The 72,089-nt window shown below is 39.7% G+C and overlaps 1 pseudogene; it reads left to right on the top strand.

Annotated features, from left to right (window-relative positions):
- The first annotated feature begins 28,459 nt into the window (after positions 1-28,459).
- Positions 28,460-31,100, top strand: LOC113143034 (uncharacterized; annotated as a pseudogene).
- The last annotated feature ends 40,989 nt before the right edge of the window (positions 31,101-72,089 follow it).

Raw genomic sequence — 72,089 nt, 5'->3', positions numbered from 1 at the left:
GCTTAAACCATAAGGTGTGGAATCTTCCAATATGGAGATACTTCCTGGTCATACTGAACATCGTGGTCACAACAAGAATAAATAGGTCTTTTCCTATTTTAGAATACATTTAGCTGCTTGATTTTGCTTAAAAGAAGTATTTCAGTAAGCTCCTGGCATAAACGACCTAGGGGTTCATTTTATTACACTGTCCTTTCAATTTCAAAGGCTGTGCAGTCTGGACCAGATTCATGTCAAAATATATGCATGTAAAGGAACATGAAACAGTGGTTATATTAATCTAACATAAAAAAAAATATATACACTATTGCATATTTCAACCAACTTTGCAGTCTGCAGTTGGATTAAATGCTGTTTTGGAAAACTTTATTAGAAAAATATCTTAATGACCTAGGTAGGAGCCTGTTTCTAACATTCAGTAACATGGATGAATTAGCTTTAGACTTTTAACAGTTTTTAACTATTAATACTTCACTAATTACTTCAAGTAATAAAATCTGCAGAAATAATACAAATGTCCAAATACAGTCTTTATTTCTACCTTGACACCTGTTATCACTTCAGGTCATTGACCAGCAATGTTTAGCCAGGGTTTACTGGGCAACACAAGAGGTGATTCTGTCCAAATCCTCACTAAAGATGGCTTTCAGTGATGAGCAAGAAGCCATGGGCCTTTTCAGAGAAAAGGTAGAAAAACCAGAATTAAAAATCGCTGCAGCCCTCCAGAAATAGGTTCCTTCACTGCTCCTCCTTTTATCATTTTGTTTGTCTGTCCATCCAGCTTAAATATCCCCCTCTGTGTATGTCTGTGGCTCTCACCTCCCACACTAAAATGTATTCAGCTCCATGGATTTATATTTGGTGGTGTTTAGAGATTGTTTTGCATGCAAATTTCCTCAGTGGCTTATCAGTTACTGTTGCTGCCTCTCACTGAGGGTATCCCTAACAGCACCAAGTCCTATTCTTTGTCTCCTTCCACTGTTTCCCAAGCTAGCTAACTAAACATTTGAGACATGTTGATGTAGTAGCTGAGGATTTAGTAAGCCTTTTTTTTTCAGCTGGACAGGCTGAGCTGATAGAAAGAATGGTCACTATGTACTAGATGAATGTAGTAAATACTTTTACTTTTTTTCCCCATTTATGTATTTTTTCAGAGGACTTTCCATTTCAGATTCATAATATGTGGTGATGTATGCTGTACAGTTTGCCCCTTCGGACAAATTTGGAATGTATAATGAAAATTATATCATTGCTTAATTAGTAATTTAGCAAAAGTTAATTTTACTTTAAACATATTTGTAAGTATATTTAGTTATGTTTTCCAAAAGTATGTTCATGTTTTTTAGTTTAAATTGTGTAATTTTTAAAAAATATAATACTTTATAATACTTTAGCTGTCACAGTCATACAAGCACCTTGGTACAGCATGAGAGTCACTGGCTGGTCGCAACCAAGCACATCATTTTTATACAAATGATGTCATGTGAACAGGAAGAGAAGGTAATTTCCCACTGCAAGACATCTGAGTTTTGATACTAAGTGTCTTTATCAAACAGTCAAGGTTAGAGCAAACTGCTCTCACTGACAACAGTTATGTTTGCACAATAGACCCTATTCAACAGTGTTTCGATTATACTAGAGTAAGGTGGATTAGGTCACTTGAGGGTAAAACATTTTCTTAATTTCTCTAACACATACCTCCAGTTTATGTCTAGCATAACTACTATATGAAAATGCGTAGCAGATCAGAAATCATAACTATTACGGTGGTAACATGAAGTGAGATCATAATCATTACTATTATGGGAAAGCACTAAAAGTAAGATCACAAATCATAACTACTATGATAAGACAAAGCACTATTTAGCACACTAAGATTAGCACACTAAAATATAACTTGTAGAAATAAATGTCATAACAGTTTCCTTAAGAATTTTCAATGTTGGAGTCATTCGTGCCTTACAGTTTAGAAGTTAAGACAAATCTATCATAATCAGTGAAGGTCACAGTCATGTCTTCTTCATTGGCTCCGGAGGAGTTTCAGGGTCCTGGTCATCCTGTGAAATGGACTGATACATTTGTTTGTTATTGCTGTATCAATAAGGTGTTGACAAAGGCCTCTAATACATGGAATGCAACAGCAACAACAGGTAACTAAAATAGCAGTGATCACAGCCATTGAGATGAGTATGGACTGGATCAGACCGCTCCATTTACCAAACATTCCCTCCAGCCAAGAAGTGAAGGGGTTGTCAATACCAGCATTCTCAGCGAGCTCCTCATATAAGGCCTGCAGTCCTTGTAAAGCTCGAGTGACAGATCCATCTGGGGAAGTGTTGTTAGGAATAAAGGTACAACAGGTAGATCCAAACATTTTACAAACACCTCCCACCTTAGCTAGTAACATGTCTAATGGCATCTGGTTCTGCCAGGTCATAAGACTAGTTTTACCTAACTGCTCTGCTAAGCCTCTGACAGCATCTCTAGGGTAGTTAATGAATCTCTGCTGGTTGTAATACAAATAGTTTATCCAATCAACATTTTTATTAATGGTTGACCACCAAAACAGGAAAGATTCAAACCCTGCTGCAGCTTGGTTTCTAGCTTTACAGTTAACGGGGAATCCTCTGGGCACTCCGATGGCATCAATATACACTCTGTTATCAAAACTGCCGGCTGCTGCAGTGTCTCTTTTCACACAGTGTGGGCTGTCTAGGGAAGAACCAGACAGAGGTAACACATAAAATGACATCACCAATTGTATAAGAGCACAGGTTCCCTGCCAATCAGGTGGGAGCACTGGTCTGAATTGATTACCACCACAGGTCAGCACGTACAATAACATACCAGTGAACCAGGATGGATCATAGCCTTCCTTTGGAGTGGTTACATTGGTAGTAGAGTTGCACCAGTGGAGATCACGACCTTTCTTCCTGAAGTAGAATTTCTCAAAAACAGGTATAATTAGCACTATAGGGTGTAAAGAAAGGTAAAGTAACAACAGGAGCAGGTGGCATCAAATAATGCAAGGACTGACATTGTTTACTGGCCAGAGGGGAGGTGGAAGTAAACATTTGCAGTGTGCAGTTCAAGCCTGTTGGATCATTGTGTGGATTAAGTCTTATCAGTGTAGCCTGTTTCTACATACTTTAGTGACACAAATATACTTGCCTGCCCATGTTAGCTGTTCCTGTTGCATATTACAACAATTAACTACTACTACAGAAATCAGACTGCACAGTCTGAGTCTCATTACTCCAAAAGACAAAACTGGGCACATCATTAGCTCTCTATGTCTTAGGCTTTGTTTTAGTGATGCTGATGATAATACTTGACTGTCGCAATTCCTTCTCAAAAGAGAAAAGGGTACTAGGCTTTACTTCAGTGATTCAGTGATGTTAGTGGTATTTCCTGGCTGTTGCAAAAAATTAACTAACAGTAACTTTTAAGTCACTGAAATAAGACCATAAAACACATACAGAACATTGGTTCACAAGACTTATAACAAATGCTAAATCTTGTAGCCAGTCTAAAGTGTTTGCTTCAAAATGATGTGAAAGTCATCTTGTTCACTCATTCACAGTAAACAATACACTGATTTAAATTTTCTAAGAAACTTTTTGTTTAGAAAGGGCATATGCAGGAAGGTGTGTCTGATCATGAATAGTCATGTGATTTACCTGAGAAGACAAAAGATGCACTCAAAGACCCGCATAATGAGCCTTTCAGTCAATATGGCTGAGAGGGGATTAGTGCAATACAATACAATGCGGATCCAAACATTCGTCATTTGAGTCGTGTTTTTACTTTGAGGACAAATTAAACTTTTCGTCTCTGTCTGGAACATACGAAGCGGTTCTTCACCCGCGTAACGTGCCATCATCCAAATGCGTAGAAAAAGTGAGTAAATTCTATGATGACGTTTTATTTTTATGAGGCAAGTATTCGCTGAGATTCTGGTTGTTTTATTCAACAGGAAAACTTTACTCTGTCAATTTTGATCATACAGATAAAAGAAATATATCATTCAAATCTGTAAAGGGTCTAGTTTTAGTTGTATACCATCATAATAACAACAAAATGCTGGGCTTTTGTTAAACAAAGAAAGCAGACAGGGTGCGCTCTCTGTCTTTTCTGTCTCTATCATCTCTCTTCACAGACACGTAAATAAAACAACCAGAATCTCAGCGACCACTTGTCTTATAAAAATAAGACATATATGGCTAGAAAGCTTGAAATGTTTTCTTTTAAATGAAAACAAATCATCACTTTTTATTTAACCCGTATGAACGTAAGAAGTACATTTTCTCCTGTCTCACCTCATTACAGGTGTGATCCCGCCTTGTACTCTGTTCACATGTAAATAATCTCAGGTGAACCAGGTAAATATGTGCACACCCCCGAGAAATGACATTAAACGTCAAACTTCATCATAGAATTTACTCACTTTTTCTGCACGTTTGGATGATGGCGCGTTATGCAGGTGAAGAAGCGCTCCTTACATTCCTCACAGAGACAAATAGTTTAGCTTGTCCTCAGAGTAAAAACACTGATTTTAACTCAAATGATGAACGTTTGGCTCCACATTGTTTTGTATTGTGCTGCACTAATCCCCTCCCATCTACATTGACTGAAAGGCTCATTATGCGCGGCTTTGTCTGGTTGTTCAGTGCGTCTTTTGTGTTCTCAGGTAAATCACATGACTATTCATCCTCAGACACACCCTCTTGCATATGGCCTTTCTGGACAAAAAGTGTCTTAGAAAATTTAAATCAGTGCATTGTTTACTGTGAATGAGTGAACAAGATGACTTTTAGATCATTGTGAAGTAAACACATTAGCCTACAACATGCAGGTCTCCAAAGTCTTGTGAACCAATGCTCTTTGCTTTCAGTTTTTCACTAACCATGCATAAACAGTTTTCTCAAAAACACAATGATGTATAAATTCATATGTTCATATGTTTAAAAGCAACTGAAAAAAGCATAAATGTCAGGGCATGTCAAAATTTGTCCAGGGCCCCAAAACCCCTCAGACCCCAGAGGGTTAAAGCAGTGAGTTAATCTCTTCCCAACAGATTAATTGGACGCCTGTCTGATAATACAAACTGATGTCGTGTGCTGTGTCCTGATTCTGGATCATGTACTTCAAGTGGCACTGTGTGTGGGTTGACATGTAGTCCTCCATTTGCTGCTTTTACTAAAATATGTTCTTTTGCAGTCAGTTTGAGTTTGTCTGGTGGATTACTAAGAACTGACTTACAAGCTCCTGTGTCACAAAGAAATTTTCAGCTGTTTTCCTAACTTTCTTTTGTGTTTTTACCCTTTGTTGGAGGACAGTAGCCACATGCACAGCATAATTTTTAGTCTCTGTCAGGGGACTGAGGCTGAGGTACACGATCTTAATATTACCACCCCGAAAGTGCCCTCTTTTCCCTGGGCATATGAGTCGGTGGTGGATTGTCTGCACAAGGAGGTGGTCTATTGCACGATCATCTGCTTGATCATCTGTAAATTCAGCAGTTTGCCCTAAATACATTATTGGTGCAGAGGTTTTTCACTCTTTTGTCTTTGCTTCTGTCTTTCTTCCTCGCTCTCTCTTCCTCTCTGTCCACTCTCTGCCTCCTTTGACCATTCTTGTGCTGCAAACATCCCTTCTTTTCTCTCATCCTTGTTTCCCGTAGTCTTACTTATGTCTTTCACTAACTTTCTGCAATCATCACAGTTTAACTTCCCTAAAAACCCATTTTTATTTTTTCATTTTTCATTGCATCAATTTTGCGTCACCGGTGACTATTTCTTCTAATTTTGTATTCTTATTTCCCATTTTATTTCTTTATTCAATTACTTATTGTTACTCACACACTTATTTATTCATTTGTATCTTATTATTATATAGTAATTATTTCAATTTTTTCCTTTTTATCTTTGCTCTCTCTTTTTTTTGTCTCTTGCTTGGCACCTATACTCTCGGCTCTTATGCTCAAAAGCACTTTTGATGCTGCACTGGGGTATTTTATTTTTGGGTCCCCCACAGACTAAAGCAGTCAAGTTGTCATGACTGCAGTCAGTCAGTCAATGTTGAAGCAGTGGGTTCATCTCGAGTTTCTGATTCTCTGAGAGCCCTGGTTTTACCCAAATATGTTTGAGTCAGTGATTTCCCAAGGCCACACAATATTACAGTTTTGTTTGAAGTTAAAACTCAAATCACATGGCCCTGATTTGAGTTAGCATTTTGTTTTGAAGCCTCCACTCCTCAGTTTGATAGCCCCGATATGAGCTCGTAATTCACTGAGACTCCATTCAGTTTTACATGGCCTCAACAAAACTGACACCCACCCATGGTTCCCAGAGAGCCAGAACCCCCAGAGACTCCATTCACACAAAAATCTCTAATTTCACTGTTTTGTTTTTTGTTTTGTTTACTATAACCTAACTCACTAGGACATCTGCCCTGTTCCCTACTCATTTTCCTGACACCACAGCAAAAGTTCTCTCCTGTGCCCATTGTTTCTTATTCTTGGCTGTCCATGCTCGCCCTTGTTAGTACTAGTAATACTGTGTAGTTTTGAATGTTATGAATACCAAAACTTCTTTAAAAGTCGTGCCAATTACTCCTCATTCCCCAAATAAAAATATATATACAGTGGGTACGGAAAGTATTCAGACCCCTTTAAATTTTTCACTCTTTGTGTCATTGCAGCCATTTGCCAAAATCAAAAAAGTTCATTTTATTTCTCATTAATGTACACTCAGCACCCCATCTTGACAGAAAAAAACAGAAATGTAGAAATTTTTGCAAATTCATTAAAAAAGAAAAACTGAAATATCACATGGTCATAAGTATTCAGACCCTGTGCTCAGTATTGAGTAGAAGCACCCTTTTGAGCTAGTACAGCCATGAGTCTTCTTGAGAATGATGCAACAAGTTTTTCACACCTGGATTTGGGGATCCTCTGCCATTCTTCCTTGCAGATCCTCCCCAGTTCTGTCAGGTTGGATGGTGAACGTTGGTGGACAGCCATTTTCAGGTCTCTCCAGAGATGCTCAATTGGGTTTAGGTCAGGGCTCTGGCTGGGCCAGTCAAGAATGGTCACAGGGTTGTTCCGAAGCCACTCCTTTGTTATTTTAGCTGTGTGCTTAGGGTCATTGTCCTGTTGAAAGGTGAACCTTCGGCCCAGTCTGAGGTCCTGAGCACTCTGGAAGAGGTTTTCTTCCAGGATATCTCTGTACTTGGCCGCATTCATCTTTCCTTCAATTGCAACCAGTCGTCCTGTCCCTGCAGCTGAAAAACACCCCCACAACATGATGCTCCCACCACCATGTTTCACTGTAGGGATTGTATTGGGCAGGTGATGAGCAGTGCCTGGTTTTCTCCACACATACCGCTTAGAATTAACGCCAAAAAGTTCAATCTTGGTCTCATCAGACCAGAGAATCTTATTTCTCATAGTCTGGGAGTCCTTCATGTGTTTTTTGGCAAACTCTATGCAGGCTTTCATATGTCTTGCACTGAGGAGAGGCTTCCGTCGGGCCACTCTGCCATAAAGCCCCGACTGGTGGAGGGCTGCAGTGATAGTTGACTTTGTGGAACTTTCTCCCATCTCCCTACTGCATCTCTGGAGCTCAGCCACAGTGATCTTTGGGTTCTTCTTTACCTCTCTCACCAAGGCTCTTCTGCCACGATTGCTCAGTTTGGCTGGACGGCCAGGTCTAGGAAGAGTTCTGGTCGTCCCAAACTTTTTCCATTTTAGGATTATGGAGGCCACTGTGCTCTTAAGAACCTTGAGTGCTGCAGAAATTCTTTTGTAACCTTGGCCAGATCTGAGCCTTGCAACAATTCTGTCTCTGAGCTCCTTGGGCAGTTCCTTCGACCTCATGATTCTCATTTGCTCTGACATGCACTGTGAGCTGTAAGGTCTTATATAGACAGGTGTGTGCCTTTCCTAATCAAGTCCAATCAGTTTAATTAAACACAGCTGGACTCCAATGAAGGAGCAGAACCATCTCAAGGAGGATCAGAAGAAATGGACAGCATGTGAGTTAAATATGAGTGTCACTGCAAAGGGTCTGAATACTTATGACCATGTGATATTTCAGTTTTTCTTTTTTAATAAATTTGCAAAAATTTCTACATTTCTGTTTTTTTCTGTCAAGATGGGGTGCTGAGTGTACATTAATGAGAAATAAAATGAACTTTTTTGATTTTGGCAAATGGCTGCAATGACACAAAGAGTGAAAAATTTAAAGGGGTCTGAATACTTTCCGTACCCACTGTATATATTTTTGTATATTTTCTAAAAGTATATTGAGTACACTTTTTAAATATTAAATTTCATTATATTTGAAGTTGTGTTAAAATGAAACCAATTAAGTTGCACTTAATACAGTGGAAGCTGCACTATAAATCTGCTTTAGTACATTAAAAACATATTTTTTACATATTATTACTTTTGCTTACCAAAACAGTACACTACTGTTAAAATATACTTGAAACACTTCACTTATACTCGTTGCAAATGTAAAAAATATATAGTGACATTAAGTCTTGTGTCTTTGTTACGAAGTGGTGGTGTTGTTGAAGAAGGAGGAGAGGACCCAAGTGCGGAACACAAACTAGGCTTTAGTAACATGGATTGCCCAGGGCTCAGGCACAAAACATACAGGAAATCTCCGGCAGACAAAAACTATAACAGACAACGCAATACATACAAGGCATATACAATACAGGAACTTAACCAAAATAAAAGTAAAACCGGAACTCAGAAATCCACATCATAACAGTCTGCTTCTTGTACCCAGACTGGGAGCTGGTTCCACAGGAGAGGAGCTTGATAACTAAAGGCTCTGCCTCCCATTCTACTTTTGGAAACTCTGGGAACCACAAGTAGACCTGCACTCTGAGAGCGGAGTGGTCTATTGGGATAATATATATGAGGTCTTTAAGGTATGAAGGAGCTTGATCATGAAGGGATTTGTATGTGAGGAGAAGGCTTTTAAATTCTATTCTGTAGTTGCCAGTGAAGAGAAGCTAATATAGGAGAAAATGTGTCTCTCTTGCTAGTTCCTGTCAGGGCTCTGGCTGCAGCATTCTAGATTAACTGGAGGCTTTTTATGGAGTTACTGGGACATCCTAATAGTAAAGTTACAGTAATCTAACCCTGAAGTAACATGCATGGACTAATTTTCCTGCATCATTTATTGTGCAGGTGAAAGAAGGAAGTTCTAGAGCTGTATTTTATGTGTGAATTGAAGGACATAGCTTGGTCAAAAATAACTCCAAGGTTTTTCACAGTAGTGCTGGAGGCCAAAGCTATAATTTCTAGAGTAGCTATATTATTAGATAAGCTATTTTGGGGGTTTTTAGGTCCAAATACAAATTTCTTAATTTAGAAGTAGATAGTAAAAACTGGTGACTGGTGAGACATGCTTGAAGTCTATCTAAGTGGTTTCTGTCATTAGGTTAGATAGATATAGCAGAATGTCATCTGTATGGCAATACTAATTAATAGAGTGCTTCCTAATAACATTGCCTAAGGGAAGCATGTATAAGGTGAAGAGAATTGGTCCTAGCACAGAACCTTGTGGAACTTCATAACTAACTTTTGTGCATGTGGGAGGTTCATCATGGACATGAAAAAATTGGAATCTGTCCAATAAAGAAGATTAGAATCATTTTAACATTGTTCCTTTAATCCCAATCACATGCTCCAGTCTCTGTAATTAAGATGCTGTGGTCAATAGTGTCAAATGTAGCACTAAGGTCTAGCAGGACAAGTACAGAGATGAGTCCATTATCTGAAACTAAGCGAAGATCACTGGTGACTTAACAGTGCTGTTTCTGTACTATGATGTGCTCTAAATTCTGATCGAAAATCTTCAAATAGTTCATTTCTGTGTAAGTGGTCTGATAGCTGCTTAGCAACAGCTTTTTCAAGGATTTTAGGCATAAATAGTAGGTTGGATATTGATCTATAATTAGGCTCACAAGACTCCTGGATCAAGACTAGGCTTTTTGAGTAACGGCCTAATAAAGATGAGCCGATTAATGGCAGGGTGTCTAGTCAGTCTAGTCAGATAGGGTCTAAGAGACATTGATGATACAGATGAAGCAACTGTTGATGTGAATTCAGAGAGATCTATGGGAGAGAAGCAGTCTAAACATAAGTGAGGTCTTGTAGATGATTCAAGAGCTACTGTAGTAGAAGATTCATTAATTGCAGCTATAGGAAGAATCTGATGAATTTTATCTCTAATAGTTGTGATTTTCTTTGTAAAGAAACTCATAAAGTCATCACTGCTGCTAAGGGAACACTGGGCTCAACAGAGCTGTGACTTTAAAGAAACCTGGGATTTTACCAGGGGCAGCCACGCTGAGTCTTAGTCTTTAGAATGCTACGTTTATAGCAATATACACATGCTATACAGTCACATAACCAGCAAAACACAGTTCAAACAATGAGCAATTAAATACATATATCAGAAGCAAGCTAATGGTGCAAGACCTAAAATATGTTGTGAACAGTTTTATAGAATGTCAATTTTTTAAATGAAATATAATAAACAATTAAAACTTCATAAAATTGCATGCTAATGTGACAAACTATGCATTGTTTGAAATCTAATACTAAGCGGATTCCTATTTCTCTACCACTAAAACTCACTAAAAGACCAACCAAAGAATTAATAAATAATTAATAAATGTCACATTATGAAGCGATGATTACAAATTTTGTTTTACCTCTGCTGGTTTCTGATCATATGTTATTTTTAGATAAGCAAAGCTTTATAATGGTCCCGGGTTTAACGGGTTATTTTCCTCTATTAGTGATGCAGTGATGCAGAACAAAGTATGCAGTTCTGGCTTTACTGAGAGTTGTGTTAACAAACTGTTTTTCCAGGCTAGGAAAAATTCTTCTAAATTTGTGGAACGCCACTTCCTTTCCAGCCTTCGTGATGCCTGCTTTAAGGTATGAATATGTAAATTATACCATGGGGCTAATCTCCCCTGATTCACTAACTTCTTTTTCAGAGGGGCCACAGTATGAAATGTTTCACACAGTGAGGCTACAGCACTGTCAACAACATGATCAATTTGGTAGGGAGGGATATGGCATAGATGTAAATAAAGATGGAATCATTTTCTTAAACAGCGTTGTCAGACAAACATCTGCTGTAGTGGAATTTTCTTCCAAACACTGCATGATCCATTATCTTAAATTCAAAAGTTAAGGAATGGTCTGACAAAAGAGAATTTTGGGGAAATAATTTTAAATGTTCAATTTTGATGCCATAGGTCAGAACAAGATCAAGGGTGTGATTGAAACAGTGGGTGGGTTAATTTACATTTTGAGAGAAACCAATTGAATCTAATATTGAATTAAATGCAGTGCTGAGACTATTATTTTCAACTTCTACATGAATGAATAAAGTCTCCCACTATAATGACCTTATCCAAACTCAGCACTAAATCAGTTAGGAAGTCTATAAATTCAATTAAAAGGGACAGGTGGTACAGGTGGTGTCACTGGTACAAAATGACAAGTAGAACTGGTTTTAGCGTTTCCCAGTTTAGGTGTGAGAGGTTAAGACTAAGGCTCTCAAATTAGTTATAACTGTTCTGAGGGTGAGAGTGTATTAATAAGTTTGAGTGGAAAATTTCAGCTACTCTTCCACCTCGGCCTGTGCTTCGAGGAATATGACAGTTTTTAGATAGATAGATAGATACTTTATTCTTCCCCCATCTGCCCAATGCGAGTAACCGCCTGACCCAAAGCGAAGCAAGCACCAAGTGGGATAGTAAGCACTGGTTTCATATAAAGATGAAACAGACGGATGCCTGTTCGTATAATAAAGCATGCTTCCCAGCGTGAGAGAGGGATGAGCTCGCAACATCCTGCAAATGGAAACGCACGGAGGAACACGGGGAAGCCCACGAGGCCGCCGCACAAATGTCTTCCACTAACAAACCGCAAAGGAGAGCCGTGGAGGATGAAACTCCTCTAGTGGAGTGTGCATGGATGCCGACGGTTCTGCAGAGAAGGGGGAGCCCAGCGAATACTCTCTGTAGTGAAGAAACAGGCGCTCTGAATGGCTTAACTACGCCGTGCGTTCTACATAACATGCCAGAGCGAGCACCAGGCAGAGGGGGGGGGGGGGCACGGGCACGGGCACGGGGGGCCTCCCATAGGAGCTGGGCCGTCGTTAGCATGTGAAATCTCCTGACCTGCATTGATTTGTTGAGACGCGATCGAGGACAGGCCTCATCTTCCCCGATTTCTGGGGAACCAGGAAATAACAGGAATAAAATCCATGGGCCACATCCACCGTTGGAACAACAGAAACAACTCCCTTTGATAATAGCGTTCGTAAGGCTGTTAGCAACACCTGCGCATGTGCCGATGAGGCGAGGTGAGTGTCTATTACCCCGCTGAATGGCGGAGGGGGCCGTGCAAACTGAAGAGTATGCCCGCTCTGAATGAGCTTGTCCATCCAGCGAAGCCTGCGCCACTCTGGATACAAATACGAGAGAGGGTGAGCCGTCATGTGAAGCCCTTCTGCCGCTCTCGGTGACAGCCATTGTACGGCTCTGTGCGCCGTCAACGTACCCGGAAGTGGATCGGCGGTCAGCCATGGGGAAAATGTGCATGAAACAGCCACAGCTACCTTATGACTGGCAGGAGTTGGCTGGGTTACGGAGGAATATTTGTATATTAACATGTTTATTTTCCACAGAACAGTAAACATGACATATACATTCCTCAAAACTTAGAACATCACACACATTCCCCGAGCACCATACGAACTTTCGCTGTTTGCGGGGGGTTCGGGTGCTGGGATAAACCAGGATCAGGCTAGCTTAAGAGCCTTGGGAGGCCGCCGAGGAGCAGGAGGCATCTGGTCTGAGGAGGAAGGGGTCGGACCCGGGGAGATGGGAGAGATGTGCAGCCAAATATTCCAGTGTGCCATCATCTGCCAGCGTGGCAATGCGGGCTGCTCCCACAGCAATGGGGGCGCAGAGAGCCAGAATAGCGCCCGCCATCTTGCTAACCTCCTCTGAGTGATCAGGCGGGAGGGCCTCGGGGTCTGCCGCGAGCTCGGACAGGGAGTGAGCCAGGACGGCGACATTATTAACTGCAGCGGCGGTCTGGAAGGCGTACTGATGGGACCTGTCTGCTAGCTTAGCAACTAGCGCGTCCTTCAGAGAAAAGTGCGTACTATGGGGGGCAGAGAGGCCAGGCTCTGTTCCAGCGCCGCATGCTAGAGGCAGACATTTGCACCGGCTCCCCAGAGGCGAGGGGGTGGAGCGGGGAGATGTCCGGCGAGTGGCGTAGTAAGGAGGCAGAGTCGTCTGACTCTGGGCCCAAGGCTAATTCCACGATGGGTTCGAGCTCTCCCAGACACTGTACGAACTGAGCCATCTCAAGAAGAAGAAGCGGCTCTGCTCCTTAGTCCCTGTACTCCCCCACCACGCACACATGCCACAACAGCCGTATCATCAGAATACTTCTGAAGGCTCTGAATTATACATATTTATATTTGTTATAATAATACAAGATATATAATATTGCAATTTATAATTTAATAATATTATAATTTAAAAGTAAAATTATATATATATATATATATATATATATATATATATATATATACATACAGTGCTGCTTGAAAGTTTGTGAACCCTCCAGACATGATCAGGTTTTGTGTAAAAAAAAAAAAAAGAATAACCTAATCAAATGTACATCCAAAACCCAATTTGTGAAGTAGACTTCCAAATGATGGACACAAATAAAAAAAGGATATATTGTCATTATTTATTGAACAAAAGGGGGACTTGTGCAGAAGTATGTGAACCCTTTTGTTTAGTAGCTTGTGGCACCTCCTTTTGCAGCCATTACTTCAACCAAACGTCTTCTGTAACCACTGACCAGTCTCTCACATCTGTCTTTGGGAATTTTTCCCCACTCCTCCTTGCAGAACTCAGCCAGTTGAAAGAGGTTGGAAGGACATTTGCCATGTACCGCCCGCTTCAGGTCTAGCCACAACATTTCGATTGGATTGAGATCCAGACTTTGACTAGGCCAATCAAGAGTGTTAACCTTTTTTCTTTTAAACCATTCCTTGGTGGACTTGCTTGAATGCTTGGGGTCGTTGTCTTGTTGCATCACCCATTTTCGGCCCAACTTCAGCTCTCTGACTGATGGCAGGAGATTCTCTTCAAGAATTTGTTGATAGGACTGAGAATTCAAGTTTCCCTGAATAATATGGAGTCGCCCTGGCCCTGAGGCAGAAAAGCAACCACAGACCTTCACATTTCCACCACCATGCTTAACTGTTGGGAGGAGGTTCTTTTCCTGGAATTCAGTGTTGACTTTTCTTCAAACATGGCGGCTTTGATTATGACCAAATAAATCTATTTTGGACTCATCTGTCCAAAGAATGGACTTCCAAAAGGCCTCTGGTTTGTCCAAATGCTCTCTGGCAAAGTTGAAACGGGCAGCTTTGTTCTTTTTTGAGAGCAGAGGCTTCGTTCTAGCAACCCTCCCATAAATGTCACGCCTGTTCTATTTACGCCTGATTGTAGACGCATGTACATTTACCCCAGATTCTGCCAGAGAGGTCTGCAACTCTCTAGAGGTGATGTGTGGGTTGGCCTTTACCTCATTTATTATTTTTCTGGTGCTTCTTGATGATAATTTTGATGGGCGTCCACTTCTAGGCAGAGTTGTGGTCATGTTGAATGCCCTCCATTTGTAGATGATTTGTCTTACAGTGGATGGATGGAGTTGGAATCTCTTGGAGATGGTCTCTTAGCCTTCCCCAGACTGGTGGGCATTCACCACCTTCTTCCTGATGTCCTCGGATATCTCCTTTCCTCTTGACATTGTGTGACTCCTTGGCACCACAGTGGTTTGGTTGGTTTCTTCTCTCTTTTAATCAGTGTTACCCAATCACATTCCTAACGATGTCTAATTTGATTGGTCTGCTTAACTGATTAATTAAGCACCCATATGTGTTTCACCTGAATCTGTTACTCACTGGACTTTACCAATGCAGCAGGGGGTTCACTTACTTTTGCACATACAATAATTCAATCTTTCATGTAATTTTTTGGTTACTTACAAAATTCCCTCTAAAAAAACATATGCAATTGATCAACATACATCTGACATTTAATTTATAAAAAGTGGGTGATGTAAAAATAAGAAAATTATGGTAAAACAACAGGAAACTCTGAACAGCTCAAGGGGTTCACAAACTTTCAAGCGGCACTGTATATATAAAAACAATTAAAAACAAGACAGTTATACATATATTTATATTTACATTTTATATTTTTTCATATATTTAGAAGTGGGAAGTAACGAAGTACAAATACTTCATTACTGTACTTAAGTAGATATTTCAGGTATCTGTTATTTTTCAGGTATGACTTTTTACTTTTACTCCATACATTTAAACACAAATATTTGTACTTTCTACTCCTTACATTATGAAAACAGGCTTACATCGTGTCATCTTCCACGTAGAGGGAAATCAAGTGAGTGAGTTATGATATTCTTGTTCTTTTACTTCCTTCCATCTCTCTTGGATTGTTGGTTACATGCCATCCAAAAGTGCAACTTAAACAGACCTGCAATCATGTAAATTGGTAATTTGGTATTGGTATTTATCCTACAGGAACTTTTCATAAAGTAGCCTGTATTTATGATTATACAGTTTCTTAATACAAACATTTTATGATTTCACTGTCCATTCTATTACCGTTTATTCTATTTTCACAAAGAGGCATTTTTTTAAGATCTTTACAGATAGTTTTTGATCATCCAATCACAGTCCTTGAAATGCTGTGCCATCCCTAGCCACGAGGTCAACCACACCTCCTCACTAAGATAAAGGTGTTTGTACTCTCCTTACTCTAGAGTCGCTCTGAGAAGTTTCCTAAATCACTTTTAGTCTAGAACTTCCAGCTAAGATAGGAGCTCTCAGAGGATTTTAAGAAGCTTTGTAAGTACAGGCCCTGATATTTAATTATCCGCATTTGACTTTTTTCTGTTTTTCTTTTCTTTTGGCTTTTATCTAGTTGTATTTGTGATTACACAAATCTTTTTGACCCCTCTCAACAGAATCATTTTAGAACAAATGCCTGTCTGATTTCCTTGAGATAGGAATAAAATACACAGAGTAAATGAGTTTAGTAAGTGAAGTAGTCTTAATTTTTATTAGGTTCTTATGAATAACTAGTCTTGTGTTAGCTTTTGATTTATATAGTCAAAGTTAGAGTATTAATGCAAAAACAACAATCATTATTTTGACTTGTGCTCTGCAGTCTTAATTATACTATGAAAGACACACTGGATTTTAATGAAAACTGTAAGAGTCATCCGTCTAGGGCAGAATAATGACTTGAAACGTGAACCCAATAATGGGTTTATCAGTTCTCATCTGACAGTGTTGTTTATACAGAGAAAGAAGAAGGCAAGTACAAAGAGAAATGAATTCTGATAAAGCTCTGTTGCAATGCATAAATCAAACAGAGAGACAACAACAAAGATGAGGAATGTCTGAGTTTATTGGGTGCAGCCAACTGCCTACAGAGAAAGTTGTTATATAGCCATTTATAACCTTTCACTTACAACTTACTCGAAAAAACAGCCAGGTTAGAGCTATCAGTCTGCTCATGAACTCCACAGTCAGAATGATTTTCCTGGGTGATTAGCTAATTAGTTGGTGAAAACAGAACAAGGCATCAGTATTCCATATACATCAGGAAGCATTCTTGTCTGATAGCTTCTATCTTTTTTTATTCTCATTTTGCACCTCATATTTTTTGACAGAAATTTAATTGTAAATTGAAAATACAAATGTAAGTCCTTCAGAGTAGTCATAGGTGTCTTGGTGGCCTCTCACTAGTCTCCTTCTTGCATGGTCACTCAGTTTGTGAGGACGGCCTGGTCTAGTTACGTTTAGACATGCACCATATTCCTTCCATTTCTTGATGATGGATTTCATTGAACTCTGGTAACAATTGTTCTGGAATATGTTGAAACAACAAATTACAGAAGCTTAGAAACTTATATTATAGATAAGGACCAAGTATTCATGTTTAAAATATCAAAATTGCACCTCATTAGCATTTCTGCTTGGCCGGAAGGTAGTTGAAGGTAGCTGCTAGATGATTTATTGCCTGATGCAGACTTTATGGGACCTGTCAAAATGTTTTGCTGTTCACTAGCAAACACTACGCGATAAAAAACTATTTTCAAAGAGTTTATTTTTGTCATATTAAATTTTTTTTTTTAATTTGAAATTGTGATTCAATAGGACTTCAGGCATCAATAATCTACATTTAAGCACTTACTTTATTCATCTCATCCTAAGCCAAATATTCAGTGTAAGTTGTTAACAAGGATTTTTTTCACACCAGTCAGAAGTTTCATCATACATGGACTTACATAAACTCACTAAAGTGCTCTGGACAGCAGGTGAAGTCCAACTGGGCCAAACTTTCCTGGCAAAGTGCGTGTGTCATACCACTGTCAGTTCTGTATGTACAATCGACAGCACATTGAAAAGCATTTGGTGATGAACAATTCATCTGTCTCATCCGTTTCCTCTGGGGTATACTGGTCTCAGCTTTGAGGCCAAAGCTGTTCTTAAAAGGAGCTCTGTCAAAAGGGTTCAGTGGCTGCAGGCTGGTTTTCAAATGTAACCAACCACTGAGTGTACAGTATGATAGAAATTGCATTTGAAAAAAATTCATGGGAGACAGAGCGCATGCTGTGAATCCTTCTTTAGAAATTGTCAGGAAAGTAGGTCAGGGGGAATGTACAATCACAAAGCCTCTATTAAAGGGAAATGATTACAGGGTACTGGTTTGGAAAGGAATAGAACAAGATGCACGGGAAAAGTATGAAAGGTAAAGTCCAAAGGGTTAAAGAACAAATATGACTGCTTTTCTGGTTTTATTTTAGCTGATGTTCTCTTTCCTTAGCCCATAAAGTTATAGCATATTAATAAATCATTCCTACATTAATTTTAGGATTATCACTAAGCAGCCATTAATGAATGTTTAAGTCAGATTTTATTGAAAAAAAAACAAAACTGAAAAAACCACCCTTTTCCTGACTATCCTGAAGGAAGCTTAGATTTACATCTCTGCATTAACCTTTGCATTAATTGTACCAACAGTATTAGCATTAGCCATTTTATTAACGCAGGAGCTAATAGTTCTATAAAATTTTCTGTGTATTCATCTAGGGGATATACTATACTGCAGTGATAGAGCAGTACACTAATCAACAGGTATTGTTACTGAATAGAAAATGGAATCCCATTCACTTAAAAATATTCATATAGTCTATTAACTAAGGATCTCTCTGCTGCTGTGCTGTACCCAACATTAGCAGTCTTTTATAGATACACAATGGTAGGTTTAAATATTTATTCATTAGATGTTATGTTATAGTGTCTGTGCCTCTGTGTCTAGAGTTTCTCTAGATAAGGATAAAAAGGTTTATCTCTTCTTCTATCTGTGTTACTCCACAGCCAAAGCTAAAGAGTAGGAAAAATAGTTACAAAACAGCCAGAATAGAATCATCACATCCACTTCAATATAACTTGTCTTTTAACTTTTAGCTGGCCTTTTTATCTGCTAAACAGTAATAACCACAATTTCAGTACTGTACCCCTATTTATCAATAAACAAGAGTTTACTGTAAAGCCAGAAATAGAAAATATCATCTTTATTGGCAACAAGCTGACTGCAGTCTCAATCAAATCAGCAGATTCCCAATGCTTTCAACTAAGATTTGCAGAACAGTAAAGCAGCCCCAAACCCAAACTACAACACTGAACTATTTTCACTATTGCTGTCACTGTCACAAACACATGGAAGCACAGATAGAAACTGTGTTCCACAAACCTGCTTGGTTCAACTACAACACAATACTTTTCACTTAACTTTCTAAGACTCTTGGGTCTTGAACACCTGTCTTTTTGCCAAATTAACCCAAAATGCCTGTCATAAAATGAATTATAAATAATTATACTGTGGTCAACATGAACATGCAGAAGACCACTTCAATGTCCACACCACAGATGTTGACTGGATAAGGAGGGGGCTTAGACCTCTGAAAATCCACTGCCATCTCCTTGGTTTTAGAGATGTTCAGTAGGAGGCAGTTTTTTTGACTCCAGTTACTGAAGGATTTTATCAAGCCTCTGTACTCCTCTTCCTGTCCATTCCTGATACATGCAACAATCATCAAAATACGTCTGAATGTGGCAACACATGTCTGCTGTGTACAGTGTGTACAGGAATGGAGACAAAAGAGTCCCCTGTGCTGCTTAGAACTCTACCAGTGATGCACTTTTTTCCAGCCTGATGAACTGTAGACCGTCTAATAGGCCTTCATAATATGGGATGTGAGACACACCAGTCTGCTGTAGTCATTTAGTTCAGCTGGACACTTCACTTTAGGTACTGGAACAATACAAGATGTTTTTCAGAGAGCCAGGACCTTTGAGTCTTTGTTTGTCTCCATCTTTAAATACGTTCTTTTTCTGGTTAAGGATCGCCTTCATGTCACTAGTAATCCAGGGTTTGTTATTAGGGAAACAGCACACAGACTTTGTAGGGCTAACAGTGTCTCTACAGAAGTTGATGGAATCTGTGAAACAGTCAACCTGTCTGTCAGTGTCCATACTGTTCCCTTGAACTCCCAGCAATACATTCCTGTGCATTCAAAGCAGTCCCTTAGAAAACTTAGTTGCTTCAGGTGTCCATTTTCTGACTGTGATGGTGGTTGCAGGTTGTTTCAGCACATAGGGTTTATAACAGGTCTGCAGTAAGACCACATTGTGATCTGACCTGCTGAGTAGTGGTAAGGCAGTAGAGGTATAGGCCTCCATGATGTTTGCATTCAGCAGATCAAGTGTTTTATCTTCTCTGGTAGGACAGTTAACAAACTGAGAAAAGCCAGTCAGGTGTGAGGTGAGAGATACATGGTTAAAATCTCCTGATATTATAATGACTTTGAATTGTTGAATTTGAATTTGTCACATCATTTTAAAATATGAAAAACTAATGAATTTACTAATTATTGTTAATTGTTGATTATTCAAATGTCAACACAGTGAAGTTACAATTTTAGGAAATTATTCAATTACATGGGTTATATTACAATTTTCAAAGTGGTATTGTGATTCAGTGAAGAAATGTTGAGATTTTGCTCACTGATAAGGACTGACTGAGGCCACATTTTGTCACTGCTGCTATATTGATCTCCCAGCATTACATCCATCACACATTGGTTTTGTATAGCTGAGCTTGACTGACTCTCATGAACAAGGAAAAGAAACACAGGTTATAAAGCAGCATTTCTATGGGAACATGATGTACAGTACAGTAATAAACATATAATAAAACACAATGTTTATATTGTCTTGTGATCTTTTAAAAAAAGAATCAGAAGACGTTTTATTGGCAGATACAACAAAAAACACTTTACAATACTAGGAATTTGTCTTGGTGTCTGGTGCAAACATATATACAGATATGAAGTATGTACACAATTTTAAAATAAAATAAAATAAATACTATATAGAGAAAAGTGAGTTGTGCAATTCTTGTGCAAAACTTTTTCTTGGGGGGGGGGTTCATTTTGGGTCACTGAGGCACTGTTCAGACTGCAGTGGGGAAGAAACTGTTTTTGTGGCATGAGATACTGGTCCTGATGGAACGGAGCCTCTTGCCAGAGGGGAGGGACTGAAAGGGTATTTGTCCAGGATGAGAGCGGTCAGCTGCGATCTTTGCTGCGCGTCTCCAGACGTACATGTCGTGGAGAGATGGGAGACTGCAGCCGATCACCTTTTCACATCACACCATTTTAAAGTGATCCGGGGATCAGAGTGGATGACATGCTGCCGCTTGTCCCTGGCTGTGGCTGCAGTAAATCAGACCGTGATGAAGGATGTGAGGATAGAGAATAAAAACACAAAACAAGGCAAAGTAGAGCGCACTGAAAGACCGAGGCATCAGTCCACGGTGCCATCTTGCTTCTAAGAAAATCACATTTCACCTGAAGCAAAAATTATGTTCACCCCAGACCAAACCAGACTGGCTTTCACTCTCCAAAATGAAATGATACACACGTTTCCATCAAAACACACATAAATATTAAATGTGCAACCAATAACAAGCTCCAAAGTGTAGAACACTCTTGAGGACCTTTTCTGTGTTGTTCCTTCCTTTGTAAACCTTTGGTTTTAAGGCCACCGTGGGCTCCCTGGTGCCAACTGAATAAAGGGAAATCACTTGCTTTGTCATCTAGATTCACCTTGCAGCAGCAAGAAGACAAGAGTATAAGGCTGGAGTGTGTGTGTGCTGCTGTGCCTGGGTTTTTTCTACACAGTAGAGTAAGTCTTAAACAGTTTGTCATTTTATGTTTATTTATAGATCCTTTGTCACAAACTTGTCTCTCTGTGCTTATGTGGGTTTACTCTGGGTACTCCGGCTTCCTCCCACAGTCCTAACACATGTATGTCAGGTTGATTGGCGATTCTAAATTGCTAATAGGAGTGAGTATGAACACACTCTACTCAAGCTATAACAATGGGACCAGTAACTACATACAGGAAACACATGAACATGTCATCTGACCTATGAACTTCAACAGGCCTCAGAGCTAAGCTGGTCATAATTCATTACTGTTTTTAACAGGATTCAACCCAAAGGACTAATGAAGCCACAGCAACCCGTACTGGAGAGACTACCCCTATGTAAACCAGTTAGATATATTAATTGCCTGTATTAATGAATGTATTTCAATTTATTGTAATCATATCAGACCATCTGAGTTATAAGGGTTTTACGCCATTCAAGTCTTATGTAGCTAAATAATCAACTATGTCACCAGCTGATCAATTTGCAATCACTGAATCAGTATTTTGATGATAAAACTTCTGTATGAACATTTGCTTGATTCTAAATAACCATTGTTGATAACTCATGGTCATGGATAATGGAGTTAATTAAAGATGGTGAATTAGTTAAATTATTGTTGTGTCTCAGAAAAAGCCATTGTGGACCTTTAATGTACAGTAACAGTTTTCTCATTTGCCAATAATTTAAGCTTCCATTACATTTGGTCACAATAATATTTCCTTCAAAATGCATTTGCTCTTGCAAATTAGTTATATATATATAACTAATATATATTAGTTAATATCAATGTATGTTGGAGGACACAGATGCTAAACGATTGGGATTGTAAATGAAGCAAAACAGAATGTGTCCAGTTGCACTGTAACAATTTATCATAAATTTGTGCTATAAAATGATGGAATTTCATCATAATATGCTGCACACAGGCATAGTCAAATGAACTCTCAACTTCAATTAACAGGACTGATCTAAATGGAAACTAAACGGAAAACTTTAGGGTACAGCAGCAGGGTACAGCCATACCGTACACGCTGATCACTTGTATGTTGGCTAAGTTCACATAGCTGACAAACATTTAGGTGTTTATTGGTGTCTCATACAAAACATCTATGGTATTTGGCAAACACTTTCATTGGCTTTGAAATATATTTAGCCATATGGGATTTGTTTGTGTGGCTTACTGTATGCTCTGAGACTGTCGTGATGGGGGATTGTCTAGCAAATAGTAAATGCTGACTTTTTACAAAAGGAAACTGCTACAAGATTATGATACATTTTATTATCCAAATCAAGTGAAAATAATTTTTCCACATAATGCCTGATCAGACTCATGAACTGACAGTTTTTTGACAGTTTTTTGTTATTAGGTCCTTTCATGTTTTGGAAACTAGCAAAAAAAAAAAAAAAAGGACTCTGCAAATCACTTCCACTTGCTGTCTGATGGGAGCACCAATCACTTCATATGTCAATACTGCTGGATGTGTATTTTCATTCTCATTACACCAATAATGAACTTTTGCATGCTGTAGCTTGCTGGACTTGCTGGACTGAAGTTATTCTATACATGGCTTGCAATCAATAGCTGCCACCCCCAGCAAGTTGTTCATTAAAATGTCCGATGGCACACTTGAATTGTTATTGCTGTGGTAAATACATTCCTAAACAAAGCCAGATAGTTTAAAACACTGACAAAAAGTGTAAACAAATGGCATAAACTTTGTTTGTGAATAGGGGTGAGAGAATAACATAACCATTATGGTCAGGATGAAATACAAGATATGTATTCTTTATTGCAATGATAGCTTGCAGAATGTTTACAACAGAAAAGTCACAAACTTGAATACCATCTCAGCTTGGACCAGGTGATTCTTACTCCACTTCCAATGTGGAAAACCGAAAAGCTTCTGACAAATAAAATAAATAAATAATTAAAAGAACTCTCATTATTTTTGTTCACGTTGGTTATGACTGTTGACACTGACACAGAGCTGTTACTGTTTACAGCTAATGTTAACTGAACATTTCCTGTTGCTGCTCCTACCTGTTAAAAGCATTCCACTTTTGGGGAAAGAAACTTCTCCTGCACAGAGTGACACAAAGGTTTATCAGTTTTATTGATCACAGGGAAAAAACAAAGCAAATCTGTTTGTGGAATACTACTGTGTATGATGCAGGAGGTCAGATCTCATATGTAAAGTAGTTTTTAAATGTCTTGCATGCTGTCCTTTACTAAAGTCTAGTTTATAAGGCAGTTTAAACTATGTCAATATAACATCTTTTTGCTTCTTATTTAGCCAGAAGTGACTTTGGCTTTATCCCAAATCAGCAAAACTCCCTTCAGACATGGGAGGCAGCAGACGAATTGAATGCCAGGTGTGTGGGGGAGGGGTGTTGAACCACTCTGCTGTTTATTGAAAGTGTCCCCAGTGGAGCTGAGGCAGTGGAGAAATTGTACCAAATGAAGAAAAATGAGTGATACAATACATTAGTCTGTGTGCGGCGGCCATCCCTGACCATCCCCTGGCTCCACCACTATCTATGGATCCATTATTTATTTATCCATCCATCCAAATAAAACATCCAGAAATCATATGTCAATGAAGCAAATCACGTCAAATCATCAAGACACAAATCAGATTTTTATTCTTTTATAGAACGGAGGGGGGAGACAGTGGGTTAACAGGGGAAAACAAAGAGAAGGAATGAAGGAGAGATCAGCAGAAGAGGCCAGATGGCAGAGGGAGGGAGTTCAGATGGAGTCCTGGGCAGTCAGAGATGAGGACGAGAGCAGAGCAGATGGGAGGATGAGAGGCCTCATAAAACCATATTACCACTGGTATTATCATTGTCATGATCACAGGAACCATAGCAGCGATGAAGCTTATTATGTCAAACATTAGATGCAGAAGGACCCAGGGCTTGCTGATGGAGAGTGCTCAGAGTGCAAAGCGAAAAATGAGAGTATCTCCTCAGCTGGCAATCAGTGCCTTGGTTAAACACAGACTGCTTGAAAACAACCTCAGAGAGCATCTTTCCACTAGACAGAAATGAATGTTGCAGTTTTAGAAAGCCAGGGTGGTGTGCAAGACTGGGATATGAGGAGCAGATAAGTTACATAAACCTTAAAATGATAGCCTTGCTACATGTCCAAGCCTGCCACATAGGTTAGAGCACTCCCCAGCTTACAGAATGACCAATGAGAAAAGATCAATTTTATGTGTAGATGTAGTACTGTAGTATTTTCAGTTCAATGGAAGTAATTAGATAGTCCTTCCTACCGAAAAGGCAAGCCATCAAAGCTTGAATAAGCACAACACTATTTTAATACAAAACTTGGGGCAGATGATTGTGACAAAGATTTAGGACAATTTATTCTCATTCATAAGAGCAATTCAACAAAAAAAGACTTCATTAATCAGGACATCTTACCACTATTCAACCCATAGGAACGTTCTAGGAGCAGAAGATGCTAGTGAATAATTATTGCTACAACAGTAGCAGAAGCCAGTTGTAGAAAGATTTGCACACTTGGGACTGGAACTGAGCAACATTAAGAACAAGTCAGTGCTTATGTGCAAGATTTGTTTAAATCTGATTGGACGACTAGAGCATAAAGCCCGCCCCATTGCAGATAAACGGCTGCGATAGGTGCGGCTCATTTGAAGCACATTAGTGAAAGAAAGTGGGTCTAGCTGGCTACTCAACAAAATTACTGTAAATATAGACATATAAGTTGCTTCACTATATAAATCACACCACAAGCCAGAGGAGTAAAAAAAAGTGTAACTTATAGTGTGGAAAATATAGTAATTCTCTTGCACATTGAAAGGTTTATATTAGATTCTTTTTTTTTTAGTGAAGCATGTGGGTTTTGAAAAGGTTATACTCCTCCACCAACTCACGTGAAACTAAAAATCAGTCATTGCACTTCATGAACAGGGCTGTATGTTTGCAATAAGATGTGCTCACATTGAATAAAACACGGGCAATTTCATGCTAAGATGAATACCAAAATTGCCCTTCATAACCGGCTCTGCATAAACAGAGCATCAGCAGTGCCACTCCCCCCACCTACAGGAGAATTTCTATGTTTGACCTTTACTCGAAAGAAAATGAGATACAAACTGATAAAGGTTTTGAGGTTGGTTAGAATAAATTTATCATTTGTACAATAACCATAAAGACTGACTAGTCTTCTCAAACAGAAAATATGGCAAGAGAGAATTTAGGAAAGCATGTTGAATCAGTGGACTTGGTGAGCCGTGGGAAGACCACAGTAGTGGCAGTTTATAATCACCCATAGTGACAGCTTAAAAGAAATAAGAATATTGCTTGTCTGTGATCGCTTTCTGTCAGCTAGAAGATGACAATAAATTTCCCCAAAACTCAATGTAGGCTTGAAATGAAAAGCAGCAGAGAAAAGTGAAGAGGTGGCATCTGTGACGTGACAGTGAAACACTCATACATTCAAGATTAAAACATGTGCCTACATGTTTCTTTGTATAGAGTTTGTATACAGTTTCACAAGGGTTGTCAGTGCATAATAGCTCAATATTTCCCTGATGCATGGTATATGATGATTGTGTGTTGTACATGCATAATATTTAGGCATGGATACTGTACAAGTATGTGTGTGTATGTACTCCCCTCTGAGCATGCAGTCTAAGCTTAATGATATTTGTGGTGTAATTGCATTGGGACCACATTCCACAGCATTAGAAGGTGGATAGGGACATCCTCTGATGAATAATACACGTTAATAAAAGCCCCTTCAACAGACCAGAAAAAAGGAAAAGAAAGTAGTGAAACAAATGTTTGAAAGCAAAGTGTCATGAATAATTGAAGAGGGTTTTTGAAAAATTCTGCACATCCCTGTCATGATGTTTGTGACCCTTCAATGGGGAAATTGAGTTATCATTCTCTCATGATTCCCCTTTGGGACTTCCTGTCGAGGACCTTTACATTGAAAAGACTTCCTTTTTCCCCTGCACTGGTCCCCGGCAACTTCACACACTGAGTTAATTAGTTTCACTTGTGGTGAATTACCTTTTGTTTCGTCCTTCTATATAGGTGCCCTGCTTCCCTTTGTTTTTGCGGAAGCATTGCCTAGGTTATGTGTATGAGTAGTTTGTGCTGCCGTTTCATTCGGTTTTTCCCTTGGTACCATTACATTCGGTTTTACGTTGTTTCCGTTTCATTTAGTTGTGCTTTGTGTTTCTCTTTCTTTGCCCTGGTGATCCCAGGAGGAAGAAATTAAACTCTGGTTTGAATCCTGCATTTGGGTCCTATGCCTCTCCTTTTCTCTTACACACCACCAACTCTTGATACATTCTTTACTTGAATGAGAGGGCAGGGTTGTTTGCCAGGCGATAATTGGGCTAGTAGTTAAGGTGAATGTAACTCTTAACAGTTTGAGGTTACAGGAAACAATAATTTCGGATATACTGTGCACCTAGATCCATAGTAAAACAAGGGATTGTTCCTGGCTTAAAGCAAGATCCCATTATTTTAAACCCTACTCTTATCTAGTCTGATCCCTAACCTCAAAGGCATAAACCTCTTGACTGATGCACATGGGGCAAATCATGGAAAAATGTTTCTTGCACGGCAACAGTGGTTAGCACTGTTGCCTCACAGCAAGAAGGTTGTGGGTTCGCAACCTGGCCATTCTGTGTGCAGTTTGTATGTTCTCCCAATGTTTGACAATGACAATGTTTCATTTATCTTTTTTTGTTATTTCAGCATGAACCTCAGTATGTCTTCTGGCTAATATGTTACAAGATAATTACTTGATTTAGAATATGATCAATAAAACACAATTAGGAAGGCATATTAGATCTGTTTAATTATTGATCACTGTCTTCTAGAGCCTGGATTTGTGCCACATCAAAAACAAAATGTTCACCAAACATAACTGAGCAAAGATAGTTTAAATTGGTCACACTATATGCTAATTTTTTCAATTGAATTATCAGTGTTATATTCAGGTGGGCTTTTAGGATCAGTAACAGTGAAGTTAGAAGGAGGTGCCTTTCAGCAGGAGACAAACAAACGCTGCAGTCATCATGAATAAGAAAAGTCTCACACATGATCTGAGAGTTTTCATGTTTCTGCTGATTTTACATTTGTTATGGAGGAAGGGGAGTATTATTTTATAGGCAGGGATACAGGGGATGGCAAGCAACTTGCAACCTATCATTTATATATAGAATCTTTTGTTATCATCTGAGCCCAAAGCCCGAAGATTGAAAATAATATTGCACTCCCACTCTATGCATTATTTCTTTAAAGCAAAGTGCAAAGTGTGAAGCTTTTTAAATGCTTTTCTTGCTTCACTAACTTTGATTGCTTTGCTTTGGCCAGCCGTTACGGCCACTCAGTATCAGTTTTAATGATGTGGAGACAAAGCTGGGATGGCTTAGAGGTTGACCACACTGAATCAGTCAGCCGAAAATGCAGTTCACCATTGAAGGTCTGAATTGAGTCCCAAAGGAATGTTTTCAAGGCCTTCAGTCAACTGCACCATGTTCCTCATCCTACACAAGAGCAATTAATATCCCCTATTATGGGCCAAAGAGTAAACAGTGGGCTTAAACAATAATCCAAGTTCTTACAATTACTTTAGCTAAAGAAATAGTTCAACATTTTGGGAAATAAGCCTTTTTTTACTTTTTCCCTGAGAGTAACATGGGAAGACATGCAGAGCTGGAATTATGGACCAGAGGAAAAGTCAATGAATACATCAGTGAACCTGACTAACATATTTATTTACCCTGTACTATTAATGGAAACATAAAAAAAACATGTGTGGCCTTAGGTAATAATATGATAAATATTATTGGAGCTGTTTTTGGTAAACAGCTAAAGAATGTGACTGTGCAAAATATCAGAGTCTATCAGGCTGTGTTGCATTTATGTAAAATGAGTGAACTGGACCAAGATGCGGAATGAAGGCTTTATTGAAAGCTAAACAGACAGAGGGGAAAACTTAACTGAGGTGTGAGGGGAAAGAATGGGCGACACGAGGGTCAGGAGCCAGGAGGCAGGAGACGTGGCAGCAACACAGGAAGTGAAACCAACTCAGGAGTGTGGGTCTAACGACTCCCAACTGATTTACACAGCTCACCTAGTGAGCCGATAGGACTAGGGGTGGAGTGAAACCAACCTGGAAGATAAATTGGAGGTTCCAGACCAGCTTTAACTCAGACTGATGAAGCCACTTGGATGGGTGGTGAAATGTTTCGACTTAAAAAACTGAAAGTTCAGTTGCCATGACTCAACCTTTAAATAACCTCCGCTGGATGACTGAGAATCTTCACAGACATATTTCAGCACATTCTGGGAGAAAAATCCTGAAGTTGGTGCAGGAATGTGACAGGACAGCCTGGAAAGTGGAAGATTACAGAAACCACTTATGCTTCAACCTCAGATGCAGACAACAGAGAGCAACTTCCCAACTAGCCTATGCCTGCAGTCCACAGTCAAGAGTCACAGAGCCAAGAAGACCCTTCAGAGGGCTTCTAAATATATGGAAAATCCACTTCACAATTGACACCTTAAAACAAACCACAGACCACCTTCTCCAAGAACTTTCCTTCACCCTGCCCAGACCTGCCTGGGCTGCAATCATGCAATTTGTCCAGCAGGCACAGTTGGCTTAACATCAGAAAGGCAAAGAGAGACAGAGCAAGAAGTGTTACATCCTCCTCTTTCGCAGGTAGACAGGAAAAGAAGCCACTAGAAAGTGGAAAAAGGAAAGTGGGAAAACCACAAAGGTCACAAATGACAAATGGGTTAAGAACCTTTCAGACAGGGAACTCTCCCAAGCAGAGAGAGAAGTTCTAGCCAAAGGACTTAACTTTGCGGTCATGCCCGAACATATTCCTGTTGTGGATTTTATTACAGCCACAGAATCTGCCATTCGCAACAAAGGATTATCTAATACAGAACCCGAGGAACTCTGGCTAAAAGTCACTGCAGCACTCTCTAGTTCTAAGATTCCACCACCCAACCTCACCACCCAGGAGAGCAGGGCCCTGTCATCCCTGTCTGAGGACGAGACTATTACCATCCTGCTGGCAGACAAAGGGAGATGCACAGGGGCTCCCTAAGATACACAAAGAGAGAGCCCTCCTCAGGCCCATTGTCAGCAGCATAAACTCAGTGACATTTGACATTACCAAACACCTTGCCACCAGCTTAACACCACTCGTAGGTCACACAGACCACCTCATCCGGAATTCAGTGGAATTTGCCTCCAGAGTCAGACATCTGAACTTGGATAGAGATGAAACTATGTTGTCCTTTGATGTTATATCCCTCTTCACCAGCATCCCCACCACCAATGCTTTAACATCTGTTAGGAGAAGACTAAAAGAGGACAGCACCCTCTCTACCAGGAGCAGCCTCAACCCAGTCCAAATCTACCTGCTATTGGACCTTGAACACCTATTCAGACCTTGACCATCTGAACACCACATACTTCTCATACAGAGGTGAATTTTACAGACAGAAACATGGATATGACATGGGCTCCCCTGTGTCACCCATCGTTACCAATCTGTACATGGAAGAAGTGTAAATGAAAGCTCTCAGCTCTTTCACAGGAATGGCACCAACCCATTGGTTCAGATATGTGGATGACACCTGGGTGAAAATCAAGACCCAGGAAGTTCAAGCCTTCACAGAACACATCAATGCAGTAGACCAGGAGGACCAATCCTGGTCCTCAAAGCCCGCTGTCCTACTTGTTTTCCAGATATCCCTGCCCTACATGCTGCTGATTACCTGGATCAGGTGTGTTCAGCCAATCATAAACTGGAAGAGCAGAGATAGTTGGAAAACCAGCAGGACAGTGGGCCTTGAGGACCAGGATTGGTGACCCCTGCAGTAGATGCAAACATCAAATTCACCAGAGAGGACACTAAAGAGAACAGGCTAGCCTTTTTGGACTATGAGGTTGTCATCGGGTCAGATGGTAACCTAGAGATAGAAGTCTACAGTAAACCCACACACACAGACCAATACCTTCTTTTTGACTCCCATCACCCACTGCAACATAAACTAGGAGTTATCAGGACTTTACGCCACAGAGCAAACAACATTCCTACTTCTAGGGAGGCCAAGAGAAAGGAGGACACACATCTTAAGACAGCCCTCACACGGCTGAGCCTCAAGCTCCACAAAGGAAAAACCTGGTCATACCCTATGTAGCAGGTGTTTCAGAGAGGCTTAAACGGATTTTTGAGAAACATCAGATACCAGTTCACTTCAAACCCAACAACGCACTGAGACAGAGAGTGGTTCACCCTAAAGACCTGACACCAAAGAGGAGCACTCAGGTATATGCTGTCCAATGTAAGGAAGAATGCTCAGAACTCTACATTGGAGAAACCAAACAACCACTTAACAGGAGGATGGTCCAGCGCAGGAGGAGCAGCTCCTCAGGACCACGGTCAGCTGTGCACCTCCATTTAAAAGAGACAGGACATTCATTTGAAGACAGTGATGTACATATTTTGGACAGAGAAAATGAGTGGATTGAGAGAGGAGTCAGAGAAGCTATATATGTTCAAGTTGAAAAACCCTCCCTTAACAGGGGTGGAGGGCTCAGACATAGCCCTTATTTCCTCAGGAAATTAAGGAACAAATAAAATGTTTTCCACGGAGGTCACATTCTTGGTGAATCAGAGGGGTCATCTACCATTAGATCCTAATGACCCTCACCAGAGCTCACTCCTTTGAAGTGAAATCAACTCAGGAGTGTGTCTAACAACTCTCACCTGATTTACATAGCTCACCTAGTGAGCCTATGGGGCTAGGGATTGAGTGAAACCAACCTGGAAGATAAATTGGAGGTCCCAGACCAGCTTTTACTCAAACTGATGAAGCCAATTGGGTGGGTGGTGAAATGTTTTGACTGAAAGTCCAGTTGCCATGACTCAACCTTTAGATAATTTCCCCTGGACGACTGAAAATCTTCATTCACAAAAACAGCACAACAGAGTCACAAGGAAAGAAGATCACAGAAGAGTTACAGCGAATAACAAAAATCACAAATGAATCAGCACTGGACAAACGAACGAGGCAGATATATATACACACAAGGAGAGAGAGAAAGGGCAGAGCAGGCATAGGTGAAGACAATTGAACATAATGAACATAAAGCTACTGAGGACTACAGGAGGAGAACTAAATGCAGAATAAAAGTCCTCAGCGGAAGTCCAATTGAGGATCGTAACAGGCTGTCACATCTGGTTGAACTGATCTCAGACTAGTCGAGCAAGCCATTTCCCTGTTTCCAATTTTATGTAAAGCTAAAGCTAAAGGCATCCTGCAGGACACTGCTTTCAAACCTTTCCTGAAATAAAGCTAATAAACAATAAACAAATAGCGTTTCATAGTAAAATATTGTCTGTTATTATGGTGTTCCTGAAAGAAATCCATGTGGACCAAGAAATAGACAAACAATCTCTTCACGGCAGTTTCCTTTTCTTTCTGTATTTCTTTCTGTACAAGTTTAAGTTTGTCAGTGTTAGTCCACAGAAGTGCTATTTGACAGAGCTAAAGACTCAGATGTTTTGATTACTTAAATGTGAATCTATATATATCTATATATATATCTATATATATATAAATATATTACTGGGAGATTTATTTCACAGTCACTGGCATAGTGGTTAGATATACCTTAGAGAAAGAGCAGACTGTAAATGGGAAAACACCAATGATATGGCCTAAAAAGCTTTCCTTTCATACATTTTGTATGCTACAGTATCTACAATCTGTTACAAGGTGTGACAAAGCCTCAGTCAATATGACGTGTAATGATGACTCACACGAAAGAAACAATTGTTGATTAGTCAATTACATCATTCCTGTTGGTGTAGAGACATTGTTCTGTTGCCTCTGGGGGTGTGGATTTGCAGTGTTGGGAAGACAGATTACCACAGCAGGTTCTGAGAAAAGAGCAGCCATCTTTCCTGCCTGGTGGCCATGTCACCTTTCTGCATTTGTTGTTAACTCATGGTGTCTGAAATAAGCATTCCCAGCATACACAAAACATTAATGTAGCTATAACCATACTTTTTTCATGCATGAATTAACAGTGAAGTGGTCATAGGTAAAAGTTTGGGCTCTAAACTATATTTGAAAAGATGCAGCAACATGTTTGATGAAAGTAGTAATATCTGTAGTAATATGTGCAGAACACTACTGTATATACCAGGTAGTGGAAAGACAGAATAATAGGAATTCTGAGATAAACTTGACTTTTATTAAGGTATTATACATGTATGTGCAAGAAATGCATCCACAGCGGGGCACAATCCAGTGTCTTCATGTGCCGGTCCCAAGTCTGGGTAAATGCAGAGGGTTGTGTCAGGAAGGGCATCTGACGTAAAATTTCAGCCAAATCAAACATCCGAATCACAAATACGACTTCCATACCGGATCGGTCGCGGCCCGGGTTAACAACAACCGCCACTGGTGCTGTTGACTTACAGGGTGCCAGTGGAAATTGGACTACTGTTAATCGAAGAAGGAGAGGAAGAATGCGTGTTCGTGGGCAAAGAAAGAAGAGGAAGGGCAGGACTGTAGGACTTAGAGTAGGGACTTTGAATGTGGGGACATTGTCAGGGAGAACTAGAGAGTTGGCTGATATGATGGAGTGAAGAAAGGTGGATATCTTGTGTGTTCAGGAGACCAGGTGGAAAGGTAGCAACGCCTATAGATTAGGAGCAGGGTCCAAGCTGTTTTATCATGGTGTGGATGGAAAGAGGAATGGAGTAGGAGTTATCCTGAAGGAGGATTTTGCTAGGAATGTTCTGGAGGTGAAGAGAGTGTCAGATAGGGTGATGAGTCTGAAGCTGGAAGTTGAAGATGTGATGTTGAATGTTGTCAGTGGTTATGCCCCACAGGTAGGATGTGAGTTAGAAGAGAAGGAGAAATTCTGGTGGGAGATGGATGAGCTAACTCAGGGTATCCCTAGTGGTGAGAGAGTGGTGATTGGGGCAGATATGGATATGTTGGTGAGGGAAACAGAGGTGACGAGGAAGTGATGGGTAAGTTTGGTATGCAGGACAGGAATGCAGGACAGATGGTGGTAGACTTCGCAAAAAGGATGGAAATGACTGTAGCGAACACATTTTTCCAGAAAAGGGAGGAGCATAGGATGACATATAAGAGTGGAGGCAGGAGCACACAAGTTGATTACATCTTGTGCAGACGTTTCTACCTGAAAGAGATCAGTGACTACAAAGTAGTGGTTGGGGAGAGTGTAGCCAGACAGCATAGGATGGTGGTGTGTGCGATGACTCTGGTGGTGAGGAAGACAAAGAGGACAAGGGCAGAGCAGAGGACCAAGTGGTGGAAGTTGAAAAAGGAAGAGTGTTGTGTGGCTTTCAGGGAGGAGCTGAAACAGGCTCTTGTGGGTCAGGAGGTTCTTTCAGATGACTGGACAGCTACAGCTAAAGTGATCAGGGAGACAGGTAGGAGGGTACTTGGTGTGTCATCTAAAAAGAGGAAAGCAGATAAGGAGACTTGGTGGTGGAATGAGGAAGTTCAGGAGTGTGATAAGAGGAAAAAGTTAGCTAAGAAGAAGTGGGACACTGAGAGGACAGAAGAGAACAGACAGGGAGATGCAATGTAAAGTGAAGGTAGAGGTGGCAAAGGCTAAACAAAGGGCGTATGAGGATTTGTATGATAGGTTGGACACTAAGGAGGGAGAGGTGGATTTGTACAGGTTGGCGAGGCAGACAGACAGAGATGGGAAGGATGTGTAGCAGGTTAAGGTGCTTAAGGACAGGAGTGGAAATGTGTTGACAGGTGCCACAAGTGTGATGGAAAGATGGAAGGAATACTTTGAAGAGCTGATGAATGAGGAAAATGTCAGAGAGCACAGAGTAGAAGAGGTGACTGTTGTGGAGCAGGAAGTAGCAAAGATCAGTAAGGATGAAGTGAGAAAGGCGTTGAAGAGGAGGAAGAGTGGAAAGGAAGTTGGTCCTGACGACATACCTGTGGAGGTATGGAAGTGTTTAGGAGAGGTGGCAGTAGAGTTTTTGACTGGGCTACTTAACAAGATCTTGGAGAGTGAGAGGATGCCTGAGGAATGGAGGAGAAGTGTACTGGTGCCCCCTCTTTAAGAACAAGGGAGATATGCAGAATTGTGTAAACTAGAGAATAATAAAGCTGATGAGTCACACAATGAAGTTATGGGAAAGAGTAGTGGAGGCTAGGCTGAGGTCAGAAGTGACCATTTGTTAGCAGCAGTATGGTTTCATGCCAAGAAAGAGTACCACAGATGCAATATTTGCTTTGAGAATGCTGATGGAGAAGTACAGAGAAGGCCAGAAGGAGCTGCATTGTGTCTTTGTAGATTTGGAAAAAGCATATGACAGGGTGCCGAGAGAGGAGCTGTGGTTTTGTATGAGGAAGTCTGGAGTGGCAGAGAAGTATGTTCAAGTGGTGCAGGACATGTATGAGAGCTGCAAGACAGTGGTGAGGTGTGCTGTAGGGGTGACAGAAGAGTTCAAGGTGGAGGTGGGACTGCACCCAGGATGAGCTTGCTGTGGTGATGGACAGGCTGACAGATGAGGTTAGACAGGAATCTCCATGGACCATGGTGTTTGCAGATGACATTCTCATCTGTAGTGAGAGCACGGGGCAGGTGGAGGAAAATCTAGAGAGGTGGAGGTTTGCTCTGGAAAGGAGAGGAATGAAGCTGAGCCGCAGTAAAACAGAGAGAACATGTGTGTAAATGAGAGGGACTCAAGTTACAGGGAGTAGAGGTGAAGAAGGTGGAGGATTTTAAGTACCTAGGGTCAACAGTCCAGAGCAACTGAGAGTGTGGAAAAGAAGTGAAGAGACGTGTGCAAGCAGGTTGGAACAGGTGGAGGAAAGTGTCAGGCGTGATGTGTGACAAAAGAGTGTCAGCAAGAATGAAAGGAAAGGTGGACAAGACAGTGGTGAGACCAGCAATGTTGTCTGGTTTAGAGACAGTGGCACTGAGAAAAAGACCGGAGGCAGAGCTGGAGGTAGCAGAGCTGAAGATGTTGAGGTTCTCTCTGGGAGTGACGAGGATGGATAGGATCAGGAATGAGGACATCAGAGGGACAGCTCATGTTAGATGTTTTGGTTTTCTCCAAAACATCTAACATGAGCTGTCCCTCTGATGCCAGAGAAGCCAGATTGAGATGGTTTGGACATGTTCAGAGGAGGGACAGTGAATACATTGAGGGACAGTGAATACATTTAGCTGCCAGGAAGGAGGCCTAGAGGAAGACCAAAGAGGAGGTTCTTGGATGTAGTGAAGGAGGACATGAGGATAGTTGTTGTGGGTGAGGAGTATACAGAGGATAGGGTTAAATGGAGGCAGATGATTCGCTGTGACAACCCCTGAAGGGAGCAGCCAAAAGGAAAAGAAGAACAGTACTGTGCAAAAGTTTTAGGCAGAGTAGATGTTTATCCCACGACACCATCAAGTGTCTGACTGATCCCAGATACATAGTGCATCCCACTGTGCAGGACAACAAGCCCATAGAGTACCGATTATAGTTCATGAAGAACTTTTTTTGGGGGCAAGGAGAACCAGGAGTCCTACAGCAGATGGTTTGACCCCCACAGATCTGGGCAGTGTGGAGTCAGTCTGGGATCAAATGAAGAGACAGAAACACTGGGACAGCCTGAATCTACAGAAGAACTGCAGCAGCTTAAGAGATTCTATTTATTTATTTATTGTGAATGCAAGTAATATTAAAGGTTTGGTATGTTTCATACTCATGGCATCATATCCTGTCCTACTTTTTATGATAGTGACAGCTAGTGTAACACAGTAAATTCATTTTGATAGTTACAAGCTAATTAAGACAGAACATCATATTGCTTCCTGAATTGTCTTTTTCCATTTATTTCTGTGTACTTCGTGGTGCCTTACCATATGAATTCCTCTGAAATGCTCCTATCCATCCACTCCTTTACCTACTGCTTTTCCGGGTACATCCAGGGTTGCTGTGTGCTGGAGCCAATCCCTGCTAACACTGGGCAAGAGACTGGGTACACCCTGGACAGGTCACCAGTCTATCACAGGGTTGACACATAGAAACAGATAAACAGACATCCATCACATTGACACCCATGGGTAATTAAAAGTCTGTAATTAGCCAAATTCACTATAGCGCTGTACTGGTCGGTGCTGCACTGTCCTTAATTGTGCCCTTTGTCTTGTATATTATCTAATGTATTATCTGCACTGCTTGCATGCATGCACTCGTCAATCCTGTATATTTTTATATACATAAATGCTTGTTGTGAAATTTATATTGTTTTATGTAGCAACGCTGTTCCTGAAGGAACATTGTTTCAGTTCCCTATGCACCTTATTCACTGTACAGCAAACAACAGCAAAAGCCTGTCAAATTTTAACCCTAACCCAAACTGCATGTGTTTGGACTGTGGGAGGAAGTTGGAGTACCTGGAAAGGCCACACAGACATTGCAATAACATGCAAACCCCACAGAGAAAGGCCTTAGTTTCGGACAGGATTCAATCTCGGGACCTGCTTGCTGTGAGACAACAGACCTATGTGTGTTCTTTTAGAAACATATGTTAGACTATATGAACCAATCAAGACTGCAACTTTTTATGTGTAATTACTATATCCAGAAACAGCACCGGGAGCTGGCCTGTGACCTGCTCCTGAGCTGGGAGACACAGCAAACCTTCCTGTGACTAGACATATGCATGTGCCATCTTGGAGTAATTGATCTACCTGTGCAACCTTATTGGGCTGAATAAAATTGTTGTTATAACTATGTAAATAGTTTTGTGAGATAATTCCACAGCATCTCTATTGGGTGAAGGCCTGGGCTGTGATTGTGTCACACCAAAAGGTGTAATTCCTTAGTTTGATGTCATTCTGTAGTAAATTTACTACTAATGTTTTGGTTCAATGTCCTGCTTCACTGCCCATCTTACTTCATTTTCCCCTGGATGACTGGAAGCTGTCCAGGCCACATGCAGTTTAATTAACTTTACACCACAATAGCTGTTAGGGCTTTTCTCTTGTTGTCAGAGCATAGGTACATGTGGCTCACCAATCACTTGAGCACTTGGTTAGTGTCTGGGGCTAATATCCTTTGTTTTGAAATTATTACTCCATTAATTAGTCCAAACCTATATCACTATTTATATGCTTCAGTGGCATACACCAGGGGTCACCAACCCTAGCCCTCAACTACGGTGGCCGACAAGGGCAAACGCACTGCAAAAGAGAAACGCGCTGCAAAAGAGAATCGCGCTGCAAAAGAGAAACGCGCTGCAAAAGAGAGAACACAACACTATAACCTGCGTCAGTACGCAGCCTCCAAAATGAGACGTGACTTATATCACTACATGTGTCTCTCTCGCCTCTGGAAAAGTTCTTTGTTCACAGCACCCCTCAGTTCAGGGTCCCCGTATCGGCCTGGCGCACTTCCGTTGTGTTCTCTCTTTTGCAGCGTGTTTCTCTTTTGCAGCGCGTTTCTCTTTTGCAGCGTTTCTCTTTTGCAGCGTTTCTCTTTTGCAGCGCGTTTCTCTTTTGCAGCGCGTTTCTCTTTTGCAGCGCGTTTCTCTTTTGCAGCGTTTCTCTTTTGCAGCGCGTTTCTCTTTTGCAGAGCGTTTCTCTTTTGCAGCGCGTTTCTCTTTTGCAGCGTTTCTCTTTTGCAGCGCGTTTCTCTTTTGCAGCGCGATTCTCTTTTGCAGCGCGTTTCTCTTTTGCAGCGCGTTTCTCTTTTGCAGCGTTTCTCTTTTGCAGCGCGTTTCTCTTTTGCAGCGCGATTCTCTTTTGCAGCGTTTCTCTTTTGCAGCGCGTTTCTCTTTTGCAGCGCGTTTCTCTTTTGCAGCGCGTTTCTCTTTTGCAGCGTTTCTCTTTTGCAGCGCGTTTCTCTTTTGCAGCGCGTTTCTCTTTTGCAGCGCGTTTGCCCTTGTCGGCCACCGTACTCAAGGCCCACTGCCCTGCTGGTTTTCTAACTATCCCTGCCCTTCCAGTTTCTGATTAGCTGAACACACCTGATCCAGGTAATCAGCAGTGTGTAGGGCAGGGATATCTGGAAAACAACACCCCTGGCATACACTACAGAACTATAATGATAATGGTACGTGAGGTAGATCATCTCCTGAATGCTAATTGTTTTTGTTATTATCTGAATAAAACCCTACCAAGTTAAAATGATTAATAATTGTTACTTATTATTGCACACTGTCCTTCATGAGTCCTCACAAAATGGCATTAGCGTGAGAAAGGATGTCAATTTGATCTTTTATATTAGTTCTCTGCTGCACCTCCTTGTTGGGAGGAACACCCAAGGATAGTGAAGGAAGACAGGATCTATGTTTGCCAATCACATTTTATTTGTAGACAACACAAGCTGCACAAAGTGCTGAACAATAAAATTAATTAACATTATTAACAATAAAAAGTAGATTTTAAATGAAGGTGAGGATAAAAATACAAAATGCAAAGCAACAATTAAATTCAGTTCAATTCAGTTTTATTTGTATAGCGCCAAATCACAATACAAATCATCTCAAGGCACTTTTTAAAAAAAAAAAAAAACCCAACAAATCAGCATTATAAGCAGCACTTGGTGACAGTGGAGAGGAAAAACTCCCTTTAACAGAAAAAACCTCCAGCAGAACCAGGCTCAGTTTGGGCGGCCATCTGCCCGACCGGTTGGGGTGAGTGGATAGAGGAAAGAGAAAAGAACAGCAACAATAAACAACAAATAGACACTGCAGGTTGGTGGGGCCAGTAACTGCACATCAGCGATATACAGCTCCAGGACCAGGGACACCTGCAAAAGGTACAGAGAGAGAGAGAGAGAGAGAGAGGGAGAGAGCACAAACTAGGGGAGAGAGAGAGAGAGCACAAGGTTAGTGACATATGTAACCAAGATCTAAAAACATAGTTAAATAAACAAGTTTTAAAGGAACAGTGACAGTATACAGTAATATGAAAGTGAGAATAAGCTTCCAGTGCAAATGCAATTTAAATTCTGTGACTGTCTATCTTACCACTAGGTCTGTCAGTGTTTTTTTTTTTTTTTCATCATAGCAGAATGCAGGCTGGAAACTCATCTTTAAGAAGCAGAAAACGAAGCTCACTATCTGGATACATAGAAGCTGAAACAGTGAAGCTGAAAAATAATCATGATAAAATCTGCAGATACAGGATATTTTTGATTTAGTTCTTTACTTTCTTGTACCATGGGACATTCACAGTCTTACACATTTCTCCAGGGCTTGTACTTGCTTTGCTCATCGACTATCTGTGCCCTCTAAATACACATGCAATAATTTTTTCCAAATAAAGTCTGAAGAGATAATTACACTTTTGTGCTAGTAAACAATATTATTATTTCATTCAGAACACAATAAAGGGATTATAGTAAATATCTTTATATTAACACTGGATTAAATGACTTATATCATTATATCATATTGCCCATAGGGACAAACCCATACAGAATTATCATACATTATCATACAGAATTAGCCGTGCAGCAGCTGTTTTCTTCTGTTAAAGCTAATACTTTACTGTATGTCAGCAATTAGCTGGTGATCATAGCTGAACAAAAATATTTAGTGAAGAGTAAAACAGAGCTAAAAGGTGAAAACTGGACACAAAAACATTTCGAAGGGTTTTTCTGTCTGCTGACTGTGTTAATTAGCAAATGGTTGATAACAAGTTCAATATATGAACCTATAAGACCAAATGTCAGTGTTGTATCTCAACACATTCACATCCCTCATAGCTTTGTCAAGTACATCTGTCATCTCATACTGATGCTAAGCAAATTATTTGAGTACTTGTGTATCTCTATACACTAGAATTTTTAATAGAATAACCCACACACTTATTTGAAAATGTATCTTAAGTAGAAAAAACTATGTGGTTAGGTTTAGACACTAAGTGTTTTTGCACCTGCCTGGTTTTCTGTTTGAATCAAACTCAAATTTCATTTATAGAAATATCCATCAGTACAGATCATGAATCTTCTTCCTGTTGTTACATTCTCCTTCCCACCCCAGACTCATTTAACAAATAAGCAGAGGGAACGTTCTCGCATGACTTGTAGCAGTTCATTTTGGTTCACTTGGATTTTTCTCTGTATGAAAGAAACTAAACTATTGGGAGTATGGATTAAATTTGCAAACTGGTCCACGGAATCAAACTAGTTCAAATGAACTACACGTTTTAAAATGCTCTAAATCTCTCTCTCTTCATTTATTTGGAAAAGTAACAGCACTTCACCTACTTGTTAAGGTTTAGTCACTTAATCTACTCTGTTAAATTTATGGGTGAAAACTACATTGTTATGTTTAAACAAAAATTTTGGCTTCGGTTAAAAACTCAACTAATAAAAAGCACAATGTTTCACACTAATATCAAATACTTGTCACTCCAACCACTCCCCAACATAGACTTTCATCCTTCATATACTATATCACCATAAATCCGCAAGAATCAAATATTGGTACCACTGAGTTAAAATGGCTTTCTTTCGTCAGCCATGCGTGTCTCCTACCAAGTCCAGATTTATCCTTTAGGTGATTTATCCTATAGGTGTGAGCATCTGTATGAGGGAATAAGAATGTGTTACGTGTACATCTCATTGCCATTTCTCCAAGTAGGCATGAAAAAACCCACTAATGCAGGTTTATTGTATTGAATATTTGTGGCAATCAGTTCTGCAAAACCCCAGATTACATTCATAAGATCTCTACAATAGGTATGGTTGAGGTTTGGGAAAGATGTGTTTATGATCAAAAAAGGTAACATTCAATTGTAGGTCTGTTAGGTGATGTAAACTCTCCAGTAAGAGTCACTACTTGTCTATCCACAAACCTGACCTAGATAAAGGACACACCACTTCCTGCACTTGCACTAGACATTGACATTGTGCATAAATTATAAGGTGTGGAATCATCCAATATTGATGCTATTTTTGAGGATGCTGGGCTGGTGTGAGGTCACATTTATCTTGATTGACAAATTCTCAGTCTTTGGTGACCATTGTTGTTATTGCTTGATGGTACCAGCTCAGCTTTGAGAAAGTTTCCACTTATCCAAATTTTGATTTCCTGTTTACAGTAACTGCTGAGTTGGTGAAAAGATGTAGAACTAAATCAACAGCTCATTCAGAAAGCTGCTGGCTATGTTACAGAGAACATGTCTGTTTTTTTCTCTCTTCTATGGTAATATGTTCTTTTAGACATGACAACACACTCTGACCTTGAAGTGATTATGAACCTTTTCACTGAATCATGCTCAAAATATTTTTTAAAAACTAGATATATCTTTGAATAAAAGCCTAAAAAATTGATTCATAGTATGTGAGACATCTATTTAAAAATCTGAATATATACTATATACTATATACTTTACACTTTATTGTTCTACTTAAGGAAAAAAAAATCAGCAACTTTAATGTCCTTTCATGGACCCTGCAGCACTGTCCTGCTACATTCCCTCTCAAAGAATTTTTTTATTATTGTAAAAGTTGCTTGTGGATGTCTACACAAAAATAAACAAAGATGACTTTATTGACCTTGGTCAAATTCAAAAGATCATTTTAGCTGCAATGCTTTGACTTGAAAAGTCCATATTTGCCCGACTGTGATGGGAGAAGAACACACTGACCCATTGTTACCTATAATGTATCGAGGCACAGATTGCAGGAATGATGCTACTCTCTTTGTGAAATTGACTTTTAATTCGTAATGAGCAATTGAAAATTAAAGTACTATTAGCCTCCAATGGAAGTTAATTTTGTTCCCCTCAGGAGATGATATTAAGCAGCATCAAATAGTAGGTAGAATAGGATTGAAAGGATAATATGAGCAATTCCTAAAAGTTGTAATTGTTTAATATACTGTAATTGGCCACAGTGGTTGAGATATGTGCCTGACTAAAAAAGATTATAGGCAGCTGTGACTTTACTTTGAGACATCCACAGAGGACAGCCTAAGACTTGCTGCAATCTTAGCTATATGAGGTCACATTTTGACTGCTAGGGTACAGACTAATTGCATGCACTCAAATTGCAATAGAAATGTACAGTAATTGCTTGATTAGCATACAGTAGATTCAGCCTGAAGAAAATATATCGAGAAGAAAAAAGGAAATGCATCTGAGCTAAAGGAAGGTTGTAGACTGTGCAATGTCTCATACTGTCTGTACATCACAATATACACAAATCATGTTAGAGCTTCTATTCTTTGTAGAAGAATTATTCCTACTTATCATAATTTTACTTAAACTCATAACTTAAATATGACAATGGGAAGTATGATTTCTTCATGGACCCCAGCTTCCTTCCATAGTCCAACAAATGCAGGTTAGGTTAGTTGTCAACTTTGAATTGCTGTAGGTTATGAATGTTTGATGTTTGTCTGTCTGAAATGTCTTAAAAGACCTGGCTCAGATTCTAGTGCCTTAGACAACCTATTTCCCACCTTCCATTTATCTCTAAAATTCTTGGCAGCAGCAGTTCATCTTCAGCCCGGTAACCTCTATGAACCCTTTTGAGTCTGGTTTCACTGTGTGGTTTGGTTTGGCAACCAAACATGACAGGAACAGACTCTAATGGACAGTTCATGCTCGAGGAACCATACACCTCACTGGTCAAGAGGAGGACTGAGAAGATTTCTACAGACCACTAAAACCCTGGCCACTAATTGTCTGAACCTCTCCCCTTTGGACAGTGCTACAGAACATAATCCAAACAATGCAATATCTACCAATTAGTTCAATAACTGTAAATATAGTGCATTAACTGTGAAATTGTAAATATTTGTAAACAATAGACAATAATCAGCCGTAAGCTCTTCATCGTGATCATCACTTGTCTTGTCATGTGGGATCAGACAGATGGGCTAGTCTTCTCTTCCCATAAGCCTCGTTGAGCTTTGGGTTCCCATAACACTGTGACACGCTCACATTTGTACTTCCTGGGACCACTTAGTAACCACTGCATACCAGGAAAACACAAAAATTGCTGCTGTGTTTGAGATGATCCAATAATCCAGTCATCACAGTTTGAACCCTGTTGCTCACATCCTTACACTTGCTTTGTTTTCCTCCTTCCAGCACATCAGCCTCAAGAAGTGACTGTTCACCTGCTGACTAATATATCCCACCCCCTGACATAATCAATGTTACTCACTTCACCTGCCAGTGGTTTTAATTCCGGAGCTAATTGTGTATGCGAATTAACAATTTTCAACAGAGAAGCAGAAATTTCACACATAAGTAAGACTCAAGATAAACATTAATAAAAGTGAGATTTTATGTTTGCATGAAGTGCAAGAGGAACGTATTGCTGAACAATACCTTATTATTAATGTAAGAAATGACATAACTTAAAACAGTTATATATAAAATTATAAAACTAAGTCAATTTTTAATGTCAGTTCAAACACTATTGGCTAAACAGAGATGCATGGTTCTGGTCTGGAGATGAGCTAGGGCTCAGATTTGTTTCTGCCATGAGTAATTCTCCATCAGTAGTACAGGTTCATTCAGTAGCCATTATTGTGTTAGCTGAATGGACTCATCCTTCATGCTAAAGGTTCATATTATTTTCTGACTGGCTAATAAGTTAGCTTGACATTTATTCCATGCATTAATCATAAGCAGTGGATGTTCCATTCAGTTTAACCTTGGTTGTGAGCAGAACAGTGGAAACTCTTGTGTAGTTAACTTACTAATCTTCCCAAGCAAGTGATGGGTTGCTTATTAATTTATACTGCTTGGGAACTTTTTTTTTTGTTTTCTTTACGTAACAAGTGATTGGAATGGATGTGGACACGATGAATTTAGTTTTGATTAAGTGAGATAAAAAAGAAAAAAATGTTCTGTTTAGTGTCAAGCTTACCATCCAGTACATGAAGACATAATGCTGATGTTTTTATAAATGGTAGTTGGTTACTAAATCATGTCAGATAATTAATAATAATCAATATAATTCCATATATATTTATGGATATGTCTGAGTTTGATATATCTCTATGGATATATGACATTCCATATATTCAAAATATATGGATATTACATATATATTTCCATATATTTATATTCCATAATATAATTAATAATTAATGGCATATATATTTTGGTATCAAAAATAGATACATCTCATCTCAGATTTTTTTTGTTATCCTTCAAGCAGGATATTGTGAAAACAGTTTTGGAAATTTGAATTACATATGGAGCTAAAATGCTAGTTTAAAAATGTTCTAAAATTGGCTAGTCCCAATTTAGTAGATGATATCTAAAAAAGGATAGGATTGTGAACTTTACATATTTGTAGACCTGCTGTTTACTCTGCAAACCCCTAACAGTTGTCAGTACACAAATTTTCTCATCAACAGACGTCTTTGGAAAGATGGTGCTGGTGGCTATGGCTTGCCAACAACTTTTCATCATATTTTGGATCAAACTAATGTATTTTCTGGACTATAAGTCGTACTTTTTTTACTCCTTTGGTGGAAAATATGGTTCTTTTAGAGATTATTGCTTAATTTCCAGACTCCCTTTGGACCACATGTACCGGTGGTTTTGGCCAGTGGTAGCTGGAAAGGAGGCCCTAAAAAACAAATTTGGACCCTCTGGTTTTGTCAGACTATGTACTGGGTACACAATGATATTTTGCTTTTGTTGGATAATAGAGAATCCATAGGGCAGGAGAGGCCCTCAAAAGTTCTGCAGTTCTGCCACATCCTTTTTCATCTGTGGCCAGTACGCTATTTGTTGAAGTTCCTTGTATGTGTGCTTTGAGTTCTCTGTGGAGGGTTGTGAGCCCGCTCTATCAGCACCCCCTTGTGGCTACAAGGCACCATGATCATGGGAGAAGTGACTGTCTCAGAGACAAACATTAGAAGGCCTTCCACGACACACAAAGATGCGGAGTGGAAAAGGTCATTTGGGAAACAATTTAAGGTCAGCTTTAGGAGAAAATGACGCAGAGTCAGATCGGTGAAGACTCATGGCAGAGATGGCAGGATCGAGATTTTGAGAGGACACAAGAATGTGTAAGGAAGCAGGTGGCATAGTCTGTGCCTGGGTGTCAGTGTCACCAGCTGGAGTTGCTAGTTGGGTGGGTGAGTGGGAAAAAGTTTCAAGTTTGGGTACCTGAGGTGTTTCCCTGTTCATGCTATGTTCTGTTTGTGGGGCAGTGAGCTCACTGGGAGTCACAGTGTCCAAACCATGGCACTGGGGTTTGTCGACATGGCGAGTCTGTATGGGCAGAGGTGTGTGCACTTGTGCCGATAGCTTTGCTCGTTTTAAGTAGATGAGTGGCTTAACGTGGCTAAGGAGGTCCTGTCCAACGAGGAGAGGGACAGAATCAAGATGAGAGGTGCACATTGGATGTACAACTTTCATAGGACCAATAGCCAAATGGAGTAGGGTTTTGGATGTGAAAATGGTCCCAAAAGGAGAATATGGCTGGACTTCAAGTGAACAAGCATATAGCTTTAAGCGTTTACCTGTAGCAATTGTCATCTTGCATAATTTATCAAAGACCAGCGAGGACATCACTGACATCTGCAGCAGTGCCTAGGCAAGCATTGTGCTGTCCATTTACGCATTGGTCAGCAGACTTACAGACATGAAATGCGTCTGCATCCTCTCTGTCCCTGGTAAAAAACCATGTGTCCTTGGTCCTGTCAAACCCTCCCACCTTGACCTACTTATACCAATTCCCCTGTAACAAATGAAATAAGCTAAACAAACAACTAAACAATAAAACACAAATAGCTCCAACACTATGGTCATTTCAATCCTAGCCTGTATGGAGATACATGGATAACGGAACATAGAGAGGTGTATTTTAGTATTCTTCACGGGCAAATCTGTGGCTTAGTGCACACGTACAAAAACTGGAATGTGATGGAATTATCTTTCATAATGAATGCTAAAGGCCACTATTTACCTGTTCATTAATGCTGTGGAAGGACTTCCTATTGACATAATCACTTTCATTTACAGAGGGAGCCAAGACAAGGATATGAATCCCATCTATGCAGCTGATCACGCCTGGAAACCCTAAACTATAGAAATTGATTTGTGCATAAAGTGTCAAAGCTACAGGCTGACTGTGCCAATTGTTGCTTGTAGTGATACCTGCAATTTTGTAGAATTGCTCCTTGATAAGACGTGTGGGTCTGTGATTGTGGAAGACCACAAAGCTGTACAGCAGACGTTTGAGCATAAGGATCACATTTCTGACTAGGCAACCCACAGTTGCTTTTGAAATGTGTTCTGCATCACTGATGTTATACAGGAAATGTCCACTTACAAAAACACAAAAGAATTTGCTCTGAATGCTGGGGCTTTATAAAACCTGCCAGCAAGCAGGTTTGGTTCACGGAGTAAGTTACCATGGCAACTGACTCAGAGTCAATCTGATCCCACTTTGTAAAACTGAAAACCCTGAGAATCCTTCATCTCAGGGTTAACAAACTCTGGGTTTCACTAAACCCATTTTCTGAAAGAGGGCCCAAGCCTTGCTGATATAAACAAAGACTCCCCTGCTGCGAATCTTACCTCCCTCCATGGGGATTCTGTCAGCGTGGTAGCTTGTTAGCTCAGCTAGCTGTATGTTGTCATTAAGCCATGTTTCCAGGAAAATGAAAACACAAAGAGAGTGTACAATGGCCAAAATGAGGGATGTTATCGCGGGTCTGTGTGGGCTAGCTGCTATCCATGCTTGGATGCCTCCACGCTTGCCCTGCTTCCACTTTATCCCACACCACTGTCAGCGCCTCTTCTCTGGGTGATCCAAGGCCCAGAAGTTCCTCAGAGAGGTTGGAACCTAAGTTGTGATTTATTGTCCTTTTCCGTATTTCTAGATGGCAATGACGACTGTAACTTGTGGACAAACGAACTAGATGTGCACGAATGCAAACATACAATGCTTTTAAACACACTTTATGTCATTTTTTGAGTTCCATTTATGAAATCATCAATTGGTGATCTCAGCAATATCAGCTGTGAAAAGTCATCTGAGGCCTGTTTGCATCAAAAGAATAAGCTATGGCAAATATGATTACTCTTGATTCCTGTCTAATCACGCTGTAATTATGGGAAAGACCTGCAAATGTTAATGCACTCTGCATAATAATGCTTTTATTTCCACCTCACCCCAGCACAGCCAACCCCCCCATTAATTATATAAAAAAACAGAAGGTGCAAAGACTTCTATTTTTTAAACCTGTACAATACAATTGGCAACAAGTGCTTCTTTAAACTGCCACTTGTGTCCAGCCAAACCTGGATTAGACTTTGAGTCCAGGGTGATGTCTAATTTCCAGACTGGATCAGGATTCTTCTTTCTATATACAGAAATGAACTGGTCAAACTGTAGTTTTAACCAACATTAAATGAACATTGATATACAAATACTGATATATACCAATTCTTTATGGTAAGGCATCATTCTATTACTACAGTCCTTGACTCTGAAACCTGTTAGTTTGCATGTCAATCAAGCAGTTAGGTCTTTGATTTAGATACGATAAGATAGATAAGACCTTTATTGTCAGTGCACATATACAATGAAATTCTGTTGGAGCTCCTCCTGATACCACACATACATAAATCTGTACAAAGCAATAAAAATATAAAAACAAACAACGTAGCTCTTTATGTATTGCACTGGTGTATATTGCAAAGTATGTATTGCACATATTTCCTGTAATGTGTGTGTATAGGTGGGTGGTTGTGAGTGTCATGTTCAAAAGTGCAACATGATAGAAACAGTTTTTCAGCCTTGTGTGTGAATGGAGTGTCCTGTATTGTTTGCCAGATGGGAGGAGAGTGAACATCTTGTGACTCAGGTGTGAAGGGTCTCTAATGATGCTGATGGCCTTCTAGGTGCAGAGTGCTCTGAAAATGTCCTCTAAGATGGGGAGCTGGGAGCCAGTGATGCTGTCTTGATGATTTGAGATTTTGATCTAAAATCAACAGATTTCAGTCTGTTTGAGTTTCTTCAGTCCTATCTCGTTGATCTTATTGATGATAGGCCAGACAGTTGCAACGAACAGGCTGCATAGAGCTGGTTTGTTCAGCGAGTTCTGTAGCCTAGCACCTATGCTGGCTTACTTGCCCTGCTTTCATTTCCTCTCCCGCGGCCTTGCTGCTTTTATTTGTAATCCAGGCAGGTATTGTGGTGCAGAGTAGATCCTCTGGTATGCTCTCCGGGGGAGGTGGAATAAAGCCCTGTGTCCTAATGTCCAGTGAAATCAGTCTTTCATACACGATGTGTACAGATCCAAATTGAAGACTCTGAGTTGTAGTCAAGGCAAAGAAACACAATAAAAACAATAAAAGCACTAAAGTGCAACATCAGGTGGGAGCACTCCATGCCGCTTCATCAGTACGCGATGATTGATTGTGCAGTATGACCAGGGAAAACTTTTTGCAATGCATTGAAGCCACACCACTAAAATAGTGAAATACACACAACAGTACAAAGCAGGCCTTGACCGTGACCCCATGCAAGAGTAAGCATTTCAGTTTTAGCTATGTCTGTATATGTGTCTCTCAAAAAATGATAAATGGGAAAATAAAGTTACACTGACAAGCACACAAAATTAAACTAAGTTTTGGCGTTGAGAGCAAATAAAGGGAGTTAAATTCTATTAAGCTTTACTAAGCCAAAGACTATCTCACCAGCCCACTTAAGATTGAGAAAACGTCCTCTGAGAATCAATGAGGCGCAACTTCATGTCAAGATGTGCACCAGACTAATCAATGAGCCACTGTTTAATCAGGATGAATTAAGAATTCACACTTATACCTGAATGAACAATTCAGTTTACGTTAATACACAGTAACTACTTTAATACACATTGTTTCAGTGTGCTAGCACAGAATACTTGAGGGCAAAAGATGACTAATGAGACAAGAACGTCAGGTCTGTATTGCAGTTGTGGAGGATAGAAATTTTTTTGTTTGTCTTGGTACCATGTAATTTATAATGCCTCCTAGAGGAAGAGGGGTGGATTAGATAAAAAGGGATCAGAATTTATTTACTTATTTGAGAGAACAGTTTGATTGATGGAACAGGGGTGCTACTGACTTTAGAGGGCTCACATATTCAGTGTATTGGAGTTTTTGGTGGGTTTCAAAACGTATGGACTATGGGTGTTGTTAATTACTTATAAAAGAAAATGGCATTTTAATCTTCACATCCATACCAACAGAAGCTCGTATCACATCCAGCATTTCAGTTATCCTACTTATCTGCTTTAATTCTTCCAGTGGAACACTGATACAGCTTTCATTCAGTTGAAATTCTATGATTACGTTTACTGATGTTATAATCAGCAGTAAATGGATTCATGACCTTGACAGAAGGTTTTGAGGACACATGGGATATTGGAGCCTTTTCCTTGGTGTGTAGCATATCAAACAGCTGTGCTTCACCATACAGTGGCTAGATCCGTTTATACAGCCTGGAATAGTAGCATGTCATATTTGGGCACATTCTGAATGGATTTTCAGTTTAAACAAATAGTTTGTACTGGCCACCTAGTGCCAAAGAAACATACAGTGAACAAATGAATGAATCCATTCATCATGTTAATGCTGCATACACTCTGAATTCATGATATGATTGTTTTTCTCTTTTCTCTCTCTGTATCTCTAGGTAAGTGAAACAAATTGCTCGAACTGATTGAAAGTGGACTACCAACAACACACCCAGCTCTGGTATAGTATCTAGCCTTCATACTGATGGAGCCACTGCTTCCCTCAATTGACATAAACACACTGACTGAAAATCAAATGTTACACACTTTTGGCTACATATTGACTACTACAGAGGGCGGCTTCAGAAGAATTTTCATGTTTTGAGTGTTTTTTGATAGTTGATTGATGAAATACACTGGTTTTGTCCTTTCTGGAAGTCCTGTACTTAGGTTGAAACTGTTTTTAGTTGATGCCTTGCCATATTTGATCATTTATTGGGATTCTGTGCAACTCTAGAATTGAAACAACATTAGATTAGATTAGATAAACTTTATTGATCCACAAGGGAAATTCCTTGTTCATAGTAGCTCAATTACACACAGACACTCTTGAAAAATAGTAAATAATAAAAATGAAAATTTTTGAATATGTACAATATACACACAGATAGAAGTAAATATACACTATATCCAAACATAAATAGTCAGCACCACAGAAGAGACGGAGGAGGATGGTGGAGTCATCTGCTGTAAAGGGGGGAGTTATTAAACAGAAGGATGGAGAACGGTATGAACAAAGTCCTGTACCGTTCACTGTGACAGCGGAGCTGGATGAGTCTGTTGGAAAATGAGCTCCTCTGATCCTCTATGATCTGGTGAAGTGGGTGTGAAGAATTGTCCATAATAGAGAGCAGTTTGTCCAGTGTCCTCCTGTCCCTCACTGACTCGAATGTCTCCATGTCCCTGCCAATAATGTGTCCTGCTTTCCACAGCAAAGTAGAAGGTACTCGCAACCACAGACTAGTAGAAAATCTCCAGCATCCTGCTGCATGCCTTAAAGGACCTAAGCTTCCTCAGGAAGTAGAGTCTACTCATGCCCCTCTTGTACACAGCATCACCGTTGTCCTTCCAGTCCAGTCTGCTGTTCAAGTGAACCCCGAGGTATTTATAGTGGGGGTTCTAGAGATTTGTTTTATGTGTGAATTAAAGGACATATTCTGGTCAAACTGACTGCAAGTTCAAAAATAATTCGCAGCTGCAATTAGTTTGTCCTTTGTACTAGGTTTGGCTTTCTTTAGAATAAAGTCTTTCATTAAAGGCCACACCATCTCAATTGGTTTGAGATCAGGTGATTCAGCTGATGTTTATTCACTTTGCCTCAATGCAGTTATCCTGAAAGAAATAATGATCTGGGCCATAGCACTCTGTGATGTATGTTTGTTTTGTTACAGCATCTTGAAAAAACTGTCTGTCCATGATTCCCTAAAAAATTACCATGGGTCATGGGCCCCAGTGGGAAAATGAAAATGTTTTAGGACCAGAGTCACCATTGTCTTTGTGGACATGCTTACTCCAGCTGATGCTAGTTGTGACTGGATCTAACGAACAGTTTATTCTTTTGAAATTTTGGTCATTTACTATACTGTGATATACACAAGTATATAAAAGCTGCTAGATCCTGCAAAGTTTAGGTGACACAGACAGCTCTTGTGCACTGTCAGTGTATCTATGCTTACTTTCTGCCTTATATTCCATCCTTTGTGTATGTCTTTTGGCTGTGTATAATAAAAGTAACACAAACATATTTAATATTTAAATAATATTTAGGAAGTTAAAACTGGAGCTGCAACTGTCTGTCTACTGTTCTTTCTAACTATGCCAAAAGAAACAATTCCACCTGGAGGTAGGGTTACCATGGAGATGATATCCAACCTGAGGCCTGAATTCCTTTTGACAACTGCATTTGAATCTGACAAAAAAACTCGTCTTATTTTGTTTCCATCCAGGACTACACTATACTACAGACTGACACAGTCTCTTAGAAATTACATCCCTATACCTGTACAAACTGCAACCATTAAGACAACTGATACACCAGTAAAATGTGTCCAGCCCACATATTTTTTCTGCCAAAAAATGACATGGCATCCCTGAAGTAAAATTCTGATGATTTAATAACAATAAGGCTATAAATATCTGACAAAAGTCAGTATTCTGACTGTAGCTTTAATTTTGTATTTAACTGGAGAGAACTGCCAAGCTTTTCCAATAGTGCCTAGGTGTTACTGTTTCTGTAAGAAAAAGCAGAACATCATCCATTCAAAAAGTAAGTTATATTGGAATATAATCACACAAATAATTTCCTTACAAGATGTACCTAAATTTCCAGTTTAGTTGTATATTTTAGGATGGCGAGTCGGCTGATTGTCATCATGATGTCAAGTGTAAACTTCCAAAATATTAAAGTAACGTAACAAAGATCTACACACAATAATCACAGTTTACAGCAAACCCTGACCACAGTGCTTATTCTTTACTTCAATTTCTAAGTACACATTTATTATAGCATGGGCTAAGGTGTGGTCTGTGCATGTGCAGGGTGCTGTATGTGTGAGCGCTACATACAGGCATTATAATGTAACACATGCTGCCTTGTGGGACAAATGATAAGAAATTTCATCTGTTTCATCTCTGGTGATGACAAAATAAACAGATGAAATTCAGTTTTCATGCATGCTTTCATGTATATGAGCATCTTGATCAGAAGTAAACAGAAATTATAAAATCATGACACTAACTTTTAAGTACCTAACTAAAATACCCTGAAACATCAGCAGCTACAAGTGAGAGCTTGAAGTTTCTGCAACAATGCTTTGATTTCAAAAAGACCAGTTTAAGCAATAATTTAGCAAATATTACAACCACCTTAACTGTTTTAGGTGGTAAATGAAAACTTGTATTTTGATACCAGTGTGGTGGAGCAAGCTTACAAGTCAGTCTTTGAGAAAACTGTATGCCAGAATCATATCTTTTTTCAAAGGGTAACCTCCACATCCACCAGCTGCTGATATGATAAGTCTTTGGGAGATAATACATTTGAACATAATAAGTAAGTATTTTGGGGTCATGTTTGACATAGTTTCTCTGTGTAAAATTCATTTATTTTCCTGACAAGAAAATGGGAGCTATATAAACAGAGCTGTAATCAACTTAGGTCTCTAATGGCTGAGATGTACTTGGCACAAACAATCTCCAACGGTCTAAATTGTTTAAAATGATATTTTGTGATGGACAGATTACCACTTTGGCTTTTGCCATGCTGCTGTACCTCCTCATTTTAAGACTCCTACCTGCTTTGCTGTAATTGGCCTCTACTCATGGCATGTGTCTCACATAGAGGCAGTCAACTCAGTTGGGGTTGCAACCACTGGCTCACAGCTTGACACTGTCTGACTGCGTGCTATGCAGCATAATTGAGTTCAAATTGAACATGAGCCACCAATCAGTGCAATTAATGAAGGATTAGTGTGTGTGAGGGCACTTGGTAGACAAATGTTCCTAGTCTACAGACATTAATAACTAAGAAGCTATACAGATGGATGACGCCCCTCAGATTGGTCATGCTCACAACCAGTAGTGAAATGGCTTGCTGTGGGTATGCACATTATTTGCCACAAAATTTATTACAGATGATGAATGTGCATACATAATTTTTTTTATTTGTAAGTTTGCATTTCAAAATTGTCTTCTATAACTAAATGAACAACACAACAGAATATGCACATTGTGTCCTCTTACAGTATCTCTGTTCATGTTAGCAGCAGCAGTGGTGTGTGTTTTTATAAGAATGTCATTTAAAATAAAATAAAAAAAGCAACAACCTCAAATACGTTAGGTAACTACTGTCATCCCTAAAAACATTTCTATATCAATCCATCCAGGACTAGGGTGCTTCGCCACCATTTTTCTGATGCTAGAGTTTCTAATTAGGGGTATTAGCTCCAGTAAGATGTTATTTGGATAACCTGAGGTCATTTCATATCCTTCTGTTTTTTCCCTTTTATTCAGGAGATATCTAGGTTTAATGCTCTTAATCATTTTTTTACCCTCTCATGCTCTCAACTCTAATGACATATATCACCAACATTGTGGTAAACTTCTCAATGGGGACTGCCATTATAAAATGTTATTAACCAGGGAAGACATATTATTTGAATTAGATGGTATTTTCTAATTATTGTTTTTTTTTTGACTGCATCATAATTAAGACAGTTCCATTATCCTGAGGCACATACACAGCAAATTCACCAGTGTTAAATAATCTCTTGAGTGTTAATCTAACATTAAAAAGTCTTTATACTGTATGTTTCTACTGTACACATATAAACACAGTTTAGTGTTAATTTAACACTGGTGATTTTGCTGGTGCTGATTTACATCCAGGACATCCACTAACCAGAGGTTATTTCTCTAGTCCATATGTCCATGTGTCCTTAGTCAAGACACGCACTGAACCCCAAGTTGCTCCCAGTGGCTGTTTTGTCCAGTAGGGACAGTGCCTTGCATGGCAGTGCCGGCATTTGCGAGAGTAATTGTTTGTGTGAATGGCAAATGTGACAACTGTGTCTCCTGCATGCGTGCGTGAGTATGTGGTGTGTGTGTGTGCGCGCGCGCACGCATTATTGTTTATATTGTGGAATTATAGAGTCTTATGGCCGACGATTCAAAAGACTTCATGAATCTCAGTCTTGGCTTTAGAAGGAATTGGTCTGTGGCTGAATGAACTTCCCATTCGTCACAGTTCCTCATGAAGTGCGTGGGCAGGATTGTCCGGTATGGAGTTGATTTTGTCCACCATCCTCCTCTCTGACACAGCCTTCATACTGTCCAGTTCCAGTCCAACAAGAGATTTTGATTTCCTGATCAACTTGTTTAGTCTGGCGGTCTGGCATATTTATTTACATTGAACCAAAAAGATAATCTTTTCCTAAGGCTGGGGACACACTAGACAATTTTATGCCCGATTTGCTCCCTCCAGTCATCTTGAGCATATCAACTGCATATCAACAATATCATCAACTTGAGCATATATTTAAAAAAAAAAAATTAAAAAAAAGCAATACCATCAGTGTTTTTTTTCTGTATTAAAACTCTTTTTTTTAATTAATTCCATCCATGCAAATGTGTTGAAAGGATGTTCAAGTAGTGGAAACTTTCTACTACTTCTTGTCACAATCTGTCCCTGTGGATTATTTTTGCACATATTTCACATTGTTGACAAATTTTTTAGAGTAGTTTTGTAAAACCGTATGTTGTAAACACTTTGTTTACTAATCCTACCATCCCTCCTGCTGACGTATGGACATTAGCATGCGTCAGTACAGCTGCATATCTGAATAAACTTTTAGGTAACACTACTTTTCATCTTTACATCTGCAAACGTTGTCATTTAATTTACACTCTTTTCTCTTTGTTTTTGTTTGTTACCCATGAGTCATTTCATTTCTAAGGTACACTGTTCTGCAGGTCTTTAAGTACCTACTCATCAGGATGTTCAACTGTAACTGTAGCTTGTAAAGGCAGCGGTTTCTGTGCTACTGATTTAGCAACTTCGTCAACATTACAATTACTGAAAGAAATCACATTTGTATTGCACTTACAATTAGTAACCTTTTTTGTAAAATAAGATCTTTGTGTGTGATGGTCTTACCAGAGGATGTGATCATTCCTCTGTTCTTCCACTGCTGAGCAAACACATGTACAGTTGAATATCCACAATTGCTATTGGTGTAGATATTAACTACTTTTCCTTCTCCTAATTTACAAGCTTCAGTTAAGGTAATAAGTCTCACTGTCTGCAATGATAAATGAGATGGTAGTGATTCAGCTTTAAAAACATCTTTAAGGGTTACAACAGTATATCCTGTAGAATTAGATCTGTCTGATTTTTTTTTTTTTTTTACAAGATCCATCTACAAACATTGTCATTTCAGCATCTTTATACGGTGTGTCAGTTTGGTCAACCCTGGGCAACACTCTTCGTGTACAAGTTGTACATCGTTCAATAGTGACATGTGGCTGTGAAAGCAATGTAGTCATGCAGGATAAATGTCTAGCTGGTGACATGTATACTATCTTGTTTTGCAACAACAGGACAGAGACTGGAACCTTTAGTGTCAGAGGATGGAACAACACAATGCTTACTGAAGCTTGGACTGTCATGAAGGCTGCAATAACAGCTTGAATACATACAGGCATTGCTCTTGCTATTGAATCCAATTGGGTAGAATAATAAGCGATAGGCCTGTTTTTGTCCCCATAAGGCTGAGTCAACACAAGTCATGTGACCATTCTTACAATCAACAGTTTGCATAAAACATTTTTCATGGTTAGGCAGTCCTAAAGACTGAGGTGGTTGTCAGGGTCTTTTTAAGATCATTAAAAGCTTTTTCTGCAATTTCAGTCATTTTATTTTATCATAAGTTGCCATAGGTGTGTAATAAATCAATTTCAACAATGGACTAGACCACTCTGAATAGTTGGGTATCCATGATCTGCAGAAGTTTGTCGTACCTAAGAAAGACATTGTCTGTCTTTTAGTTTGTGGTTTTGGTGCTTTAAGTATAACCTCTTTTCTGTGTGAGTCTAGAGCTCTCCCTTGCTGTGAAAGATTGTGAACTAGGTATTTAACTCAGGTACCTAGGTATTTAACTTCCTTTTTCCACAGCTGTAGTTTGTTCTTACTCACTTTGTGTCCCTGTTCTGCTAGAAACTTAAGCAGAGCCATGGTGTCTGTTTTGCATTGTTCTTGTGTTTCAGAGCATATCAAAATATCATCTACATACAAAAGTATTTGACTTCCTGTAGGAGGAGAAAACTTAGCTACGAATTGATTTACAAGCTTTTATACCAAAAAGGAATCTTATTTTAAGGCCTTGCACCAGCAATGGTTAGCTTTAGTTACTTCTTCATGGCTCAAATGTTAGCTTCAGTCAGATGTGAGTCTTGTAGCTTTTTCTGCTGTTCAGTGTGTCTATTTTGCATCTGACCTTTTTTTTTTGTTGTCTAGTCATACAGAGTAGCCTGCTCCTCCCTCCTGCTGCGTGTCTTTCTCTGTGGGCAGCTCTTAGCCCAGTGGCCTGTCTTTTTACAGACATAGCAGCAGTCATGATCAACTATCTGCTGTCTGCCAGGTCTCTGGCCGCGACCTCGTCCCCGCCCCCTGCCCCGGCCCTCAAGCCATGCCTTGTCACCCTGGAAATAACACTCAGAAACCATTTCATTATCATAGTTAGTGAAAAACACTTCAGCTGTTTTTCTAACTTTTCTAAAAACTATGCTTTTGCTCTTTGTTGGAGGACAGTAGCCACATACACAGCATAATTTTTAGTCTCTGTCAGGAGACAAGTTTGCCAGCCAATTTGATGCTTTCGAATAAATCCTGAAATTTCAGGTTTGAGGCCATTTAAGAAAGCATTCTTTAACTGCTGCACATATGGCCCATCCCCATTTTGTGCAGCACCTTCAGGTACTGGTATTCCACTATGAGTGTTAAACACCTCTTTCAGTCTGTTATAATAAGCCAGCACTCCCTCACTATCTTCAGCATAAGGAGAGTGAGGCTGAGGCACAGGATCAGAAGGCGCTGTGGGAGGTAATATTGCTCCACCAACAGCACCCTCTTCTCCCTGGGTGTACGGAGGAAGCTGAGCCGGTGGTGGATTGTTAGGAGGAGGAGGTGGTCTACAGCATGACATTGTTTGATCATCTGTAAATTCAATAGTTTGCCCTAAATACAATGGTGGTGAAGAGGCTTTTAACAGTTAACATTTGCTTCTGTCTCTCTTCTCCTCCCTTTCTCTCTTTCCCTCTCTGTCTACTCTTTTCCTCCTTTAAACATTCTTGTGCTGCAAACAACCCTTCTCTTCTCTGATCCTTCTGATTTCCCTTAGTCTTACTTTTTGTGTCCTGCACAAAGTTTCTACAGTCCTCACAGTTTAACTTCCCTGAAAAACCATATTTCTTTTTCTATTTTTCTGTTTCCAGGATCCTTTTGACACATCAATTTTGAGTCACCGGTGACTAGTTCATCTAATTTAGTATTCTTATTTCCCATTTTATTGCTTTATATTCAGTTACTATTGTTTTATACTCACTCCTATTTACTTATTATTATTATATTATCATAATCTTATTATTTTAATAGGCTCCTTCTCCCTTTTTTTAAATGAATTTAATTTTTTTAATTTTTATGTTTTTGTATTTTTATCCTTGGTACCAATACTCTCTCTTGGCCTTATGCTCAAAAGCACTTTTGACACTGCACCAGGATTCTTTTTGTTTCAGGTCTTCCACAGACCGCGAGGTTAGTTTACTTTAGGTCTCCCACAGACTGCTTTATGGGTTCATCCCAAGTTTCTGATTTCCTGAGAGCCCTGCGAGGCCACACAAATTTCGGTTTTGTTTGAATTCCAGAACTCAAGTCGAGTCAATGATATTTTTAGTCAGAGTTTCGTTTTGAAGCCACTGACCTCTCAGCCAGTAACCCACTGAGACTCCACTCAGCTTGCATGACCTCAAGGACCCAGGACCCACCCAGAGCTCCCAGAGAGCCAGAAACTCTCAGAGACTCCCTTCAGACCAAAATCAATAATTTCACTCTGTTTTAAGTCCCTACTCAATTCACTTATTCACTTAAAAAAATTTCACTTACCGTACAGGAGTCCATCTCTGGTCTCTCTTTTCAAAATTCAATTGCGTCACTCCTCTCCCCTCACAGCAGATCCCAGCCTCTCAATGCTCCAAACTGTTCCTTTATGGGACCAGGGCAGAGGACTTTCAGTCAGGAGTATTAGACTCCCCCATGCACAGTTTGACCTGGAAGGAAAAGGAGGTATTGCGAACCTGGACAAGCCCCCAAATTTGTTAGGTAAATTCTTTTTAACAAATAGACTCAGAGGAGGAACTTCGGTAAGATTATATAGAAGTTTTACTTGCAAGGAGCAACAGCACCTTAGTACAGCATGACGGTCACTGGCTGCTTGCAGCCCAACACATCAGTTTTCATGGTAATTCAATTCAATACAGTTTTATTTGTATAGCACCAAATCACAATACAAATCATCTCAAGGCACTTTACAAAAACAAAAAACCCAACAAATACCCAATGAGCAAGCACTTGGCGACAGGGGAGAGGAAAAACTCCCTTTAATGGAAGAAAAAAGAACCAGGCTCAGTTTGGGCGGCCATCTGCCTCGACCGGTTGGGATGAGTGGATAGAGGAGAGAGACACTGCAGGCTGGTGGGGCCAATAACTGCACATCAGAGATATACAGCTGCAGGACCGGGGACACCTGCAGAAGGTACAGAGAGAGAAAGAGAGAGAGGGAGAGAGCACAAACTAGGGGAGAGAGAAAGCACAAGGTTAGTGACATTCAATGGTGGAATATATATGTGAGGGGGGAGGAGAGGAAGAGAGGCAAAGGGAGGGTTAGGGTTAGGGTAGGAGAGCTCAGGGCACCGATGGTCATCGGGCAGTCTAGGCCTATAGCAGCATAACTAAGGGATGGTTCAGGGTTACCTGAAACCAGCCCTAACTATACGCTTTGTCAAAGAGGAAGGTTTTAAGTCTAGCCTTAAAAGTACAGAGAGCGTCTGCCTCCTGAACCCAGACTGGTTGGTCTGGTTTCCACAGGAGAGGACCTTGATAGCTAATGGCTCTGCCTCCCATTCTGCTTTTGGAAACTCTGGGAACCACAAGTAGACCTGCACTCTGAGAGTGAAGTGGTCGATTGGGATAATATGGTACTATGAGATTTTTAAGGTATGAAGGAGCTTGATCATGAAGGGATTTGTATGTGAGAAGAAGGATTTTAAATTCCAATGAAGAGAAGCTAATATAGGAGAAATATGATCTCTCTTGCTAGTTCCTGTCAGGACTCTGGCTGCAGCATTCTGGATTAACTGGAGGCTTTTTATGGAGATACTGGGACATCCAGATAGTAATGAGTTACAGTAATCTAGCCTTGAGGTAAGAAATGCCTGGACTAGTTTTTCTATTCAATTCAATTCAATTTTATTTGTATAGCGCCAAATCACAATACAAATCATCTCAAGGCACTTTACAAAAACTAAAACTAAAAACCCAACAATTCCCTTATGAGCAAGCACTTGGCGACAGTGGAGAGGAAAAAACTCCCTTTAACGGAAGAAAAAAACCTCCAGCAGAACCGGGCTCAGTTTGGGCGGCCATCTGCCTCGACCGGTTGGGGTGAGTGGATAGAGCAGAGAGAAAAGAACAGCAACAATAAACAACAAATAGACACTGCAAGTTGGTGGGGCCAGTAACTGCACATCAGCGATAAACAGCTCCAGGACCAGGGACACCTGCAGAAGGTACAGAGAGAGAGAGAGAGAGAGAGAGAGGGAGGGAGAGAGCACAAACTAGGGGAGAGAGAGAGCACAAGGTTAGTAACATTCAATGGTGGAATATACATGAGGTGGGAGAGAAGGGGGGGGGTAGGGTAGGGGAGCTCAGTGCACCGATGGTCCTCGGGCAGTCTAGGCCTATAGCAGCATAACTAACTAAGGGATGGTTCAGGGTTGCCTGAAGCCAGCCCTAACTATATGCATCATCATTTCTGCATCATTTTGAGACAGGATGTTCCTAATTTTGGCAATGTTGAGCAGGTGAAAGAAGGCAGTTCTAGAGATTTGTTTTATGTGTGAGTTAAAGTTAGACACGCTTGAAGTCTGGTTAACTGGTTTGTGTTAATAGGTTTAATAGATAGATACAACTGAGTGTCATCTGTATAGCAGTGGTAATTAATGGAGTGCTTCCTAATGACATAGCCTAAAGGAAGCATGGGTGAATAGAATCGGTCTGCGCACAGAGCCTTGTGGAACTCCATAACTAACTTTTGTTCGAGTGGAAGGTTCGTCATGGACATGAACAAACTAAAACTAGAATCTGTCCGATAAATAGGATGGAACCATTTTAACGCTGTTCCTCTGATACCAGTCACATGCTCCAGTCTCTGTAATAAGATGTTGTGGTCAATGGTGTCGAATGCAGCACTAAGGTCTAGGAGGACAAGTATAGAAACAAGTCCATTATCTGAGGCTAAGAGAAGATGGTGACTTTTAACAGTGCCGTTTCTGTACTATGATGTGCTCTAAATCCTGATTGAAAATCTTCAAATAGTTTATTTCTGTGTAAGTGGTCTGATAGCTGCTTAGCAACAGCTTTTTCTAGGATTTTAGAAATAAATGGCAGGTTGGATATTGGTCTATAATTAGCCAAGACTCCTGGATCAAGACCAGGCTTTTTGAGTAAGGGTTTGTTTACTGCAGTCTTAAAGGCCTGTGGTACGTAGCCTGATACTAGAGATAAATTTACCAAGTCTAATAAAGATGAGTTAATTAATGGCAGGGTTTCTTTAAGCAGTCTAGTTGGGATGGGGTGTAAGAGGCACGATGAAGCAACTACTGATGTAAATTCAGATCTATCGGAGAGAAGCAGTCTAAACCTAACCGAGGGCTTCAAGAGCTACTGTAGTAGAAGATTCATTTATTGCAGGTATAAGAAGCATCTGCTGAATTTTATCTCTAATAGTTGTGATTTTATTTCTAAAGAAACTCATAAATTCATCACTGCTGAGAGCTAAGGGAACACTGGGCTCAGCAGAGCTTTTTTGTCAGCCTGGCTACAGTGCTGAAAAGAAACCTGGGATTGTTCCTATTTTCCTCTATTAGTGATGAATAGTATGCAGTTCTGGCTTTACGGAGAGCTTTTTTATATGTTAGTAGACTGTTTTTCCAGGCTAGAAAAATTTCCTCTAAATTTGTGGAACGCCACTTCCTTTCCAGCCTTCGTGATGCCTCTTTAAGGTACGAATATGTAAATTATACCATGGGGCTAATCTCCTCTGATTCACTAACTGATTCTGATTCAGAGGGGCCACAGTATCAAGTGTTTCATGCAGTGAGGCTATAGCACTGTCAACAATATGATCAATGTGGTAGGGGAGTGGGATTGAGGCAGCTGCCCTCCACTGATTTGGCCCATGGCATAGATGTAAATAAAGATGGAATAATTTTCTTAAATTTATTAACAGCGTTGTCATAAACATCTGCTGTAGTGGAATTTTCTTCCAAACGCTGCATGATCCATCATCTTAAATTCAAAAATTATTAAAGAATGATCTGACAAAATAGGATTTTGGGGAGAAACTATTAAATGTTCAATTTTGATGCCATAGGTCAGAACAAGATCAAGGGTGTGATTGAAACAGTGGGTGGGTTTATTAACATTTTGAGTGAAACCAATTGAATCTAATATAGAATTAAATGCAGTGCTGAGACTATTATTTTCAACATCTACATGAATGTTAAAATCTCCCACTATAATGACTTCATCTGAACTAAGCACTAAATCAGATAGGAAGTCTGGAAACTCAGTTAAAAACTCTGATTAAGGGACAAGTGGATGGTACACAATGACAAGTAGAACTGGTTTTTGTTTTTTTCCAGTTTGGATGTGAGAGACTAAGAGTGAGGCTATCAAATGAGTTATAATTGTTCTGAGGATGAAAGTTTAATAATAAGTTTGAGTGGAAGATTGCAGCTACTCCTCAACCTCGACCTGTGCTTCGAGGAATATGACAATTTTTATGACTGAGGGGGGTTGATTCATTCAGACTGACATATTCATCCTGATGCAGCCAGGTTTCAGTAAGACAGAGTAAGTCAATTTGATAATCAGTTATCAAATCATTTACCAACAGAGATTTAGATGAAAGAGACCTGATATTTAATAATCCACATCTGACTGTTCTGTTTTTCTGTTCAATAGGAGTGGTCTTAATTTTTATTAGGTTTTTATGAATAACTCCTCTTTTGTTAACATCTGATTTATTTGATTTATATGTTCGAGGGGCAGACACAATCTCTATGTGGTTTGAGGGGGGCAACGGCTCTAAGGAAACTGCAGAAAGGCATTTTAAACTGAGTCTCTGCGTCCCGGTCCTCACTCTGGATTGTCAAACTTTAGGTTGGCTAATAAACTCAAACTTTAGGTTGGCTAATAAACTCGGCCAAATTTCTAGAGATGAGAGCTGCACCATTCAAAGTGGGATGGATGCCGTCTCTCGCTATCATACCGGGTTTTCCCCAGAAAGTGGCCCAATTGTCTATGAAGCCCACATTGTTTGCTGGACACCACCTAGACAGCCAGTGACGGAATGACGACATGCGGCTAAACATGTCATCGCTGGTCAGATTGGGGAGGGGTCCAGAGAAAACTACGGAGTCCGACATTAATTTGGCAAAATTACACACTGACTCAACATTAATTTTAGTGACCTCTGATTGGCGTAATCGGGTGTCATTGCTGCCGATGTGAATAACAATTTTTCTATATTTACGATTAGCCTTAGCCAGCAGCTTTGACTAGATGCTGCCCGCTCTGGCCCCAGGAATACATTTGACTATGGTCGCTGGTGTCTCTAGCTTCACGTTTCTGACTATGGAATCACCAATTATCAGAGTCGGTTTCTCAGCGGGTGTGTCGCTGAGCGGGGAAAATCTATTAGAAATGTGAACAGGCAGGTGATGAGCCGTGGGCTTCTGCTTAGGAGTATGTTTCCGTCGGACCGTCACCAGGCTAATTCTCCGGGCTGCTCAGGAACTGCCCTTGGACCGCTAACAGACCCTGAGCCTGAGCTCGGTGGCTCCACACCTGCTAACGGGGCTAAGCTAGCTGGCTTTTGTTCAAAGGTGCGGAGTCACGCTTCCAAATGAGTGATCCTCACCTCCAAAGCTAGCAGAACCTTACACTTATTACAGGTATCATTATCACTAAAGGAGGCAGAGGAATAACAAATCATGTGGCGCACCGAGCAGGAAAGAGAGAGAGAGGGAGAAGCCATGTTACTAACTAGCTAAGCTAACTGGTAGGCTAACGAGCGCTAAGTCTGGAAATAGCAATAAGTACCGGTCAAAATAGACATTCGTTCCGGTACTTGACTAGTACCGGAATGAATTGTTTAGAAAGTTTAGTTTTTTTTTTTACACAGCACGAATCGCTTGCAATAGGAAGTGATTCACTGACCAAACCAAAGGGAGGTGATTTCTCACAGAAAGACATCTGGGCCCTTATCAAATAGTCAAGGTTAGCGCAAACTGTTCTCACTGAGAGCAAAAATTATATTTCAACAATACACAATAGGCCGTATTCAGAAGTGTTTCAGTTATACTAATGTAAGGTGGATTAGGTCACTTGAGGGTAAACATTTTAATTTCTCTAAAAATTTTCTGTAAAAATGCACAGTGCGCCAACTAGTGTGTTTAAAAAAAGCATAAAAGAAAAGTCATAAGTAGCTTCCCATATTCTGTGAGCACCTATGAAAGGTAGGAAATAGTTAGGTTAAACCTTGCTATTATTATTATATTATTTATTAGGGATGCACCGAATATTCGACCACCGAAAATTTTCGGCGAAAATGTTGTGATGACGCAAACAGAAACCTCGACCTGCACGTGCTTGTCTGAAGCAACATGTCTGCAGTGTGGACGTATTTCAGTGTATCTGAAAAAGACCCACGGACAGCGATTTGCAAAACATGTAATGCCGAAATTTCAAGAGGGGGTGCATCTGCAAAGACTTTCTCCACGTCGGGTTTAATTTATCACCTGAAATCCAAACATTCCGATCGCTATGCTGAATATGAGAGGAACGCGGCACAGAAAAGGAAAACGTCTCCAAGCACGCCAAAAACGTCGTCTGTGGCGGACGTTTTTGAAAAGGCAAGGAAGTTTCCCAGTGATGGTGTCAAGGCAAAGGACATTACACAAAAGATTATGGAATTCATTGCCTTAGATGATCAGCCATTCTCTGTCGTAAAAGATGTGGGATTTCGTAGGCTGATCGAGTACATTGAGCCCCGTTATGTCATGCCGAGCAGACGACATTTCTCAGAGTTAGTACACAGCCATAGCCATAAATGCAATGGTACTAATAATTGGCATAATTTCTTTCGGTGTTTTGGTTTTCGGCCTTGGTTTCCTCTTTTTCGGTTTTCGGTTTCGGCCAAGAATTTTCATTTCAATGCTTCCCTATTATTTATCATTATTATTATAAACACCTTAGTTGGTGCCATGGATGTACTTGGACTGTCCTTCCCAGGGGCTTCAGTGCAGAGCTTTGAAGACAGGAAGACAGTGTTGTTCCTCCAGCCTCCTCCTGCAGCCTCACTCCAGCAGCTCCACCTCTGCAATAATCTGTTTGTTTTATACATGATTTTTTTGCCATTGTTTTCCATATTAAATTACCAGCTTAAACCATGCTTACAAAAAAAAATAAGAAAATGCAGAAGCAATGCCTAAAAAAATACCAATCTTGCAAGCTATCCAGCTATCTGGTTTTTAAAAGAAAGTAAAAAAATACATTTCCTTCAGGGGAAAAGTGCAGCAAACAGATCACAAACCCGCTGATTCCCAGCACATTTTAAAAGATTTAGGTTTCTGACTTAAATATATAAGCTGTATTTAGTCTTTCATGAGATGTGCTTTCTCCAACTAGCTAGCTAACATGTCAACTGACCTAGCTAACGCCGTCGACCGTCAAACATATTGACCATGCTTTAACGCGTCATGCTTTAATTCGTAAAGGCTCTGCTACACTGAGTGTTACTCTGACATGGAACAGGACTGTTGCAACTTGCACAAAATGAAAACAAAGTTACACCAGCGGTGGACCAGCTTACAGTGCCGCGCTTATCAGAGACATACAGGCTACTACATACACTAGATTAACTATGGCAGAGGGACCAAACAGCAAAGCTTTATTTCTAGTAATATGGGAGCATTTTGGGTACACCAAGAAAGACCAGGGCATCATTGAAGACGATGGATCACATGTTTGCAAAAGCTCCAGTAAAAAAGTTGCTGCTGAAAGAGCCAGTACATCAGCTGGAGTCTGGCTCTGAAACTGGTGTAAAGAAATAAGTTCTTTATTTCGCCTGGATCTACCAGGCACAGGCAACAAATATCTCTGTCACTCGGTGGGCCAGACACAGAACAAAAACTACACTACACGCTCCTCGAACATAAGTCCAGAAACGTTAATGCTCCAACACTGAACAAAGGAACACAGGAGATATACACAGACTCAGAACCAAAGACTGATCAAACCAATGAGCACAAAGCTACCTACAATCAACATAGGAGGAAACAGGAAACTAACCAAAACAAAAGTCCAAGACCGGAACCGAAAATCCATCACCATAACATCTACATAGGTTACAACGCCAACTTATATCCAGGAGGACAATCTTACCTCGTTTTAATGTACACTTTTTTACACACTTTTGACCACACTTGTTCCCTGGTCATATGCTGACCAGCTCTGTGAATATCTTCTGAAATGCAGTGTAAAAATAGACATCTATGGCAACCATTCCATATCTCTCAAATTTCCAGCAGTTTTGTCCTGCACAATACAGTACAGTGCTTTTGAGACTCTTGGTTTTGATGTTAATATACTACAATCACATTCTCTCCTACCACTCAATTGTGAACTGAACTGAAGTATGACATTTTCTGAATAAACCCTATTTTTTGGTTGTCAGACAAATACACAAGTTTCAGTGTTCTGTTCAATTCTTCATTGTCGATCAATGTTTTACATATAATTTTACATTGAATTCTGTCTGGCCCATCATTTTTGGAAAGACCAAAATTGTTTCTATTATAATGATTACAATGATTATCATAACGAATGAAGTCTTGAGAAACTGTAAGGAAACAAAAATTGGGGTTTCCTGATAGTTACCTACCTGGGCACTTCAGTTTTTTGTATTCTGCTGCCATTATCACATCTTATTTTTAGCCTCCACTCACTTTATCTATGCTTGGTTGTGATATAAAAAGACTCAGAATTTATATAAAACAGTTGACAAACACCACTTCTGGTTCTGTACATAGAGTATACTTTGTAAATTTTAGGTGCAGTCTTTTCCTGTTGTCATTCTAACATTAAAAGCATGTTAAAACAATCAGACAATAGAAAATCTGGAAAATCTAAAAAAAATATATATAATAAATATTGCACAATATAACTTTAATACCGACTATTAAAACATCACAGCTAAGGCAATTCAGAATATGTCTGCCTCATGAAACGTCAGCATTTTACTTTTCTTCATCAATCTATAAGCCTTTTGTCTTTTATCATGTCTTCCCTTCTTTTGCACTTATGCTTTATGATCTCTTTCGTCAAAGAGCTTGTGATGGCTTTGCTACTGGCTTTGCTACTGGCTTTACAATGAGAACACATTGCAATGAGTCAGACACCTCTGCTGCAGAGGACAAAGGAAGCATTGTAATCTATGCTCTTTTTTTCTCTTTTGGGGCAATATGAAAATGAAAAATTATGAGTAGCAGCAAAGCTAAAAATAAATTAAAAAAAGAATGATTTCTTATATACACTATAGATAAGTATACTTAAATGCCACCACCATTATGCTGATTTGCAAGGCAATGCTGTAAAAATGATTCGTTAATGTAATGGGAATGGCTAATTGAGTGGATTCTTGCCAAATTACCAGACGTGGCTAATCATCTGTCATAGGCCTCAGTCAAATGTGAACATTTAGACACAGAAACAAATGTACTCACAAACACACTTGTGCTTGGACCAACGTATTCCCAGGTGTCTACAAGAAGGGTGACTGCACTAACCCTATGACAAGCACTCCATTTAGAGCAGCGTTGCTACACAGGTGCTAACTGCTCTGAGACAGAGTGGAATTCTAATGACAAAAAAAAAAAAAAAAAAAAGATATGAATTCTGAGCACCACTCTCACTGGCAATACCAGCACAGCAGCAAAAAACTGCTGTGTCTTTAGGTTGAATCACACACACAGAAAGTGGTAGATCCTTAAGATTCTTAAACCCAGGTCCAGATGTGGGCTGAAACCTGTATTTAGGCTGTATTTCCAGATGTATTACCAAACATCTTTGGACAAATTTGAATATAGTCGGACAAACTACATATCATATGAAAGCAGAAAGTCTCACGATTCAAAGGGTATAAAGCAATTTAGGATTGAATTATCACAGCGACTACAGTTTCTTAATGTTTAACAAGAGTACATTGTCAATGATGACTGACATATATTGTAGTCAATGAAAAGCCCTTTCGAATGATGTGTCACACTGTATGGTGGGCAAAGAGGAGGGGGGATTTAAATGGCCCACACTGCTACAGTACCATCTCCCTGACAACGCTGGGCATGCAAGCTATGGGGGGAATATTTTACAGTGTTCTATTCACTCATAGAACGTTGCAATATGGGACACTTAAGACAACGATTCAGCGCAATATGAAGCTACTATACAGCTAACAGTTTACTGTACAGGCTAACAGCGCTAGCGTCGGCTCGTGGCAGAATAAAGCTCAGAACAGCAGAATTAGAGGCTGAATTAGATCGGTGGACACCTGAATCTCTGTACTTTTATTTATTTCAGCATGGTTGGTTGTTTATATAATTATATAATAATATTATATAATAATATTTATACAAAGCAGTGATTGCTACCCAAATAACACAGGAACAACACAGAAGAGCAAGGTCCAGACAGGACTGCTTCTACCAGCAGCACTACAGCTGTATTCGCTGTTTTCCATTTTTTTTTTTTTTTTTTACAATAAGTACGTTTTTTATGAGTAGTTTATCTAAGTTTTATTGGTTTGTATTAAAAAATATGGTGTTTTACAGTTCTAAACATCCATAAAGTTATCTGGTTACATTGTGCCAATTTTCGACTTTCCAAATTGTACAATAAGGTCCGCCTGGACATTGTCTTCCAAAAAACAATGCAGAAAGTTGAATTTTAGCTCCTTTGTGACAAGATTTGGACCCGTATTGGTCCACAAGTGTATCCATTTTGTCACTAGATTGACCAGAACAACCTACATTTAGGGCTTTCTAGTCAAAAACACACACAAAAATTAGGCGAGGATTATTCAGTAATTTTTATCAAGCTTGTGTCTGTGTAAATTTAGTACAGTATGACCTAGCCATATTCACAATAAACTACAAAGTGTTTCATTTCCAATGATACCAAGTTCATCACTATAACCCTTAAAATGTAAGGACAATAGCTATTTTAATTTGGGTATACATTTTTCGGCCTTATGCACAAAAAGGAGGGGATACCTAACAGGTTTTAAGGGATACTACTGAAGCCAGTGGCATTTGCAAAGGTGGCCTAACAATAGATGATACAGATTATTGCTGCATGTCAAGCAAATACCTCACACTTTACCAAAATTTTACACAGGAGCTTGTATGTTTGTTGAAAAAGAATAGCATTGATTAATCAGTAACAGTTACCTTCTTTCTCTAACCTAATTTCAATGTAATTGGGCGTGTGTGTGTCTGTGTGTAGATGTGCTCTCTCTCAGCACACCTACAACTGTGGATAATGTCACATTAGCATACTTCTATTCCCGTGCTGTCAGTCACTGTAAAATAGAAGACATACCTGTAGAGGCAGCCTTATACTGACTCCACAAATATGGCTCTGATGTAATCTGGAGTCACCCATGTGTTTCACCACAGAGACTAATATAACAGCCCCTTGTAACTCACTGGCGGCTGAGCCAAGGAATGGATACATTACCTTTAATGACATACACCGCATATGGTTCAGTCAAGTAAAATACAATGTGGAGAAAGTTCACATTTTCTGCTGAAATTACATGAAATGATAGGCATGAGAGGTGTGAATGCAGCAATATCAAAGCAGACAGCTGCCATCTCTGCTGAAACAGTGAAAGCTGCAAATCCCTGCTCTGACATATTTTATCCTGTTGACACAGCAGTCAGACTCTACAGGAGTGGGATGTTGTGACACTGCCAGTACTAACACTCCTCATACCAATGTGCATATTAATATAAATTGATGACTAGAGCTGGTATTAGTGTTCTGATTCACTGCTACAGTGGTTCACCCTCTTATTCAGTTGGATCACTGGTCCCAAGAATTGTTATCTGTACCATCTAGAACTGAATGGGAATGAATAAGCCTGATACCTTAGCAAATTTGACTATATTTAATTATTAGGCATGTAAAACTGCTGCAAGTAACACAAAGTGGATAGATAATGTGAAAATAATCATAAACCACACTGAGTTGTGACTGGCTGGGTTGCACACTTGGACTTGTTTTTTTTTTTTTTTTTCTTTCATTCTCTTTGCAAAATAACCTTCCCTGCTTTTTCTATCTTCTATGCTATTGATTTGTACTTTGAATAACCTCTCCTTTGTATTTCCATATTTACTCTCCAATTCAAACCTTAATCTTATAAAATGGATGTTTATAAATAAAGGCTTCTCAACATCTAAAACAGGAATAGAATTTACAGTGACAATTTCAAAGGTAATATTATACTGCATAAGAGATGTCATTAAACAAGACAAGTCAAGGTCAGGGAACAAGATCATCTTTTGTACAGTTTCTTGTCTGCTTTTCTTTTCACATCACATTGACTTGTGTCTTAGCTTTTCTAAATCATATATTAAGGCAAAGTATGTTTGCTTTTTTTTAGCTGGATATTCTGTATACACAATTAAAACCATCACTTGCATTGCACATAAGCTTTACCTACCTACATGTCTGGACAAAGAAACACAAAGTGTGAGATTTCTTTTTGCAGCCTTGAGGTGCAGTGGCCATCTGTGTGCTGGCAGAAAGGTTAAACAGGAAGGGCACTGTCCCACACCTTCTGTTTGCTTTGATTGGTGAAGCATAGAGACAGGTGGTTTCTAGCTGACCTGTTGCACTATGGTCTACAATTCAACACATTTCTAATGTGGCTTACTGTCATGGCAGAAGGTGAACCAGTAAATACCTGTTAAAGGGCAGTGTTTGGGTGAATAGACTGATGGTTAGGAAAAATACTACTTGTTCTATGATTGCAGGTATAGACTGCCGATGAGTTTGATAACTTGTTGTATTTAAAGGCTAATATAGCTCTGCCTTTTGAAGAGATTTTTGTCAGACCTTTGTAGACCCAGAATACAAATACAAATACAATACAAATCTCAATGTGTAAAGATAAGCAGTCACAGTGTAGAAAGAAAGCCACAAGTTGTTATGACAAATTTCCCTTAGATCCAAAACTTTCAACAGTCTGCCATTAGACACCAGACAATTGCTGCTTTCCTGTGGTCAAAAGCTTGACATAGAATATCTCCCTCTAAAGCTCTGTAGAGTAGTCTTTCAAATGCAGAAGATGCAATTTTAATAATTCATATTCAAATATGGCTCTCAAGGACTGGAAGATTCTGGACTGTGAAGGTTCTGTCTACAGACCAGCATGAAGCCAAGCAAAACTTTTGAAAAAGGTAAAATTACACACAGACTTTATCAAATGTGAACAGTGCCAGTGCACTGCTCTCTCACTGTTCCAACTGTTTGTAAACACAATCATCCAAGTTAGACATCAGATGTCTAAACAGCTACCCTTTGGTTAGTGACTAATGAAAATAATCATTACATATTGAACAGATGAAATAAAATGTTTACTCACTCATTTCTTACACTGAATAAATAAGTAGTTTCGCAATTAATGATGTTCTTTATTGCACACTGGATGCTAAATCCTTGTACCTTGTAGACTGAGTGCTATGCATCCTGAGATGAGAGCCTGGCAATCAGCACATACTGCTTATTTTATGACACTAGAGCTGAAAGCTTTCATTTATGATGACCCATGTGTAAAGAAGCTGTTTTTAAAACTTCTTTTCAATCACTATTCATACTAGTCTATTCAAATTTTTATTCAGCACACAGCTGAGAGGGCAGTGCGCACAGATTACCTCAGTTTAGAATGGGAGAGAGATCAAAAGGGGAAAACCTGATTTTCCTGAGATGTTTGTATAGATAAGAATAAATGATAACCAACAGTCAAGCAGAGGTGAGTGTCCATATAGTGGCCATATTGTGGTATTCCAAATAGACTGCTGGCATGAAGTTATTAAACCAGGCAATTACAGAGGTAGAGACAGGCCTGCACTTTTGCATGCAGTAGTGGGTTTATAAACATAACATATTTGACATT

The sequence above is a fragment of the Mastacembelus armatus genome, chromosome 14 (assembly GCF_900324485.2).
Source record: "Mastacembelus armatus chromosome 14, fMasArm1.2, whole genome shotgun sequence".
Classification (NCBI taxonomy): Eukaryota; Metazoa; Chordata; class Actinopteri; order Synbranchiformes; family Mastacembelidae; genus Mastacembelus; species Mastacembelus armatus.
The sequence above is the reverse complement of the archived record's forward strand: the minus strand, read 5'-3'. Positions and strand labels throughout refer to the sequence as shown.